Source organism: Lactuca saligna, chromosome 4 (genome assembly GCF_052625555.1).
Source record: "Lactuca saligna cultivar CGN05327 chromosome 4, ASM5262555v1, whole genome shotgun sequence".
Lineage (NCBI taxonomy): Eukaryota > Viridiplantae > Streptophyta > Magnoliopsida > Asterales > Asteraceae > Lactuca > Lactuca saligna.
This window is the reverse complement of record NC_136420.1, coordinates 258,031,912-258,104,000: the sequence shown is the minus strand read 5'-3', so window position 1 is coordinate 258,104,000 and position 72,089 is coordinate 258,031,912. Positions and strand designations below refer to the sequence as shown.

The 72,089-nt window shown below is 38.4% G+C and overlaps 2 protein-coding genes across 2 annotated transcripts; one reads left to right on the top strand and one right to left on the bottom strand.

The window, feature by feature from the left end:
* Nucleotides 1-39,299: 39,299 nt before the first annotated feature.
* On the top strand, nucleotides 39,300-47,502 carry LOC145040603 (uncharacterized). The gene is made up of 10 exons (XM_078988511.1): nucleotides 39,300-39,451; nucleotides 39,821-40,013; nucleotides 40,103-40,289; nucleotides 40,384-40,480; nucleotides 40,598-41,007; nucleotides 41,183-41,298; nucleotides 41,419-41,685; nucleotides 43,221-44,450; nucleotides 44,508-44,583; nucleotides 44,999-47,502. Exons 1-10 carry the CDS (start codon nucleotides 39,300-39,302, stop codon nucleotides 47,500-47,502), a joined length of 5,232 nt encoding a protein of 1,743 aa, XP_078844637.1.
* A 572-nt stretch (nucleotides 47,503-48,074) lies between these two features.
* Nucleotides 48,075-48,966, bottom strand: LOC145039099 (ethylene-responsive transcription factor ERF110-like). Its single transcript, XM_078987227.1, has one exon. The coding sequence runs from the start codon at nucleotides 48,864-48,866 to the stop codon at nucleotides 48,264-48,266; it is 603 nt and encodes a 200-aa protein (XP_078843353.1). The 5' UTR covers nucleotides 48,867-48,966; the 3' UTR covers nucleotides 48,075-48,263.
* Between the last annotated feature and the right edge of the window lie 23,123 nt (nucleotides 48,967-72,089).

Here is a 72,089-nt window from a genome sequence, read left to right as displayed (position 1 = left end):
AACTTAAAAGAGTTAGTTAATGGATTTTACCTAAATTAGAGCCATACGTTTTGACTCTCCCATCTCTTAGATCTCTTAGATCTCTTAGGTAAATAGGGCAGCTTCGTCTCCAATGCCCCTTCTCTTGGCAATAAAAGCAAATTGATTCCTTTAGAATGGCACATGGAACTATCTCAGAATCTACCTTTTCTGGATCTCCAATGTCACCATTTTCAATATCCATTGAAGTTTGGGAGTTTGATTTACCAGACAAATTTGCTCGACCAGCTCGCCAAATCATTTCTGATTTAGCAGCTATAAGCAAATAGGTCAAATCAATAAGGGTCACGTCATGATCCATCATATAGTACTCTCTTGCGAACTCACTATATGATTCAGGAAGCGACTGAAGAAGCCAGTCAACAGCTAACTTACCTGAAATCTCGACACCCAACATCCTTAACCTTTCAATGTGTGACTTCATCTCTAAGACGTGTACACACACAGGTTTCCCATGTTTACTTGCCAAAAGGGCTTGAGTGAGCTTTAACTTTTCAAGCCTTTGAACTTGTGGGTTAGGGAGAATAATTGGAGGAGGTGGTGGAAGTGAAGCATGATCTCTTGTTCCTCGATCGAATCGTGGAATATCATCTTCATGTGGAAAGCTTGTTCCATGGGATTTGGGAATACCATAGTTGTCGTACTTTGACATCTACAAAACGGGAGAAACTAAATTCAAGTTAGTTGATTGATTGAGTCCTTAATAAATCACCCAAATGAGATATTAAGGCTAGGACCCAACACAATATGCTACAACCTAGAAAAGGGATGTTGTAATCTAGTTGCAGAATATTTGAGGGTAGGTAAATGACGATTTACCAATTTCCACCATGAAAAATGAAAAAGAAATTTAAGTTTTAAATATATGAAAACTCCTAGATCCTTTGAGATTCATTGAACTTTTCAATGGCATGTTTAAATCTCGATATGCCCCTCTAGTTTGTGATTGGGATACTAAGGATCAAAAAGTGGGTGTGAATAACCATGCAAACTTACATTGTGCCCCCACATGTTACATTCACCTATTCGATGTGCCGATTAATCGCACACGCTCCACCAAACTATGACAAACATCGAGTCACCTTTCCTACCTTTGCTTAGAACCATTTAGTGTGCCGGTTAACCACACACGCTCTAGTAACGTCTTCGCAAGGGCACAAAGTGTAATTTCATGGAATTGCATCAATTCACTTTTGCCTAAAGTAACTAAGATTGGGAATTTTGTAAAACTTTTAGTTACTTTATGCTTCATTATACTTTTAATGGAAAGGGTTTGCCCTATCCTACCCGTTCGGCTAACGACCCTCCACCAATCAAGGAAGCGGTGGGTAAGAGTGGATACCCATTAAACGGCCATTTTATAGGCCATAACCTTATACCCTCCTTATAGATCGGCTTCGTGAATGAGGCCTACTAACGGTAAGACTAGCATTTTAGTTATACATATATAATATTAAACTTTTAATGTTATACATAGTATAAGGGTGTATTTTACACTTTTAAAATACTAGGTGGTTTAGATTATACTTTTAAATAACCAAAATCATTATGGATTTATTAACTCTATTTTAATTATACACTTAATTAATTTAATAAATCCATAAGGGTTTAATTTGAACTTTTCAAAATTAGGGTTTTGGAATTTAGACTTTCAAAATTAATCTTTAATCAACAATTTAAATTCCAAAATTTGAGGGCAAGTTTTGAAACTTTTCAAAACAATTAGGTTTTAATCTCACTTAAAAATTTTGAATTTAAGACATTTAAATTAAAATTTTAAATATTAAAACTCTTGATTTAATAATTATCTTGAAATAGACTACTAATTTTAATTACTAAATCATAAGGGATTATCTAAATCATGAGGATAATTACCATTTATACATTTAAGATATCATAATCCCTTAAACTTCTACATAGATTTCGAAAATAAGGGATGAGATATCCCAAAATCTTTAATTACCATATTTAACTATTAAAGGATAATTACAAGATATGGGATAATCCAAATCCCTAAAATTTAGGATCTTATCTTGGGGAGAAGGCCAATTTCGAAAATCATGGAGCTTAAGGAAAGGATTTGAAAATCTTGTTCAAATTTTCGCAAATTAGGGTTTAAAAACCCTAATCTCGAAAATTCTAGCCTCCAAGGGTTTATTGGCAATAAACCCTAATATGTCAAGTTCATACAATTGTATAATACTAATTGAAAAGAAGTTAACCAAAGGCTCTAATACCACTGATGGGTTTTATACAAACAATCCTATGTGTGCATGCAACCCTAGAATTGGATCTATGTTTTACTATTAGTTACACAACATTATCAACACATAATAAAACCCTAATGAGTCATACTATTTTCGAAATTCACCAAGAAGATTAGAATACATACCTTTTGTTGTTATATAGTAATAACAACTCAAATCCTCCTTGTAATGTCTTTAGAAAGCTTAGAGTCACAAGTTTCACTCCTCTAATGGCTCACAAACACCAAGAGCAAGAGGATGAAGAATGATAAGAAAGGAGGCACCCAAAAACATGTGGAAACCCTAAGGAAACTGTTGGCCACGTTTTTAGTTCTCTACGGATCTTTAAATAGTGAGGCTATTAGGGTTATCTAACAAGGAAACCCTAATTTGACTGCTTAGGCCCTAAGCAACCCAAGGACTCCCTTCTTAGATACCTTGGATGATTTCTAATGGGTTTCCCCATAGAATTCGTCCACCCCTCTAATATGGAGTCCATTAGCCCAATATTCAACTATCATACAATTGATAGTTCTAGTCCCTTAAGTTTAATTAATGTCTTTTAGCCACAAAATTAATTCTTAATTAATTATTGACTAATATTAATTAACCAATATGTTTTCTCCTTTAATATATTATTCTCATAATATATTAATAAATCATAATTAATCCTCTCTTTCCATAATTCATCATATCAAGTTGCTTTGGTGAAGGCAACCCAAAAGGACCATGCACCATCGGGTCAAGTACATACCAAAATAGTTATGAACTTAGACACTAATCCAACAATCATAACTTAGAAGAGGTATGCCGTAATCCAAGCTATAACATACTTGAAAGGTAGGTGAATGACGATTCACCAATTTCCACCATGAAAAACGAAATATAATTATTAGGTTTTTTAATTGGTTCTTAGAAATTCCTAGATTCTTTAGAGATTCAATGAAATTTTTAAAGGCGTGTTTCAATCTCGAGTGTGCCCTCCAAGTTTTGTGACTGAGATACCAAGGATCACAAAACGAGGTGTGAAGTAACCATGCAAATCACTTTGTACCCTTCAAGTTTATCACTTAATCGATGTACCGGTAAACCACACACGCTCCACTGATATTATGATAAACCTTAATTCACCCTTTACCTACCTTGTTAAGTCCAAGTTAGTGTGCCGGTTAATCACACACACTCCACCAACGACTTAAACAAAGTGTAAAGTGTAATTTCATGGATTAGCACCTTCTTCACATTTTTCCTAAAGTAACTAAGATTGAGAATTTAATAAAAGCATTTAGTTACTTTATAATATTCATCATACTTTTAATGATAATTTATAATTCCTTGTCCTATCCGTTTGGCTAACGACCCTCCACCGATCAAGGAAATGGCGGGTAAGAGTGGACACCCATTAAGTTTTCATTTTATAGGCAACAACCTTATACCCCCTTATAGACCGGCTTCGTGAACGAGGCGTACTAGCGGTAAGACGACTTGATCTTATATATATATATATATATATATATATATATATATATATATATATATATATATATATATATATATATTAGCTTATAATATTATAAAGTATAAGGGTTGAATTTTAACTTTAAAAATTCTAAGGGTTGGAACTAAAGTTTTAATCAAGACTTTCCTTGTTCCATAACTTGAGGGCAAGTTTTGTAAACTTTCAAAACTTTTCATTTCTTAAAACTTATGAATTAATTGAGTAATAAAAATGAAGACTCTTCATTTTTTATAACTCTTGTGTCCTTTTAATGGCTTTAATAAAAGTGTGACTTTTGGTTTTCCATAACTTGAGGACAAGTTATGGACTCCGTTAAAACACATTATCATCATGAATTAATCTACCATGAAGGTTACAAGCAATTCCTATGATCATCTAATCTTCAAAAGTTCAAGAACATGAATATAAACACTTTCAAGAATCAAAAATTACACTTAAAAACTGGTAATTTTGATAATTGCCATTGTAAATGGATTAGCATAAACATTACACCATCTAAAACAGGTTTTCAAGTACCAAAATAGTTTAAGGTAATGTTTCTAGTCAATTTCCAGCAACAAAAGTCGAAAAACTGCTGTCAGGGCCTCCTACTCATCGAGTGCATGAACCTACTCGACAAGTAGGATGAATATTCACTTGGACTCGTCGAGTCCCCCCATGGACTCATCGAGTTCTGATCAGACAGCAAGCTGTTTTGATTTTTAACACAATTTTGCACAAATAACAAACAAACAAGCCTAGGCTTTGATACCAGTGATGGGTTTTGAGCATTCTAACACTTCCTAAGTGTACATGCAACCCTAATAACCTTGGATCTATGTTTGTCTAATTATCATGCAAATTTGAATTCCAAGGTTATATTCCTATCTAGTATACATGGGGAACATTTTTTAACTTGAATGAAAGATAGAATAACTTACCTTGTTGTTGATTATGATCCTTGAAACCTTGTGAACCTAGCACCCCAAGTGTGATGCCTCAAATGCTTCACACAACACCAAACGCAAAGGAGTAAACTTTGAGAGAATCTCACACTTGGAAAATCGGCTCTAACCCTCTTGTTTCTTAGTGTGTCCGATTTTGGTGGAGGAGATGGTCTTTATATAGTATAACACAACTAAGGTTACACCATGTAAACCCTAATGTGTCATGGATCTTCATTTCCATGACCCCATGGGTTTGTGTAACAGCCCGGATTTCCAGGTATCTTTTATTCGCATATTTTTTTTGGTGTTTTGTGAGGGGACTCGGCGAGTTGGAGCTTGAACTCGCCGAGTAGGGTTGCGGTTCTGGATGCGGGTTCGTGCCTGGACTCGGCGAGTCCAAGGGATGGACTCGGCGAGTCCGCGCTGTTTGATGAAACCCTAATTTCCTAGTCCTAAGCTCTATTTAAAGGACCTTATGGCCCTTCATTGCAGCCACCTTGATCCTTAAGAGCACCAAAGCAACTAAGGGTTCCTGTGAGTGAGATAACAGGCTACTGTTCACCAAATTTGTGTGTATTTGCAAGAAAGGAAGGGGGAACGTCAAGCTAGAAGAGTTGGGAGCTTGGATCTACTTCCATTTCGCCAAGGGAAGCTTCTTGAGGTATCTTTCAGAGCTTATTTCCATGTTTTTGTTGATATGGTCAAATCTAGGGTTTCTTCTTGCCTTATTTGCTTTGTAATTAAAGTGTGAGAGGTCCCATGGAGATATGGTACCTAGATTTGGACCTTAGCAGGTCCAGAAAGTCCCAAATGCTAAGCTTTATGTCCTTCCTTTTGGGTTGGAGACTAGGGTTGCCATATTAGAGGTCATTTCCCCAAAAAGAGCCTTGTAAGTGTTGTATGGTAGCCAAGACTATGACTTTACATGATAAATGAGCTTGGGAGGGCCAGATCTATGAGTGTATTGAGCGGATCTGACCTCAGAAGCAAGATTGAGTTGATGCATGGCATGGACTTGCCGAGTCTGATGAACAGACTCAGCGAGTAGCATGAAGATTGTCCTTAACCACTCAGTGAGTGGTCCTGCCGAGTTATAGTTGACTCAGTGAGTCACGGAGAGTTAGAGAGGGATTGACAAGTGGACTGAGTCGAGCTGGAACTCACCGAGTTGTCCTTGGAACTCGGCGAGTTAAGTCGCGGTGGCCCCGCGATTCATGACCAGCTGGAACTCGTCGAGTCAGGGGAGTACTTGACGTGTCAAAAGAGAATCCTAGAGAGTTGGTGAAAACGCTTAGACTCACCGAGTCGCTCTAGTGCACTCACCGAGTCCGGTCAAATTGACCGTTGACCATTGACCGTTGACCAGAGTTGACTAGTGTTGACTAGTGTTGACATGACATATGCATACCATGATGTTAGAGTAGTAATTCGAAGACGTTTCCCTTTGGAGCAACATATCAGGATGTAGTCACTATGGCAAGTGTGAGTGGAGCTCGGGAAGTGTGTTGTTAGTCTTTAAGAAGTGGTTCAGATTTGGTATTGGTTAGTTTTGGAGCTCTAGCAATGGTAAGCATTGGTAGTCAGTAGATTGACCATTAGATGGAGAGAAGGATTGGGAATCCTTTCCAAGATGGGAGTTGTAGGGATCTAGTTGAATCGAAGTGCGGGAGTACTATCGCAGTAGTCAGGAGCTGAAGAAGAAGCGCGACTTGGATGTGTTCGCATTATTGCTAAGAAGGAAAGCAGTTGAGGTAGCCACTTGGGTAGAGTAGCGGGGAAGTCAGGAGTTTGAGAAACATCCCGACATTAGTCACCTATTCTCAATAGTAAATGATTGGTTTGGGAAACCAAGTTGAATATTTTCACGGCAGGATGCGACTTTAGCCAGGATGTAAGACTACGGATAGCTGTAGCATTGACCAGTAGGTAGAGAGTGCGGGAAGTGTAGTAAGGCTATAGGATGACTACAGTATTCATGTTAGTTGATGGCTGGTTTGGAAAAACAGGTTGGAGGATCGCCAACAACACTCGAGTGAGTCAAGATGCAGATTGAGTGAATGTCCGGCATGGGATGCTTTTGGATTAGTAGTCAAGGTAGTGACAGCATGGGAAGTATGGTAAGATTGTTCGATAGCCACAACATTTGTTAGTTGCCAGTTAGAGGAGTGTGGGCGAGGGTCCGTATCTCCTAGTCAGCCTGGTAGAGATCAAGAAAGGATAGTGTGTTGAGGATTCAGGATGGTTTAGGACCTGTGTAGCCCAAGATAGGTGAGACCGGGGGCATGATCATTTAGTAGTATGGTTTGGGTAGGACTCAGGGGCGAGGCCCTTGCGATGGTAGCAAGACAAGTGAGAATTGAAGGATAGACCGCTCTAAGATATAGCTTAGGTGAGACCCATGGGCGAGGCCCATGAGAATTTAGCTGTGCAGGTGGGACCTGGTAGAGACCATAAGGTCAAGATAGGGGATCGAGGATCCCAGGACTTATGGAGCCAGAGTGGTAAGGTATATATAGTAGTTTTAGTTAGCCGAAGTTTTCTTTGGACGTTGCTGAGAGCGACTGAGCGTTGGAGCTTGGGTGCAGTAACCGGTGGGAGTCCGGTAACCCAGCGTATAACAGATTAATTGGGACCAGAGTGGTCTCGGTTCGTCCGGAAAGCGGACAAGACCTTCGGTCAGGGATATCGATAAGAGAATTCCTGGTGGAGCAGTTAGTTGACCGAGAGGTGCTACGCCACTCACAATAGGGTTGAATAATCTCACAGAGAAGGGTTTGACCCCGTTTCACAGCTCTCCTATGAGTTTAACCGTTGCAGGGATGAATCTTTTACTCGAAGGATTATCTAATCCATTCGATGGGAAGGGTTCTCAGCATCAATATATAGCAAGAGAGAACACTCAGTGGGTATCAGTGAAGTGACCAGCACTGGGAGTGACTGCAGAAGTAGATAAAACTAAGGGTATTTCCTTCACAGAGAAAGGAAATATTGTTGTTTTTAGGAAGCTGTCTTGCGAAGGCTAGTGATCGCGCAAGAGAAAGGGGTGAACCCCTATATGTCCAGCATAAGTACTCGGGGAGTACCAAAAGGATTTTCGGTAGGGTAAGAGTCATGCTCTCAGGATTGTTGGTATTTAGAAGTGCTCTTGAGGATCTTATCTTTATGGATTATTTTGTGGAAGGTTAATGGAAGTGGTTCTTCAGGGATCGGACCCAGCAGGTGATGTGTACATCAGATAGGAATGTTGTGAGCAGATTGCAGGATAGTTGGTCATAGAGGACTTCGAGGATGAATTCTAGTTTAAATGGGGGAGATTTGTAACACCCTATTATGAAAGTATCCGTTTATGGATTACAGAGGCCAAGGCTAGGGGCATTTTGGTCTTTTATGGGTTTTGAGTTATATTCGAGAGGTTTTGGGTTGGGGTGTGTTGTTAGAAGCGTAGGGCTTCTCACCACCTTTTCGTGGATATAAAGTTCATTGGAAAAAGACTTGGAACGGAGAAGTTATGACACTTTGAAATTATTGGTAGAAATGGCCCCTAAAAATGGAAAGAAATGGCGAGGAGGGACCATGCATGCAAGGTGGTAAGCGTGCAAGTACGCCCAATGTAAGGCTAAGTTATGCCCAGAGTATAAGGTCATAAGGTTGCATGTGTTTTGGCATACGCCCATCGTACAGGATGTACGCCCAGCATACCTCCAGAGTCCAGAAACCTTAAAATTTAGGTCATACCACTATAAAAAGAATGATAAGCCTCAAGGGTCAGCCTCCATTTCACTCTTGAATAGCCACCATGAAACCCTAATCCTCCCTTGTGTGTTCTTGAAGCTTTGGTGGCTATTAGTGAGCCTTTTGGTGTTATAAAACTATTTTCCAAGCAAGGAACGAGCAAAGCAAGGTAAAAAGACAGACGAAAATGGACGTCAGATAAAGAAGTTATGAATTTATAACGAAGTTTTCCTGTCCAGGCCTACTAAAAATAAATAATAAAAATAAATTCAAAACTAGCCGACGGAGTCTAAACGAACGTTATAGAGCGTAGTGTCACCTACGCGGGGATATAAAGAATGATGAAAATCGAGTTCGTATGAGGAAGATATGAATTTCTGAAGTTTTAAAAATAATTAAAATATATTTATTTAATTATTATTTCGGATAATATCCGAATCCGATGTAACAACCCGAAACTTTTATCATGTGCAATTTATTTGTGTATCAATATTTATCTCGAACTTATCATCTCTCAACGAAATTTTGGGTTCATATGAGTGCTTTAAGTTTAGTATATCATAGATATGAGTCTTAAGAAGGGTTAGAAAGTGTGTAGCATCACAAAATCGAGCCAATCACACCAAGGAAGGTGTGTGCGGCCACCGAGCCGCACACACTCCCCTAACCACACACCTGACCCTATATATAGTAAAGAACCCCCTTTCAGTCACTTTTCTTCTTTGGCTGCACACTACTCTCTCTCTACTTTGTCTCTCTAAAAAATTCATCCAAGAACACTCTTAAGGCCTCAAAAACGTGAACTACTTCATCATCCAGCTTGTTATATAGTGGTAAGACACTTGAATCTAAGCCTAAAACTCATAGTGTTCTTCATGTTCTTCATCCTTTGAAGGTGTATGACCGCACACCTTCATAAGGTGGCCACACACACACTAAACTCTCCAAAGTGAGGAGTTTTGGCCTTTATTTAGTAATAGGACTTGGTATTAGCACAAGAACACCTCGAAAACACATCAAAAATGGACATTTCAGACACAAATGAGGAGTGTACGGCCGCACACTCCTATGAACGGCCGCACACACCCTCTGTACGGCCGCACACTCCTGTGTGCAGCCGCTCACACAAGTCTGGCCGCACTCCCTGGCCGCACACTCACTTTTATGGCCATACACCCACTCTAATGCTCATAATTGGCCTTAAACTTGTACATATCCCTAAGTATCGAACATAGAACACGTAGTTCTAGTGATTCCAAGACTTTAGGGTGGTTTTCCATCATGATGTATCATGGGATACTCAATCTAATACGTATATGTGTTACCATATGATTGATAGGGTCCACTTACGTTCAGGACATCCGTTGACACTCAGCACTCATATCGATCGTACACTCGAATCCCACGTTAAACAGTGAGTTCATACCCCTTAATCAACCTTTTAAATGTTTTTAAATGCATTTATGGGGGGGATACAAGTTGAATCAAACAAGTTATAGTATCAATCACATGTGAATTATAGCTTACAACCAAAAGGACTTTCTATACTATTAACTACTTTGCCAACAAAATTGTTTTAAATGATTATCAAACTCATTTTTATGTTAAATTGTTATAAAACTATTTCCAACTATTTTAATTTTTTTTTGTTCCTGAATCATATCTACACCAATATAGTTATATAAATAAGAATTGAAGGACTTGGAAATCATAACTCACCTTACTTCCTATTCTTGTTTGATTGTGGACTTAGGGTATCCTGTTATCTGTCCGACTGTCGTTGAATTCTTAGTTATATATTATATATATTAGTGTTGGATATAAAATTCTTCACTTCAGTTCAATACCTTTGTGTATCAAAGGCTTGCAGCCAACATCTCTATTTAACTATAATAGGTATAGTTAAGCATTACCGCTCATTACTATTATTACCATGACACCTACTATAGTTAGTACAGTTATGAGTCAATACATGCTAAATACTATACGAAGAGAGTACTATATAATATACAAGAGAACACTTAATACATTATATGTAACGACCCGTCTCTGGTATGTGGTTTTTAGTATTTATTTTTTTTGAAGTTCGTAGAGGAACTCGGCGAGTCTATGTCCCGACTCGTCGAGTAGGGTCGCGTTGTTGATCAGCGTATAGATCGGCGACTCGGCGACTCGGCCTGCCAGGTTGAAACCCTAAATCTCCGGGTTTGCTCACTATTTAATCCACCTTATAGCCCCCATTCTCGCCTCCTTCACCCTCAGAACGCTGTGAGAAAACCCTAATCCATCCTTGAGTGAACTAAGTGTTCTTGTGTTGATTTGTTAAGGCTTGAAGAAGGAGAATAAGAAAGGAGCAAGGAGAAGAGGAGTAGTGCAAGGATCCAAGGGCAAATCAGAGTTCTTTGAGGTATTCTTCGGATTCCCTGTTGTTTTATGCTTTAAACCTCCATTAGGACTCTTCTAGATCTAGTTGATGCTTTTCCCAAGCCTTATGATTGTATGGATGCCCTAATAAGTTGAGATATCCTTAGATCAATTCATTTAGAAGTTTCAGAGCCTAGATCTATTGCCTTTATGAAGATACTTTGCATGGAAACCCTAGATCTAGCCTTTATTATGCTTTTTGAGCCATTTTATCTTCATGAATGCATATGGGCACGTAAAGATAGAATCTTTACGTGCTAATCGAGTTAAGGGAGTCCAGATCTATAAGTTTTATGCACTGGATTCAAGCATAATCAAGTTTTGAGTTGCTGCATGCAAGCGACTCGGCGAGTCGGAAGAACGACTCGGCGAGTCGAGCCGCGAGTCCCCGATTTTTCCCTTTTTGAGTGTTGCCGAGTGAGACCAGTGAGTGATGGAGTGGACTCAGCGAGTTGTGGTTAGACTCAGTAATGGAGGGACTCGGCGAGTTGTTCATACAACTCGGCGAGTCCAAGGCAATCTTCTTAGCTCAAAGAACAACTCGTCGAGTTGTTCATACGGCTCGGCGAGTCTGATGCAGATTGCCTGAGGTTTTAAATTCGAAAGGGAACTCGTCGAGTTGATGCCATACTCGACGAGTAGCAGCGAGTAGGGTGAGAAATGAGAGTAGGGACTCGGCGAGTTGGCGGCCCAACTCGGCAAGTCAGGTCAACTGTAAAGTTGACTTTGACCAGGAGAGTTGACTTTAGCGAGGGGTAAAGGAGTCATTTACCCCAATACAGTTATTAATAAATTGATTGAGTGTAATTGTGGATTTGTAGCCCGGGAGATACCGGAGCAGCAGCAGATAGTTCCCGGAGCCACACACTCAGCAGCCAGATCACGAGGTGAGTTTCTTTTCAGTAGGAACGGGTCTAAGGCCACAATGCCGGCCCGTTTAGCTAGCAGTAGTATCCGGACTTCGGTTCGATGCAGATTTTAGTATGTTTGATGCCTTCGTGGCTCAGACAGTATTTTGTGTTATGTGTTCCGGGTTACATCCCAATGTAGTATGCTATCTATGTACTCATGTTAGTTGATATGTTTATGTGATGCTATGTTCAGTATGTTCCGGACTTCTGTCCGATGCAGTCAGTTCCGGACTTCGGTCCGATGCAGTAGTTCCGGACTTTGGTCCGATGCAGGAGGCAAGGCCTCAGTAGTTCCGGATCCCGATCCGATGCAGAGGGCAAGGCCCTGGTTAGTTCCGGACTTTGGTCCGATGCAGTTTCCGAACTTTGGTCCGATGCAGTGGGCAAGGCCCAGTATGTGATTATATGTATGATATGTGGTACTTTGGGGGAGCTCACTAAGCTTCGTGCTTACAGTTTCAGTTTTGGTTTCAGGTACTTCCGCAAGCAAAGGGAAGAGCTCGAGTTGATGGCATCGCACACACACACCACAGCTTCAGTTGTCCTGGTAGTTGTTTTGTTTCTCATAGATGTGATTGATACATTCTTGATTTAGTTTACTTATAACACTTTACTTTTGTTTGTGAGATATTGACGTACGAGTTTACCTTATGATTTTATTATGGTGTTTTTAGTAATTATTCAACAAAAAAATTTTGGGTCATTTTTTTGGGATGTTACAAGTTGGTATCAGAGCCTTGGTTTGAGGGATTCGGATACACCCCCGAGTGTATCTGAACTCAAACTAAGGGAGAGATAAAAAGATTTTCAAAAAAGAAAAATGTTTTCGAATGAAATTTTGAAAAAGCACTTAGAAAGAAAAGAATTTTTAAACAAGATAAGGGTGTGGTGCATGCGATCAGCCGAGCTCAAGTAAGTACTCCCAAATTACCCATACAAGTTTTATAATTATGAATAATTGTTCCAGTTTTAGTAGAACAGCATGCTAGTATAGGACTAAGGATCTAGGAGGATGCCTTATGTGCCTGCTATATGTGTTTAGCTTTATGAGAATTGCATGCTAGTAATGAGTAGACAGCAGTAGGATAGCCTGTTTAGGTTATGCCTGGTAGCGCGAGCTTAGCATTGTATGATAGACCGGTTTCTCGTTATGAGAGTAGGATTGCTTGGGTAATTTCCAGTGTCCGAATGCTGCTTGCTTCGTGCTTTGTAGAACTCTTGGTAATGAGAGTTAGCCGTTAGGTGAATACGTCACGTCACATGTGATCAGGGTTGAATAATCTCAGAGTGTTGGATTTGGCCCTATTGCGCAGCTCTTGTTTGAGTCTAACCGTTGTAGGGACGAGCCTTTTACTCGAAGGATTATCCGAGCCTCATCACATGTGATGGTATTCAGGTGATGGCTAATTAGCATTTCAAGGAGGCCTTCAGCAGCTGAGGACTGTTTTGAGCAGAGTCAAGATTTCCCTAGCGCAAGCCTAGGATGAGAGTAGCAGAGATCAGCAGTAGTAGAAGTGACTTGGTGGAGTCAAGGCTGTTCTTGAGGAAAGTACGGATAGATGTGGAAGGTAGTATGGGACCCGTACTACTGAAAGCATAGGATCCGTACTCGAATCAAGGAAGGCCAAGGACAAGACCAGGAAGCTAGTAGTAGTATCATGATCCCTTGAGATATTTCAGTTTTTTGATGTTGTTATGATATGTTTCAGAATGGTAGTTTTGCGTTCGAGACCAGCAGTCGGCAGTTCAGATGCCGGTGAGGGATAAGGACCAGGATCAGGCCCGGAGGTCGGGCAGATGGATGAGCAGACCATAGAGTTTCTTTCTTCTGAGGTTACCCGCATCATACTGAAGTAGACTCCTGTGATCTTCGGTTCGATCAAGGAGGGTATTCTAGAGCTGATGGATGAGAGATTGGGCACTTTCCGTGCCAAGATGGCGTCCATGATGGGGTCGCACACACTTACGTTCAGGGAGTTCAGGGCATGTGGAGCTCCAGACTACCATGGGGCGCGGGACCCCATAGCGAGCACGAGATGGTTGGCGGATGTGGCCAACGCATTCCGCACTAGCAGGTATCCCGAGGGGGACAAGGTTAGATTGGCGTCCTATCTTCTGAAGGACAGGGCACGGGATTGGTGAGAGGAGGTCGGTCATACCATTGGAGATGATGCAGCGTTAGATGCCATGACCTGGGCCGATTTCTCTACCAGGTTCAGGGCAGAGTTTGCACCAGTTATTGACGTACAGCAGTTAGCCCGAGAGTTTCAGGACCTCACCCAGACTACAGAGACCGTGGCGGAGATCACCGCCAAGTTCAGGGAGAGGGCTCTTCTTGTTCCTCAGTATGCAACCGATGAGGAGATGAAGAAGGCCCGTTATCATGAGATGTTGCGGAGTGATATCCGCATGTTTGTGAGCCGGTCCAGCTATAAAACGCTGGATGACATGATTGCTAGAGCTCGGGAGAGGGAGATTGATCTAGAGATGGAGAAGAAGAGGAAACCGGAGGCGGTTTCGGGTTCAGGAGGTTTGGGTAAAAGGCCCAAGGTACCTGATCACAGGTCCAGGAGTCAGCAGAGCCACGGTCGATGTGGCAAGTGTGGGAGATTGCACGATGGGACGTGCAATGCAGGGAGTTCCGGCTGCTACAAGTGCGGTCGGACTGGGCATTTGAGCAGGGATTGTACGGCCCTTGCTACTGCTGTTGCAGCATCAGATCTGATTTGCTTTCAGTGCAATCAGAGGGGACATAAAAAGTCCTAGTGTCCAAGTTTAGCTGCAGGAGGGAAGGTGGTTGCACCTGCCCCTGCTACTTTGAGGATTACAGATGGCCGTCAGTGCCGAGCAGAGACACCAGTGGCTCCTGATGACAGCCGAGCTTTTCAGATGACAGCAGAGGAGGCGCGAGCGACTCCTGATGTGGTGACGGGTAGGTATTTTTTTCCCTTCATCTCTATATTATTGTTATTATTATTGAGTATTGCTTATGGTTATATGTTTTGTATAGGGTCGTTCTCTGTGAACGGCATCTCTGCTACAGTATTATTTGATTCGGGGGCTACCCGATCGTTTGTATCGCTAGCGCTTAGCAAGAGATTTAGTAGAGCTCCTGGGGAGCTGGATTGTCCATTAGAGGTTGAGATAGCAGATGATAGGACCGTGAGGGTCGCCAGAGTACATCGAGGATGTTCTCTCCAGTTGTTTGACGAGCAGTTTTTGGTGGATTTGGTCCCTATTCCCCTGCGTGGAAATAAGGTTATAGTGGGCATGGATTGGTTGAGTCCCAACGGGGCCGTGATTGATTGCGAGTTACAGCTAGTGAGGATTCGCACTCCCAGTGGAGGAGAGTTAGTGATTCAGGGAGAGAGGCCACAGCGTGGACCAGTTCTTTGTTCAGCCGCGAGGGCGAGACGCTATTTTCAGCAGGGTTGCGCAGGCTATGTAGCCTACGTTATGGATGCCCGGGAGGAGGGCAAGTCGACAGTGGATGATGTTCCGGTAGTACGAGACTTTCCGGATGTATTCCCGGAGGATTTACCTGGAATACCTCCCGAGAGACAGGTCGAGTTTGGGATCGACCTAATTCTTGGTGCGGCTCCGATAGCCAAGGCACCGTATCGATTAGCTCCCCCTGAGATGCAGGAGTTGTCTACGCAGCTACAGGAGTTGCTAGACAAGGGTTTTATACGGCCGAGTAGTTCACCCTGGGGGGCGCCGATCTTATTTGTGAAGAAGAAGGATGGGTCGCACCGTATGTTCATCGACTATCGGGAGCTGAATAAGGTAATGGTGAAGAACCGTTACCCCCTCCTGAGGATAGATAATTTGTTTGATCAGCTTCAGGGAGCGTCTTGGTTCTCCAAGATCGATTTACGCTCCAGATATCACCAGATGCGAGTTAGAGGCGAAGATGTGCAGAAGACTGCTTTCAGGATCCGATATGGTCATTATGAGTTTGTAGTGATGCCTTTTGGGCTCACTAATGCTCCAGCCGCATTCATGGACCTCATGAATCGCGTATGCAGACCGATGCTGGATCGGTCTGTGATAGTATTCATAGATGATATCTTGGTGTACTCCAAGACTCAGGAGAAGCATGAGGAGCACCTGAGGGAGGTGCTAGAAGTGTTGAGAAGGGAGAGGCTTTTCGCGAAGTTCTCCAAGTGCGAGTTTTGGTTGCGTGAGGTGTAGTTCCTTGGTCACCTCATCAACCAGAAGGGTATATTGGTAGATCCGGTCAAGATAGAGGCCGTGATGCAGTGGGAAGTCCCAAGGTCTCCATCCGAGATTCGGAGTTTCCTAGGGTTAACAGGGTATTATCAGAGGTTCATTCAGGATTTCTCCAAGATTGCAGTACCGCTCACCTGACTGACTAGGAAGTCGGTGGTGTTTTGTTGGGGGCCTGAGCAGCAGACGGCATTCGAGACCCTAAGGAAAAGGTTATGCGAGGCTCCGATTCTTTCCCTTCCCGAGGGGATAGAGGATTTTGTAGTCTACTGTGATGCCTCAATCACAGGTATGGGAGCAGTGTTGATGCAGCGGGGGCATGTGATAGCTTACGCCTCGAGACAGTTAAAGCCTCACGAGGCTAACTATCCTACGCATGACTTGGAGCTGGGGGCAGTGGTGTTTGCCCTCATGATTTGGAGGCATTATCTTTATGGGTTCCGTTGTACCATATACACAGATCACAAGAGCTTGAGAAACCTTATGGATCAACCGAGTCTAAACATGAGGCAGAGGAGATGGTTGGATGTGCTGAAGGATTATGATTGTGAAATCCTTTATCACCCAGGGAAGGCCAACGTAGTAGCCGATGCCTTGAGTCGGAAGGTGACACCAGCCCCTATCAGAGATTTGTGTTTGAGAATGACTGTGATTACTCCGTTGTTGGAATGGATTAGGGAGGCTCAGGTTGAGGGCCTCAAGGAAGAGAAGCAGAAATATGAGAGGATTGTAGGTCGAGCAGCTGCGTTCGATTATGATAGTCGGGGGTTGTTGACCCTTCATAGGAGAGTATGGGTACCGTACGGAGGCGGAGTACGGCAGGTGTTGATGGAAGAGGCTCATAAGTCTCGATTTTCTATCCATCCAGGGGCAACGAAGATGTATAGAGATCTTCGACCCGATTATTGGTGGCCCTGCATGAAGCGGGATGTTGCTTGGTATGTGGAGAGGTGTCTGACCTGCAGGAAGGTCAAGGCAGAACATCAGAGGCCTCACGGAAAGATGCAGCCGTTAGACATTCCCGTGTGGAAATGGGAGGACATCACTATGGATTTTATCACCAAGCTTCCCAGGACCGCACGAGGAGTAGATTCGATATGGGTAGTAGTGGATCGGTTGACGAAGAGTGCCCATTTTATCCCGATCCAGGAGAGTATATCGGCAGAAAAGTTAGCCGATATCTATGTGCGTGAGATTGTGGCACGCCATGGAGTGCCGGTATCGGTGGTGTCAGACCGAGATGTCCGTTTTACCTCCAGATTCTGGAAGTGGTTCCATGACGAGATGGGTACTCGTCTCCACTTCAGCACCGCTTTCCACCCTCAGACGGACGGGTAAAGTGAGAGGACGATTCAGACTCTCGAGGACATGCTTAGGACATGCGTTTTGGATTTTGGTGGTAGTTGGGATACGTATCTTCCGTTAGCGGAATTTTCGTATAACAACAGTTATCATGCGAGCATTGATCGACCTCCCTTTGAGATGCTTTATGGGAGGAAGTGCAGGACCCCGATTTGTTGGGGCGAGGTGGGTCAGCGAGTCATTGGGAGCACAGAGGTGGTGCTCAAGACGACCGAGTTGATCCAGCAGGTCCGTAGTAGACTGCAGACTGCGCAGAGTTGGCAGAAGAGTTACGCTGATAGGAGGCGTTCAGACTTGGAGTTCCGGGTGGGTGACATGGTTCTTCTGAACGGTCTCACCTTGGAAGGGTGTTATCAGGTTCCGGAAGAGGGGCAAGTTGGGTCCCAGGTTTATTGGTCCTTTCAGGGTTTTGGCCCGGGTGGGTCGGGTTGCTTATCGGTTAGATCTTCCAGCAGAGCTTAGCCAGATCCACAACACTTTCCATGTGTCTCAGTTAAGGAAGTGTTTAGTGGACGAGTCAGCAGTTGTTCCTTTAGAGGATATCCAGGTGGATAGCAGCTTGAATTATATTGAGAGGCCGGTCGCGATTCTGGATCGGAAAGCAAAGACCTTGAGGAACAAGGTAATTCAGCTAGTGAAGGTGCAGTGGGAGCACCGGAAGGGGTCTGAATGGACGTGGGAGGCTGAAGATGAGATGAGAGAACATTATCCCGGGTTATTTGCAGATGCAGCAGCAGACTTCGAGGACGAAGTCTGAGTCAAGTGGGGGAGAGTTGTAACGACCCGTCTCTGGTATGTGGTTTTTAGTATTTATTTTTTTTGAAGTTCGTAGAGGAACTCGGCGAGTCTATGTCCCGACTCGTCGAGTAGGGTCGCGTTGTTGATCAGCGTATAGATCGGCGACTCGGCGAGTCCATATTCGGGACTCGGGGAGTCGGCCTGCCAGGTTGAAACCCTAAATCTCCGGGTTTGCTCACTATTTAATCCACCTTATAGCCCCCATTCTCTCCTCCTTCACCCTCAGAACGATGTGAGAAAACCCTAATACATCCTTGAGTGAACTAAGTGTTCTTGTGTTGATTTGTGAAGGCTTGAAGAAGGAGAAGAAGAAAGGAGCAAGGAGAAGAGGAGTAGTGCAAAGATCCAAGGGCAAATCAGAGTTCTTTGAGGGATTCTTCGGATTCCCTATTGTTTTATGCTTTAAACCTCCATTAGGACTCTTCTAGATCTACTTGATGCTTTTCCCAAGCCTAATAAGTCGAGATATCCTTAGATCTATTCATTTAGAAGTTTCAGAGCCTAGATCTATTTCCTTTATGAAGATACTTTGCATGGAAACCCTAGATCTAGCCTTTATTATGCTTTTTGAGCCATTTTATCTTCATGAATGCATATGGGCACGTAAAGATAGAATCTTTACATGCTAATCGAGTTAAGGGAGTCCAGATCTATAAGTTTTATGCACTGGATTCAAGCAGAATCAAGTTTTGAGTTGCTGCATGCAAGCGACTCGGCGAGTCGGAAGAACGACTTGGCGAGTCGAGCCACGAGTCCCCGATTTTTCCCTTTTTGAGTGATGCCGAGTGAGACCAGTGAGTGATGGAGTGGACTCAGCGAGTTGTGGTTAGACTCAGCAATGGAGGGACTCGGCGAGTTGTTCATACAACTCGGCGAGTCCAAGGCAATCTTCTTAGCTCGAAGAACAACTCTTCGAGTTGTTCATATGGCTTGGCGAGTCTGATGCAGATTGCCTAGGGTTTTAGATTCGAAAGGGAACTCGTCGAGTTGATGCCATACTCGACGAGTAGTAGCGAGTAGGGTGAGAAATGAGAGTAGAGACTCGGTGAGTTGGCGGCCCAACTCGGCGAGTCAGGTCAACTGTAAAGTTGACTTTGACCAAGAGAGTTGACTTTAGCCAGGGGTAAAGGAGTCATTTACCCCAATACAGTTATTAATAAATTGATTGAGTGTAATTGTGGATTTGTAGCCCGGGAGATACCGGAGCAGCAGCATATAGTTCCCGGAGCCATACACTCAGCAGCCAGATCACGAGGTGAGTTTCTTTTCAGTAGGAACGGGTCTAAGGCCACAATGACGGCCCGTTTAGCTAGCAGTAGTATCCGGACTTCGGTTCGATGCAAATTTTAGTATGTTTGATGCCTTCGTGGCTCAGACAGTATTTTGTGTTATGTGTTCCGGGTTACATCCCAATGTAGTATGCTATCTATGTACTCATGTTAGTTGATATGTTTATGTGATGCTATGTTCAGTATGTTCCGGACTTCTGTCCGATGCAGTCAGTTCCGGACTTCGGTCCGATGCAGTAGTTCCGGACTTTGGTCCGATGCAGGAGGCAAGGCCTCAGTAGTTCCGGATCTCGATCCGATGCAGAGGGCAAGGCCCTGGTTAGTTCCGGACTTTGGTCCGATGCAGTTTCCGGACTTCGGTCCGATGCAGTGGGCAAGGCCCAGTATGTGATTATATGTATTATAAGATATGTGGTAGTTTGGGGGAGCTCACTAAGCTTCGTGCTTACAGTTTCAGTTTTGGTTTCAGGTACTTCCGCAAGCAAAGGGAAGAGCTCGAGTTGATGGCATCGCACACACACACCACAGCTTCAGTTGTCCTGGGAGTTGTTTTGTTTCTCATAGATGTGATTGATACATTCTTGATTCAGTTTACTTATAACACTTTACTTTTGTTTGTGAGATATTGATGTACGATTTTACCTTATGACTTTATTATGGTGTTTTTAGTAATTATTCAACAAAAAAAATTTGGGTCATTTTTTTGGGATGTTACATTATACCAAGAAGTACATTATACTCTAATACAAGAGAATACACTAAAATAGAATGTGACATACTACTTCATGATATGACACTACACCGTGCGATCACCGTGTAACCAAAGTCTCCTGGAGGGAGAGCGGTCATTAGTTGTATAGATCTATACGGGACAGATACTCCCACATCCCGACTGCTAGCTACAGTCCGAGCCGACCAGGCCCAGGGGTGACAAAATGTCACCATACTACGTGTGACATGGAGGGTCATCTGTTATTCGATCTTCAATAAACATGGTTACATACGAGTTCACATTCAGACCTTTAATTAACACATTAAGAATTAAAAGTAAAACGGACTCCTCGAGGTGTATTGTACATTTAATACTACCTGGAGTTTGCATCTTTACTACCCTCAGCCGGCAGTGACGCTGCTGGGGTAAAACATTATTTTCCCAATTACTTTATATGAACGAAATTTAAAACTATATTTTCATATTGATCGTTTCACTGGGAAACTTTTACGTTTTCAAAGGATCAAACATACAAATAATCGAGTCTTGGTAGAAGACTACTTTTGCTGGAAAATATAGGATTTTCTAGGGATCATACTATTTTCAAACCTTGATAGCAGCTATTATATTACATGATTGTAAACACTTTTATACAAGCAATGACACTAAATACTTATGAACTCACCAGCTTTATGTTGATACTCGTTTTCAAAATAACTTGTATTCTCAGGTCATTAGTAGACAGGTACAGATGCAACTTTTGAGAAGATGGAGCACATACAAGACTCATCTTTATTTTGATTATACTTTTGGTGTCTAAAAAACTGTACAGAACACGCTTGTATTACAATTATTATACTAATGCAATGGATGTTGTTGCTTGTCTTTACTATTATGCATTGTTATGATACTATACATGACGTCCTCCACCCTAGAACGTATTCCGCCGTTCTCGGTTTTGGGGTGTGACAGATTGGTATCAGAGCCTTGTTAATAGTGAATCAAGTATATCAACCTATAAAATATATATGAACTATAAACACATCGGGATTAAAACACCCTGACCAAGAATATATACTTTTAAGTAATATAATATTTAACTAAGTATATATATATATATATATATATATATATATATATATATATATATATATATATATACATCCATTCATACAAAGGGTCAGTATCATACTAGTCAAATATGGGGGGGGGGGGGGGGGGGATGTAGCCTGATCAACTACATTTTCCTAGGAGTGACTAGCATGTGCCTAAGAGTAGTTGTGGTGTTGCAACAAGTCTAAAAACTTACCAACACTACTACAAGAACATTAGAACAAAAATATTATTGGAGTGTTCTGTATTACTATAAGTTACATATGTAAGAACTCAAAAGGTCGTTACTAGTAGATCAATAGTTGCTAAGTGGATACTCTACGGTTACATGTGACTAAGGCGCTATAGACTTAGAATCTGTGACCTTTGCTTTACTTCCTGTTCCTTGTTTGGTTGTGGATTTAAGGTTAGGGTCACTTATTCGAAGGCCTATTTTGTTTTGGTCGCATGTAATTAGTATGCGCTATGCAAGTATTGGTCTAACTAATAAGGATCCTCTTATAAGTATCTTATATTAGTACGCCTATTAACTATTCTTCCCCGTACTTCTCAAACCACGGCAATGTTGGATGGCTTGAAGAAGAGCCTGATGATGAACATCAAATCCCTTTGGATGACCACCAAGTAGAAGGCTTCTCGGATGGGTCTGACTCCAAACCCAAAGTCAACAACCTACCTCCTGTGGCTCCGATCCCAAATCCTAACCCCTGCCAGGCCTTCCAAGGCCCGACGCCTACATGGGTGGAATGCATAGAGATATGGAGTGAAAAACAAAATAAACCCATGCCATTCAATGAAGACCGAAGCTTTTATGACATGAGTGAAGGAGAACCAGCAGACAGAGTCTTGTCCATCCTGGTCCGAAGAGTTGCCCGCAATGAAATCCAAGGCAGGACAGCCCTCCAGCGTATCGCAGAAGTTGATACAAATGGATGACTGCACTCCATTCGCACCGGTTGTCTGGAGCATGCTAGGGAGAGGTCTGCTGTGAACCACGAGGCCTTGCTTCAAGCATTATCTGAGACTCGGGCTGAAGTCATAGAGCTCCGGGTTCGCCAGAGAGTCTATGAGCGACACCTCCTCGACATGGAACGCCAAATGGCAGACCTTAGGGTTCGCCCGATAAACGTCCTTCGTCGCCGTTAAAAAGATGTCTAGCAAATCTTTTCTTTTGACTAAGTATTAGCCTATAGCATCTACGCTTGAATGAAATACTTGTCTGTAGAATATTTCTATCTTTCAGTATGTTATATGGTCTTCTAAAAACTATCAATCATTTTCCCTCATATGGTTTGATGTAAGGCCTAGTGTTAGGCCATTTTTCCCGAACATATTTACATCAGTAATACCAGTAGTATTAACAGTTATCTAACCTATTGGGAAAAGTCAATACTCTTATGTTTCCCTACTCTGTATATGACTCTTTCTGACAATTTATCTATGGTGATTTAACCCATGAAACACTCTCATCATACTTATAATTGTTTCTCACTATTCTCATCATCCTTATGAATTTTCAGTAAAAGATGCCTCCCTGCAAGCGTCCAATCAGAAAAGTGCCCGCAACTCAAGCTCCTCCACCTCCACCACCTCCTCCTCCACAGTTCGATCCAGTGATGTTTCAAACAGCTGTAACCACAGCTATGGCCCAAATAAATTCTAGTGATGCAAGTCGATCCGGAATGGGCACCAACCCTAGACATGGTGAAGTCCACTCACGTATATAGGGGTGTACCTATAAGGATTTCATGAGATGCAAACCCACATTCTTCAATGGAACCGTAGGGTCATTGCACTATCCTAATGGGTCGAAAGAATTGAAGCCATCTTCGAGATGTGCTCGTGACCCGAGGAAAGCAAGATTAAGTTAGTTGCTTGCACCTTCACTGAAAGGGCCCTGACATGGTGGAATGGCGATGTCAAATCACTCTCCTTGGTAACAACCAATGCCATGGGCTGGGACACACTAAAGGACCTTTTAACAAGGGAGTATTGCCCTAGGGGTGAAATACATAAACTCGAGGATGAACTATGGAACCTCAAAATGAAGGGGACCGACGTAGTGGCTTATACAGACAAGTTCTGCGACCTAGTAACTATGTGTCCTAACATGATTCCAACTGAGGGCAAGAAAACTAAATGATACATCTGGGGTTTAGTACCCCCGTATCGGGGGAATGTTTTAGCATCACGCCCTATGACCTTTGACAATGCCAAGGAATTGGCCCAAAGGTTGATTGATCATGAAGTTCCTTCCACTCCATCAACGACAACAACGGTTGCCACTGCACCAATCAAGACAACCGACAACAAGAGGAAACGGTGGGACCGGAAGAAGGGAAAATCAACCCAATCCTCTTCAAAGAACCAACAAGTGGTGGTTGTCCATGCAACCACTACCTCTGCTGCCCCTATACCAACCAAAACGTATGCAGGAAACCTACCCAAGTGCACCAAGTGCCCTTTCCATCATAACGGCCCATTCCATGAAATGCACTGCACTAACTGCGACCAGAAGGGCCATACCACCCGGTTTTGCAGGTCTCAACCCAAACCCATTTCTCAGGTCCCCAACTTGGGAGTAAGTCAGGCCTGCTATGGCTGTGGCGAAGTAGGGCATTTTAAAAGAAACTATTCGAAAACTGGGAATACGGGAGGAACAGGAAGACTACTTGCTATTGGCCACAATGAAGCAGTAGTAGACCCCACTGTAGTCATGGGTACGTTCCTTCTTGATAATTCTTATGCTTGTATCCTATTCGATAGTGGGGTAGAAAGAAGCTTCGTAAACCAAAACTCTAAACACTTACTTAAACAATCCCCGCAACCATTAAAAGAAACCTTCGTCGTAGAAATGGCTAACAGAAAGACAGAGAGTTCTAACAAGATCTACTTGGGTTGTACCCTCACACTAGATAATCACTCGTTCCCGATCGACCTCATACCAGTATCGATCAAGAGTTTCGATGTCATTGTGGGCATGGATTGGTTGAGTCTCCATCATACCGATATTCTGAGCTTTGACAAGGCCATCCGTCTAAACCTACCAAATAACGAAACCTTGATGATCTACGGAGACAAACCCAATACGAGCCTTCGTATCATCTCAAGTATTCAAGCCCATAAGTACTTGCGTAAAGAATATCGTGCCTTCCTTGCACACGTCATCGATACGAGACAGAAAACGAAAGATCTAAAGGACTTCCCCGTAGTATGCGACTTCCCTGACATTTTTCTAAAAGAGCTACCAGGTTTACCTCCCCAATGCCAGGTCAAGTTCAGGATCGACTTAATTCCAGGAGCTACCCCCATAGCCAAATCGCCCTATCGTCTAGCGCCTGCTGAGATGCAAGAACTATTCGATCAACTTAACAAGCTACTCAGCAAGGGCTTTATAAGACCAATCTTCTCACCCTGGGGAGCACCGGTCTTGTTCGTAAAGAAGAAAGATGGATCATTCCGTGTGTGCATTGATTACAGAGAGCTCAACAAGCTGACGGTCAAAAATCATTACCCTCTTCCTCGTATAGACAATTTATTTCACCAATTGCAAGGGGTGAGTTACTTCTCCAAGATTGATTTGAGGTCCGGGAATCACCAGTTACGAATGCTAGAGGAGGATGTCCCGAAAACAGCCTTCCGAACTCGTTACGGACACTTCGAGTTCGTAGTGATGCCGTTCGGACTGACCAACGTGCCCATAGTATTCATGGACTTAATGAATAGGATGTGTCGTCCTTACTTGGATCAGTTCATCATCGTCTTCATTGATGACATACTTATCTACTCACGAAGTAAGGAGGAGCATAGCGATCATCTACGACAAGTCCTGGAAACCCTACGATCGGAGAAGCTATACATGAAGTTCTCTAAGTGTGAATTTTGGATCCAAAGAGTCGAATTCTTAGGACACGTGGTTAGCGAAGAAGAAATCCACATGGACCCATCCAAAGTTAAAGTTATTGAGAGCTGGTCAACACCTAAGATGCCTACTAAAATTCGTCAATCTCTAGGCCTCGCTGGCTACTATCGCAGGTTCATACAAAACTTCTCACGAATCGCAAAACCCCTTACAACATTGATGCAGAAAGGCGTGGCCTTTGATTGGGGAGAGAAACAAGGGAAGGCATTCCAAACCCTGAAATGAGTCTTATGCACCGTACTCATACTATCCCTCCCCGAAGGGATAGAAGATTATGTGGTATACTGCGATGCATCAAATCACGGGCTCGGTTGTGTTCTGATGCAACGGGGTAAGGTCATCGCCTATGCCTCAAGACAGCTAAAGACACACGAAGTCAACTACACCACCCACAACCTCGAACTAGGAGCGGTTGTGTTCGCCCTAAAGATCTGGAGGCACTACCTGTACGGCACGAAGAGCACGATATACAACGACCACAAAAGCCTCCAATACATATTCAACTAGAAGGAGCTCAATATGAGACAACGACGGTGGATCGAGCTACTCAATGACTACGAATGCGAAATTTGTTATCACCCGGGTAAAGCCAATGTAGTAGTAGACGCCCTAAGCTGGAAAGAATATTTTGGATGAAGGGTCAAGTCATTAACAATGACTATCCACTCGCATCTATCCGCACAGATTAAGGAGGCTCAGCTCGAAGCCTTGAAACCTAAAAATATGGCGGGAGAATCCCTGTGAAGAATGGATAACAACTTGGAAGTCAAGGGTGATTGAGCCTTGTATCTCATGGACCGAATCTGGACGCCGCGACATGGTGGCTTCAGAGACCTGGTCATGAAGGAAGCCCAAACACTCGATACTCCATTCACACAAGTTCAGATAAGATGTATCTAGATCTTAAAAAGTTATACAGGTGGCCTAACATGAAAGGAGAGATTGCTAACTTCGTGATTAAATGCCTTACTTGCGCCAAGGTCAAGGTCGAATACCAGAAACCATCAGGTCTACTACAGCAACCAGAGATACCTGAATAGAAGTGGGAGCGGATCACTATGGATTTCATAACCAAGATACCCAAGACAACGGGTGGGCTTGATACCATATGGGTCATCGTCGATAGATTGACCAAGTCCGCGCACTTCCTGCCCATCAAGGAAACAGACAAGATGGAGAAGCTCATAAGAACATACATTAGGGAAATCGGACGACTACATGGTGTCCCCATATCTATTATCTCCGATAAGGATAGCAGATTCACTTCGAGATTTTGGCAGTCACTGCAAAAACTCCTTGGGAACGAGGTTGGACATGAGTACAGCCTACCATCCACAAACTGATGGACAAAGTGAGAGAACTATCCAAACTTTGGAAGATATGTTGCGAGCCGGTGTGATCAACTTTGGTAAGGCATGGGATACCCACTTACCCCTTGTCAAGTTTTCCTACAACAATAGTTATCACATGAGCATCAAGGATGCTCCATTTGAAGCTCTCTACGGCTGAAAGTGCAGGTCCCCTCTATGTTAGGCTGAAGTGGGTGACACTTAATTAGCTAGAGGATGAGTTCCTGAAATCACTCTCATGGGTCCGGAGATCATTCGAGAAACGACAGAGAAGATCGTTCAGATTTGTGAATGATTGAAAGCCGCTAGAGACCGACAGAAAAGCTACGCAGACAAACGAAGAAAACCCTTGGAGTTCCAAGTGGGAGACCGAGTCGTTTTGAGAGTGTCACCCTAGAAAGGCTTGATACACTTTTGAAAGCGTGGAAAGCTGAATCCAAGATACATAGGGCCTTTCGAGATTCTTGCTAAAATCGGCCTCGTAGCTTACAAACTCAATCTACCTCGCGAGGTCAACAGTATACATCCTACTTTCCACGTCTCGAACTTGAAAAAGGGCCTATCCGACGAGACTCTCCTAATCCCACTTGACGAGATTGAGATCAACGAGAGCCTCAACATCGTGGAAGAACCTGTGGAGATTATGGATCAAGAGGTTAAACGAACGAAACAAAGCCGCATCCCAATTGTGAAAGTTTGCTGGAACGCCAAACGAGGACCGGAGTTCACTTAGGAGCGTGAGGATTCAATGAAACAAAAGTACCCTCATCTTTTTCCAAATCCATGATTTGTATCCATATTTCTGAATTTCACGACAAAATTCCCCCTAACGGGGGGATGATGTGACAACCCAAAATTTTTATCATGTGCAATTTATTCATATATCAATATTTATCACGAACTTATCATCTCTTAACGAAATTTTGGGTTCATATGAGTCCTTTAGGTTTAGTATATCATAGATATGAGTCTTAAGAAGGGTTAGAAAGTGTGCAGCATCACAAAATCAAGCCAATCACACCAAGGAAGGTGTGTGCAGCTGCACACACTCCCCCAGCCACACACCTGACCCTATATATAGTAGAGAACCCCCTTTCAGTCACTTTTCTTCTTTGGCTGCACACTACTCTCTCTCTACTTTCTCTAACTAAAAACTTCATCCAAGAACACTCTTAAGCCCTCAAAAACGTGAACTACTTCATCATTCAACTTGTTATATAATGGTAAGACACTTGAATCTAAGGCTAAAACTCATAGTGTTCTTTGTGTTCTTCATCCTTTGAAGGTGTACGACCGCACACCTTCATAAGGTGGCCGCACACACACTAAACTCTCCAAAGTGAGGGGTTTTGGCCTTCATTTAGTAATAGGACTTGGTATTAGCACAAGAACACCTCAAAAATCGACATTTCGGACACAAATGAGGAGTGTACGGTCGCACACTCCTGTGAACGGCCGCACACACCCTCTGTATGGCTGCACACTCCTATGTGCAGCCGCTCACACAAGTCTGGCCGCACTCCCTGGCCGCACACTCACTTTTATGGCCATACACCCACTCTAATGCTCATAATTGGCCTTAAACTTGTACATATCCCTAAGTATCGAACATAGAACACGTAGTTCTAGTGATTCCAAGACTTTAGGGTGGTTTTCCATCATGATGTATCATGGGATACTCAATCTAATACGTATATGTGTTACCATATGATTGATAGGGTCCACTTACGTTCAGGACATCCGTTGACACTCAGCACTCATATCGATCGTACACTCGAATCCCACGTTAAATCGTGAGTTCATACCCCTTAAGCAACCTTTTAAATGTTTTTAAATGATTTTATTGGGAGGGGGTAAGGAATACAAGTTGAATCAAACAAGTTATAGTATCAATCACATGTGAATTATAGCTTACAACCAAAAGGACTTTCTATACTATTAACTGCTTTACCAACAAAATTGTTTTAAATGTTTATCAAACTGATTTTTATGTTAAATTGTTATAAAACTATTTCCAACACTTTTAAATTTCTTTTGTTCCCAAATCATATCTACACCAATATAGTTATATAAGTAAGAATTGAAGGACTTAGAACTGATAACTCGCCTTACTTCCTATTCTTGTTTGATTGTGGACTTAGGGTATCCTGTTATCTGTCCGACTGTCGTTGAATTCTTAGTTATATATTATATATATATTTGTGTTGGATATAAAAGTCTTCACTTCAGTTCAATACCTTTGTGTATCAAAGACTTGCAACCAAGATCTCTATTTAACTATAATAGGTATAGTTAAGCATTACTGCTCATTACTATTATTACCATGACACCTACTATACTTAGTATAGTTATGAGTCTATACATGCTAAATACTATACGAAGAGAGTACTATATACTATACAAGAGAACACTCAATACATTATACCAAGAAGTACATTATACTCTAATACAAGAGAATACACTAAAATAGAATGTGACATACTACTTCACAATACGACACTTCACCGTGCGATCACCGTGTAACCAGAGTCTCCTGGAAGGAGAGCGGGCATTATGTGTATAGATCTATACATGACACACACTCCTGCATCTCTACTGCTAGCTACAGTCCGAGCCGACTAGGCCTAAGGGTGAAAAAATGTCAGCATACTATGTGTGACATGGAGGGTCATCTGTTATTCGATCGTCAATCAACATGGTTACATACGAGTTCACGTTCAGACCTTTAATTAACACATTAAGAATTAAAAGTAAAACGGACTCCCCGAGGTGTATTGTACATTTAATACTACCTGGAGTTTGCATCTTTATTACCTTTAGCCGGTAGTGACACTGTTGGGGTAAAACATTATTTTCCCGATTACTTTATATGAACGAAATTTAAACCTATATTTTCATATTGATCGTCACAGGGAAAACTTTTACATTTTCAAAGGATCAAACATAAAAATAACCGAGTCTTGGTAGAAGACTACTTTTGCTGGAAAATATAGGATTTCCTAGGGATCATAATATTTTCAAACCTTGATAGCAGCTATTATATTACATGATTGTAAAAACTTTTATACAAGCAATGACACTAAATACTTATGAGCTCATCAGCTTTATGCTGATACTCGTTTTCAAAATAACTTGTATTCTCAGGTCATTAGTAGATAGGTACAGATGCAGCTTTTAAGAAGATGGAGCACATACAAGACTCATCTTTATTTTGATTATACTTTTGGTGTCTAACAAATTGTACAGAACATGCTTGTATTACCATTATTATACTAATGCAATGGATGTTGTTGCTTGTCTTTACTATTATGCATTGTTATGATACTGTACATGACGTCCTCTACCCCAGAACGTATTCCGCCGTTCTCGATTTTGGGGTGTGACATCTAAGGAGTCACTTATCAGATCCGAAGGGTACCCAGCGTAACTAGGTGTACGCCCCGCGTACTTCAATCTTTCATGGTCCGGAGGAGGCCACGATCCACCACCCGAAGCTCGACACGTAGAAGGCTAATCTGAACTATGCCCCGCGTAGTCCCTCGTACACCCAACGTACGAGTGAGGTTCAACCCCTATAAAAGGGCAGCGAGGCCTCCGGCTTTTGTTGCTATTTTTTACACTTCTTCACCCTAAACTTCTTTCTTCTTGGCATTTTATACGACCGAAGGCCCGATATTAATCCCGAGACCCGAAGCAAGTCCCGAAGCCCCGAAGATCCCGAGAAAAATAGTTTGCGAGTCAAAGCTCTGCCCGTGAAGAGCCTGGTTTTTGCGAAGATCTTCCAGATCTACCGTAGAATACTACTTCTACGAGCCGTAGTGCTGTCCGATCATCTTCTGATCAAGTGAGTGTATAGTTACTTTCTTCTAACACATAAATATTAAGTATTTGCTATGAAATACGTGTTATGTGTTTATATATATTGTTGTTTATATGTGTAAGTGTATAGTCCCTTTCATAAACACAATTTTAATACAAGTATTGTCTAAATGTATTAAGTATGTGTTTTGGGTGAGTGTGTAGTCACTCTCTTTTAACACATAAATATTGTTGTTTATTTGAGATAAGTGTGGAATGGATGTTTTATATGGTTTTTAAATGAGTTAAACCATATATGTATTTTATATCTACTAATATGTTCGGTAGAACATGGGTAGATGATATAGTTGGTATGTTATAAAATGATGAGGTAAATGACGAGGTATGTAAGGTGCTTAAAGAACAATATTGGTAGATGCACCAAATAGAGAATGTTATAACACTAGCAGATGAGCTTGAGAATAATATTGATAGATGCGCCAAATAGAGATTGTCATAATACTAGCAGATGTGCTTATAGGATAATCCTGGCAGATGTGCTTATAGGATAATGTCGGTAGATTCACCTAAAAGAGAATGTCATAAACCTGGCAGTCGCGCCTCATAGTGTATGACATAATCCCAGAAGAGGTGCTTAAAGGATGATGTTGGTAGATGCTCCTTATGTAGCAATAGATTTTGTGCTAATTCCTTAGGTCAATCCTTAGGAATGAATGAATGACGGGTAGTTGAATTATTAGGGTAAAATCCTAAGAAATAAAGATGATAATGGGGATGGGTAATTGGATTGATTGTTTGATGGTTGAATATAATAATTACATTATTATGGGTTGAAAACCCTATATGCTCACCAGGCTCCCAAGCCTGACCCACTCAGTTTTCTTTGTATCACAGGTATCGATACGAAGATATATTTCACGGAGAGATTATAGGAGATGTAAAATCTTTAGTGTAAAAATGTAAGTTCTGTTTATGCTTATGTATCTATATCGGAACATGACATCTCGAGATTTTGTTATATAATGAAAATACATTTCTTTAAAGAGATGTTTTGATAAATCTTTATCATATTTTGGGAACAAATTCCGCAACTATATTCTTTAAAAGATTACTCTGATTTTAAAAACAAAGCATAAACAAATCGGTCTTTTCTGGCCATGAAATTGGGGATGTCACAGATTCTGCCGTTCCGGTTTAGGGGGTGTGATACTATGTTAGCTACTTGTTATGTGTTATGTTATATGTTTGTATGTGTTTAGTGGGAAAGGCCCAGAGACAGGTGGGGCCTAAGAGAAACAGATTTGTATATCGAGCGGGGCTCGAAGCCAGGCGAGGCTTGATGCCAGATTCGTCCGGAGCCGGGCGGGGCCCAATGTAGCAGGCGAGGCCTAGTGCTTGCAGTATGTGATTATGTATGCTATGTGGTAGGTTTGGGGAACTCACTAAGCTTCGTGCTTATAGTTTTCAGTTTTGGTTCTAGGTACTTCCGGTAACGGAGAGAAGAGCTCGGGGTGATCGCATGGCACACACACCAAAGAAATTTTAGCCTGGGATGTTTACCCTGATAAAATAAATATGTTTTAAATGATACTTGGTTTCATATAACGATTTATATGTGACTTGTTTATGGTGGATTAATGATTTCAAAGAAAAAATTTTGGTCATGATTTTTGGGTCATTACAATTTTAGTTCTTATTAGTGATTGTTTTAGATACATGTGGTCTTTTCTTTTGAAGCTCAAAACCGATGCATCCAAAATTATTAAGAGCTTCAAGACTTTAATTGAAAAAAGAATTGATAAAGAGATCAATATGTTTCATACAGATAGAGGTGTAGAATTAACATCACATTAGTTGAACTGGTTCTATGATATAGAAGAGATAGTGCATATGTTAACGGCTCCTTACGCACCTCAAAAAAATGAAATTGTCGAATGGAGAAACCAGACTCTACTTGAGATGACACAATGTATAATGAAATAAATAAGTGTAGCAAACCGATTTTTGGGTGAAGCGATTCGTCATGCAACTTACATCATAAATCGAACACCAACTCCAGCATTGATAAGTGTTACACCATTTGAGAAATTTTATGGTGAAAAATCAAACCTTGAAGATTTGAAAGTATTTGATTGTGCTTTATATGAACAAATAGTTTCAAAACATTTGAAGAATCTTGATGATAGGTCATGTCCGTTGGTGTATTTTGGGAAGGAACCCAATTCGATGGGATTTCAGTTATATAACTTGTGGGAAAATAGAATAATTAATTATAAGTTCCTATGCAAGTTCTAAAGAAAATAAGACATGGAAATGGAGTAATTAACCCAAATATTAAGGTGGAAATGAATCGAGTACATTTACGGTTTTATGGAGTAATGATCAAGCAACCCAAGTTAATGGTGGTTCGAGCCCAACTACAATTGAACCTGAACAACCCACCAATTATGCCTAAACCAACCAAATCGATGACATTTCTCACATTGGTAGCAGCCTATTGCAACCTGTTGATGAGAATAATGATGCAGGTTTTGTCCTATTTCGATGGTCCACTCGAACTTTAATGTTTTCAAGAATATAAAATGACTATGAGCTAAATGTGGATCATTTTGTGTTGACATTCGATTGAGAACCAAAGAATTTTAAGGAAGCCAAGGTAAACAAGAATTGACTCAATGCAATTAAGGTTGAAATTGACTCCATCGAGAGAGAAAACATGTTGAAACTTATCCTCCCTCTTAAATATACGAAACCTATCAGGTTAAGATGGTTATACAAAATTCAAAGAAATACCAATGGATGAATTACAAGGTACAAAGTGTGTCTATTCGCACCGGTAGCTCTTCTCGAGACAATAAGACTATGGGTTGCTCTTGAATCCAGGAACGGATGGAAGATTCATCACTTGGACGTAAAAGAAAAATTCTTATATGTTGAATTAAAGGAATAATGTACATTTTCCAACCAGAAGGTTTCGTGAAGCAAGGTGAAGAAACAAAAGTATACAAATCGGCAAAAGCTTTATATGGTCTTCGACAATCTCCAAGATCATGGAATTTGAAACTTAATAATACATTGAAAAATATGAGTTTTTAAAGATGCATGCAAGAAAATGGGGTTTATAGAAAGGTTTCAAATGGAGAATATATAATTTTTACGGTTTATGTAGATGATTTATTCGTGACGGGAACAAGTTTAGAGTTTATAAACCAATTCAAGAAACTAATGATGTTATAATATTAAATGTCAGACCTTGGTGAACTAACTTGCTACTTGGGTATTGAAGTATTGGAAGAAAACAGTTGTGTAAAGGTGAAATAAGACAGTTATGCCATGAAGATTCTAAAAGAAGCAGACACGGAAGACTATAATTCAACTCAATGTCCTATAGAGTCGGGAATAAATTGTCTATAGCTGAAGATGAGCATGAAGTTGAAGCTACCCATTATTTAAAACTTGTAGGTTGCTTATGATATTTCTTGCACACTCGTCCTGATTCAGAATATTCAGTTGGAGTAATTAGCCGTTACATGAAAAGTCCAAGAAAATTTCATGCACACGCTATTAAGCAAATTCTTTGTTACTTGCATGGCACAACATCTTTTGGAATAATATATAAACAAAGTAAATATATGAGTTTGCTAGGTTATAGTGATAGCAATCATAATGTTGATGTCGATGATGGTAGAAGTCGAAAAAGACATGTTTTCTACCTTGGTGACTCACCTATTACTTGATGCTCGTAGAAACAAGATACAATAACATTATCTTTGTGTGAAGTTGAGTTCATAGCAGCTACTGCACCTGCATGTTAGGTAGTTTGGTTAAGGGAGTTGTTAAGTGAGCTGACATGAATGAAGAAACAAGAGGTGTTGATTCGAATAGACAATTCTTTGGACAGAAACTGGCAGGAAAGCGAAGGGAGTGACTGCACTTGATCCACAAGCCAATGACTTTGATCTTATGTATGAACACGTTAAGGCTCTTAAAGATGGTGTGGCTGTTGAGAAGCCGATTTATAACCATGCTACTGGTCTTTTGGACGCTCCTGAACTCATCAAATCCTCTAAGATTATTTTCATTAAAGGTCCGCACCTAATGTAACTCTTAAAGGTTGATTAATTTCTTCAACTTTTTTAAAGATTTTGGAAGACATTAGAAAGGTTGATCATTATTCCATTGTTAAAGTTTAATGTCTATTTGTTTGTGGAGGATATGAAGTGGATATCTAAGCTGGTACATTTAATTTTGGTGTACATCTGTATGGCTGAGAATGTTATGATCATATCCTCATAATATCAGTGGGCCATGTTGAAGACAATTTAAACTTTAATTATTTTTTATATTTATTTTTTCTTAGTTTATTTTTCTAACCTTATGCACTATGATTTAGTTTTACAAGTTTACATTTATGTCATTCTTAAAGAATCTCATAGTAGGAAACTATTATCCTATCTTAAAGAATTCAGGAATTTTTTTTACAAGAATTATTATCTTCCTCTTAAATAATTCAAGATTTTGTTTCTCATGAACTTTTAATTGTTTATAACAATTCAAGAATATTATTTACAATAGTTATTAATTTATGGATTTTTGTTTCTCATATGTAATTGTTATCTCATTCTTTGAGAATCTGATTGTAGATATAAGAGTTCAACAAAGATATTTTGAAAGCGATTCTTGAAGATAGAATTCAGAAGAATGGAAACTAATTATTGAATGGAGTTGCAAATAAAGCATGTTTATAATAAGAATGTTTCACATATTTGTAATTGTTTTCCTTTTTATTTTTTATGAACTATTTATTAAGAATATTTTTTTCCAAGAATGTTATATTATTTTTTAAAGATGTAAGTTATGCATTTTGATCATGTCTTGTTATTCAACAATTGTTATTCAAGAATGTCATTTATAAACTCCATATCTTATGTAACATATTCTTAAAGAATTCACTATAATTCTTATATAATTAATTTTATTCTTATGAGAATGTCAATATCAACTATTCTCATCATCAAGAAGTTCTAATTAAAATAATCGATTTGTAACGATTCTCATTATATAGAACAAGCTTTAAATTAAAAAATAATATTTTTAACCATGAATATTTCTTATTCTTCAAGAATAGTTTAGATTATATTCTCTTATTCTTAAAGAATTATACACGTAAATAATTTCCAATATGCAAAATTTATTATACCATATTTTTAAAGAGTATGACAAAACAAAAATAATCAACTTCTTTAAAAAAAAAAAAAAAAAAAAAAAAAAAAAAAAAAAAAAAAAAAACTCCAGAGTTTACTAATAATATTAAAGATTATTGTAATTTTAAATATAATTTTATTTTTTTAATCTAATTTAAATTGATTCATTAATATCCTTACCTTCCATAAATTATTCTTAACAAATTAAACTAATTTACCCTTACAATTAATTATGTGTAATAATATAGTAATGCTATCACATGTTAATACCATGTACTCCTAAAATCACAACTCTTCATTTCTTATAATCTCATGGCCAAAATTTAGTCATACGTTCATACAATAATTTATGGTTTACGTTTGATCATAACAGTATATATATATATATATATATATATATATATATATATATATATATATATATATATATATATATATATATATATATATATAGGTTCAGGTTCACTTGAGACCATTCTAATTTTGTGAGACCGTGAGACCAAATTTAAAAATAATTTTAAAATGCAAAATAAATGGAAAAATCCAAAAATTCTTTTTTTAAATATTGTTTTCGGAACTTGAAATAACTAAAAAAAATTAAAAAAAAAATCTCGTTTTTTTTGAAAAATACGTGAAATATTCTAAATAGAATATTACACTGACATATTTTAAAAAATAACTTTAAAATGCAAAATAAATGGAAAACTCTAAAAATTCTTTTTTTAAATATTATTTTCGGAACTTGAATTAACTAAAAAAAAAATCCTATTTTTTTTTGAAAAATACGTTAAATATTCTAAATAGAATATTACACTGTACATATTCTAAAAAAAAATTTAAATGCAAAATAAATGGAAAAATCAAAAAACTCTTTTTTAAATATTATTTTCGGAATTTGAATTAACTAAAAAAAAATTTTAAAAATAAAAAAAAAATAAAAAAATGCGTCTCACGGTCTCACAAAATTAGGCCGTCTCACATGAACCTAACCCTATATATATATATATATATATATATATATATATATATATATATATATATATATATATATATATATATATATATATATATATATATATATATATATATAGGGTTAGGTTCATTTGAGACCACATATATTTTGTGAGATCGTGAGACGCATTTTTTTATTTTTTTTTTATTTTTTTTAGTTAATTCATGTTCCGAAAATAATATTTAAAAAAAGAATTTTTTGATTTTTCCATTTATTTTGCATTTTAAAATTATTTTTAGAATATGTACAGTGTAATATTACATTTAGAATATTTCACGTATTTTTCAAAAAAAATAGAATTTTTTTAATTTTTTTTAGTTAATTCAAGTTCCGAAAATAATATTTAAAAAAAGAATTTTTAGATTTTTCTATTTATTTTGCATTTTAAAATTATTTTTTAGAATATGTCAGTGTAATATTCTATTTAGAATATTTCACGTATTTTTCAAAAGAAAAAAAAAACGGAATTTTTTTTATTTTTTTTATTTTTGTTTTTATATTTTTTAATATTTTTTTTAGTTAATTCAAGTTCCGAAAATAATATTTAAAAAAAGAATTTTTGGATTTTTCCATTTATTTTGCATTTTAAAATTATTTTTAGATTTGATCTCACGGTCTCACAAAATTAGAATGGTTTCAAATGAACCTGAACCTATATATATATATATATATATATATATATATATATATATATATATATATATATATATATATATATATATATATATATATATATATATATATATATATATATATATATATATATATATATATATATAAACCTGCAACAATTGCGCAGTTAGTAAAACTTATTGTAATTTACATTTTTAGTAAATGATTGTAATATTCTAATTGCAAAAAGAATCCCATGTGAACAGAGACATACTTGCCCTATCGGTTATGAGGTGGAAATCCATAAATAATTAATGTTACAATTTCACACATGGGCTTCATCTTTCTGGGAAACTACTTGGGCCTTGTCTTATTCCGGCGACCATATCGAATCCAAAGAAACTCCAAATCGACCTCTCGGCTCTCGCTTTCGCTTATTATCTGACAAAACTGTCAATCTTATTATCACGGTTTGAGTGTTTGAGAGGAACGTTAGCATAATAAAAAAATAATGAGCTATTTTTGTATTTGTAGTTTATTTAACCATTTACCCAGTTTAACCCTCGATAGCTTTTATATATAGTTATCTTTCCCTTTCATTATTATTATTTGTCGGACATCACAAATATCATTATTTGACTTGTTTGAGTGTTTGAAAGGAGTGTTACCATAATAAAAAATAATGAGCTATTGTTGTATTTACATTTTATTTAACCATTTACCGAGTTTAACTCTCAATAGCTTTTATATATATATATATATATATATATATATATATATATATATATATATATATATATATATATATATATATATATATAGAGAGAGAGAGAGAGAGAGAGAGAGAAACCATTTAGGGTGTCACAATCCAAGTAGCATAACAGTTGAATGAGATGATGATTATGATTGAATAAGATAGGAAAGGAGTGTGGGTGATGACATTAAGTAAGTTGAATGATCATTGAATGATTCAATAGAAAAACTAAATTGATGATGAGAATTGAATAAAAGTATAATGGGTTGTGGATGTTTTTGTATTGGTGTTTAATGGATGATGTCAGCGACGCATTTTTAAATGGTCAGGAGATGTCTTTGCCCCCCCCCCCTTTCCTTTAATTTTGGGTTAGAAGTAGTTCAATTAGATTAAAATTTTCGAGATATAGGCCCAGTATTGTGAAAATTGGGTTGTGGCCCCTCCTGCCCAATCGGAAAGACATGAACGACAATGGTTAATCGAATCCCCAATTATCGGCCAATCCAGCAATCCTCACCTTCCGTTCTTCATTTGTCGCTGCTGGTCGGATGCCTTAGCCCTCGGTCCCTCACGCCTCAGCTCCGCCACCACAGGCGGCATATCAACTTCCAGAATCCGACCTCTACGACTCCACTAGCAAACGCAACAGCTTAGCACAGTAGGCGACAACAAACATTCAATCTTCTCTTCTGTTCTTTCTTTTGCACGGAAGAAAAATCAGAAAATCAATTATTGTTCTCACTTTCTAGTCTCCGTTTTTATCTTCTTTATTTTCTAAATTCTAATTCTATATTTCTAAATTCCCATTTTCTCCATTTGCTTAATTGGTTGTTGTGGGAATTGGGAAATTGGGAATTGCACACAGTGGCTCCAATTGTTTGTTGTTTGTGTAAATAAGTTGAGATTGTTGATTAATGATTAATATGAATTGCTCCTTTATTTGGTAAATTGAGAATTACACACAATCTTATAATTTATATGTTTTCTGTTGTAGAAATTTAAGATAGTTTGAATGAGTTGTTCATACCTTTTGATTTTTTTATAGATACAATCTAGTAATTAGGATTTCACACGATGTTATAATTTATATGTTTTCTTTTGTAGAAATTTAAGATAGTTTGAATGAACGATAGTTTGAATGAATTGTTCATACCTTTTGATTTTTTTATAGATACAATCAAGTAATTAGGATTTCACACAATGTTATAATTTATATGTTTTATTTTGTAGAATTTAAGATAGTTTGAATGAATCGTTCATACCTTTTGTTTTTTTATAGATACAGTCATGGGCTAGATGAAAACCATTCATTCTTTTTTCAAAAGAATGGATGATGATGAAGAAACACTTAATGAAAATCATGAGAGTAAACATCAAAAAGCTTCAACAAGTGAGCCACAACTGCAGCAACATGGAAATCAACAAGAGAATGATATTTCTGAAGCCACACAATCAAATCCTAATGAGGTGGATCTTAAGTAACTAGAAAGAGATCCTGTTAAACGAAAACAAATGTGGGATTTTCCGGTTAATATAAGAGAAGAAGTAAGACCAGCTTATATGACTTTACGACCTTTCCAAATACGTCTTAAAGAGTATCATGCTAAAGGTTCAAAGAAACATCCTCGTAGATTCCAATATTCTTGGTTCAACATTTTTCCTAATTGGTTAGAATATTCTCCAATAACACACTCATCTTATTGTTTTATTTGTTATATATTTAATGATAAACCAAGTGTGTGTCATGGTTATGATGCATTTACTGTCAAAGGATTTGACAACTGGAAAAAAGTTAATAACAGGAAAAATTGTGTATTCTTAAAGCACATTGGTTGTTCATAACATAGAAATCCAGTTGCATTCACTGAAAACTTGATGAACCAAGAAGCACACATTAAAAATATCATCATGAAGCAAAATGAAGTGCAAATATTGAAGAATCGTTTACGATTAAAAGCTTCAATTGACACAGTACGTTGGTTGACATTCCAAGCTTGTGCTTTACGAGGAAATGATGAAAGTCCTAATTCAGAAATCGTGGTAATTTTCTCCAACTACTAAAACTTCTAGCATCTTATAATGATGAATTTGCAAATGTTATATTAGAGAAATCTCCTTATAATTCAAAGTATACTTCTGGAGAAATTCAAAAAAAAATTCTTAGTATTATTGCCAATAAAGTTCAAAAACATATTCATAGTGAAGTGGGGAATTCATACTTTTGTGTCATGGTTGATGAGTCACGAGATGAGTATAAAAAAGAGCAAATGACCACAGTTTTGAGATTTGTTGATGTAGAAGGGATCATACGGGAAAGTTTCTTGGATTTGGTTCATGTCAAGGATACCTTATCATTAACCTTGAAAACAAATATGTGGAGATAATTTTTACACTATTAATTTGATGTTAGTAAAATCTGTGGCCAAGGGTATATATGATGGTGCTTGTAATATGACAGGGGAATGGAATGGATTACATGCACTTGCTCTTAAGGATTGTCCTTATGCGTACTATGTTCACTGCTTTGCTCACATATTACAACTAGCACTGGTGGCTGCTTCAAGAGAAATTATTCCTGTTCACTAATTTTTTTCAAACTTAATTTTTATAATTAATGTGGTTAGTGATTATAGTAAGCGTCATGATGAGTTACAAAAGGCGAAGACAACTAAGATTGGGCATTTATTGGAACTTGGTGAAATTGAATCAGGCAAAGGATTGAATCAAGTTGGGACATTAACAAGAGCTGGTGATACATGTTGGGGTACTCATCTTCGTTCCATTTGTAGTTTGCTTAACATGTTTGATTGTAATCGTATTGTGCTCCAAGGAATAATTGATGACGTATTTGCTACTTATTCTCAACACGGAGATGCTGATGCAACTTATTGTTACCTGAAATCATTTGAGTTTGTGTTTATTCTTCACTTGATGAACGACCTAATAGGAAAAACTGATATACTTTCTCAAGCTCTACAAAAGAAATCCCAAGATGTTCTTAATGCCATGGAGTTAGTTTTAGCAACAAAAGACGGTCTAATTAAGTGATTTCAGAAACAACGGATGGGATTATTTAGTTGCACATGTATAGTCTTTTTGTGAGAAACATCAAATAGATATGTCATATATGATTGCTCCATATACTTCTACTCGATACCGGCCTCGAAAAACAGATAATCATGTTACTTTTGAACATTTTTATCGAGTAGATTTGTTTACATCCACATTGGACAAACAGTTACATGAGTTGAATAGTAGATTCAATGATCAAGCGATGGAGTTGTTACGTCTTAGTTCTACTTTAGTTTCAAAAGAACACCCTAAAGTAATTAACATTGATCAAATTTCTCTTCTTGTTGAGAAGTACTATCCCGAACATTTTACGGAGCCATAGAGAATTCAATTACGATATCAATGGGAGATTTTTAATATTGATATGACAAAGAATCCAAGGCTAAGTTGTGTATCAACTATTGCTGACCTATGCAAGGAACTTGTGGAAACTCAGAAACGTGAGACGTACTATTTGCTTGATAGAGTGGTTCGGTTAATCTTCACACTTCCAGTTTCAACTGCAACAACAGAGATGAGATTTTTTGCAATGAAAATATTCAAGAACCGCCTTTGCAATGAGATATCAGATAACTTTCTCGCAAACAATTTGGTGGCTTACATAGAAAGGGAAATTGTTAAAAACATTGATTCAAATTCAGTAATTAATAATTTTAAAGACCTGAAAGGTCGTCAGGCTGAGTTGTAATTTCTCTTTTAGGTATTTTTGTTGTTTAATTGCTAAAAAAATTGGCTTTTTTATGTGTAAGAACAGTAACTTTAGGTATTTTGATGTTTAAATACTGAAAACATGATTTTTTATATGTTATAACGTTAATTTTAGATTTTTTTTTCTTTACTTTCGGCCCCCGAATTATATGTTTAAGCTCCGTAGGTGGATGATGTGATAATCCCTATAGAATTCAATGGATTGTGAATGCTTATGGCTATTTTGATTCTTCATTAAATTTTCTTTCAATAATATCTTGTTGAAAATACCTTTAGTATTTGACAAACTGAACTTTAAATGTTGAAGGATATGTTTTGTATAATATTGCTATTTGTGGGTAGAGTGTATAAATTGTATGCAGGTGATATAATTCGGGTTAATGCGCGGATCTTAGATGCTTTATGGGTCGGTCAAGTATCCGAAGTATTTAAGAGAAGAAGCTTAGTCATTTTGTGTTAGTTGATCAGATCTAGATATTTTTTCATCTTCTTTTCTCTCTCGGTATCTGTTAGGGTTTCTCTCATAGAAGTTTATAGTTTCATTAGATCTTGTTATTAGGTTTTCATCCGAGTGTGAGTGTTATTGTAGTGAGGTTTTTTGTTGTAAGTTGATGTATAATCGAACTGGTTTATATTAAATAAACTGTTCAAGTTGGGAAGTTCATGTGTTTGAGTTTTTATCATGGTATCAGAGCTCTCAGGCTCCGATTTGTTGTTGCAGACGCTCGATTGTGGTTTTCATCATCAGATCGTCAATCTAAGAACGGTACTTTTCTGATTCTTCTTGTGAAGATCATTTCTGTTCTTTATAGATTTTTTGTATGTTTTTTTGTTCAAGATCCTGGTACTGCGAGAATGTTTTGATTCTTGCAGGTAACAAGTAAAGGTGAAACAAACGCTTGTGATATTAGCGCTTCGCTTCTATTGATCTTCAAAGTTATCATAATCGATTAATCTCTACTCCGAAATAACTCTCTAGGGGTCGGATTTGATCACCGATAAACCCTAGTAGAGAACGGACTTAGAGAGTTGATTCTTCTTGGTTGCTTCCAACTCACTGTGAGGACTGTTTTGTTCCTTTTTTCTATATTGATTGGTAATATTGTTCTGGTTGGGAATCTGTGACTGTATTGTGCACACCATTGTCTGGTTCTTGCGTTATATGTTTTCTTGTTTGTTCTTTGACACTGTACTGATTGTCTTGGGCCCTAACATACCTGGTGACCATCTAGACATTAGATCAGTACTGTTGTCTCCTGTTTGTGGTATTATTTGTTGTTTTTTTACTTTGTTTTTTAAATGGCCGGAGACACTACTTCGAGTGGTGATTCTGGTTCTATACCTAGTGGAAGTGGAAAGGATGAGTGAATTAATTTTGATGATCCTCTCTACATTCATCCATCTGATAATGCTATTACTTCAATAGTTACTACAAAATTAACTGGAAATGAAAATTTTCGATTATAGAAGAGTTCTATTTCTAGAGCTCTCAAAGCTAGGAATAAGCTTGGATTTATTGATGGTACTCTTAAGAAAACTAGTGTTGATGAGTCAAAAAAATCTAAGTGGGATAGGGCTAATGCTGTTGTATGTTCCTGGCTTTTATCTTCTATTTCTGATTCTATATATCAGAGTCAAGCTTACTCTGAGGTAGCTGAGGATATTTGGAATAATTTGTTTGAAACTTATAATAAGTCAGATGGATCTGTGGTGTTTAATATACATCAACAAATTAATACACTTAAACAAAATGGAATTTCTTTGTCTGACTATTTTAATAAACTTGATTCCTTGTGGAAGGAATTTGATGGTCTTACTAGCTTGACTGAGTGTACTTGTGAAGCTGTTATCAAATTGAAAGATCATTCTAATCTCATGAAACTTATGCAGTTTTTGTCTGGGCTTGATGAGTCATATAGTCAAGTAAAAAGTCATATTTTGTTAATGGAACCTTTACCTAATGTTAAAACTGCATTTTCTATTCTTTCAAGAGAAGAATCTATTCAAAGAAATGGATCCTTGTCTTCTCTTCAGTCTTCACAGTCCTTTTCTAAGTCTCAACCTGCTGCTTTTAATAGCAGGTTTAATAACAAATCTGGGTTTAATAACACTAATAAAAACAAAACTCAATCTGTTCAGTGTAAAAATTGTGGAATTAAAGGTCATACAATTGATAAATGTTATAAGCTAATTGGTTATCCCAAGGATTTTAAGTCAAGGAATGAGTCTAGTAATCAGAATAGCTTTAATAAAAATGTTTCTGCCAATTCCTCTACTACTACTTCTGGTAATGCTATTCCTTCTAGTACTCCTGATTCTAGTAGGGATTCAGAATTTCATCAGCTCACCAAGGAACAATACTTCAAATTTTTACAACTTATTGGTGATAGACAGCTTAATGAGGAAACTTCTGCCAGTGTTAATATGGCAGGTACCTGTTTGTTTCAAGCCTTTAATTCCTCTGTTAGTCCTCTAAAGTGGATTGTTGATTCTGGAGCTAATCAACATATGATTGCTTCTGAGTCTCTTCTTCATGACACTGTGGATGTGTCTAAATTAGATCTTCTGGTTAGCCATCCTAATGGTACTTCAGCTAAAATTGAAAAAATTGGAAATTTGAATTTGTCTAATTCTTTGACTCTTTTTGATGTTTTTGTTGTTCCTGATTTTAATGTTAACTTGTTGTCTGTTCATAAGGTTTGTAAAGACAGTAATTGCGAGGTTGTTTTTAATGAACATAGTTGTAAAATTCAGGGTTTACAATCAAAGGAGATGGTGGGGAATGGTAGAGAATCTGAGGGTCTCTATTACATCAATAGTGAACCTTCAGGTAATTCATGTAGTTATAGTCATTCTGTTTTCTATGTGTTGTGTATCAAAATTAACTTGGCATAATAGACTTGGTCATCCTTCTGATCAAGCCCTAGGATCTCTAAGAACTGAATTAAATTTTGGTAATGAAGTACTGCCACCCTGTGATGTATGTCATAAGGCTAAGCAAACTCGGGAGTCATTTCCTGCTAGTCAACATGTTACTACTAAACTGGGTGAGTTAATACATTTGGATGTTTGGGGACCTTATAGAGTGACAACCTCAGAAGGATTTTGGTATTTTTTAACCATAGTTGATGATCATTCTAGAGCTACATGGGTTTATTTGTTGAAATCAAAAGATGAAGTTTATGGTTGTGTTCTTGTTTTCTTTAATATTTTGTTTAATCAATTTGGAGTTAAAATTAAAACAGTTAGGTCAGACAATGGAACTGAGTTTTTGAATTTTAAAATGAGACAATTATTTAAGTCTAAAGGTATTTTGCATCAAACTTCATGTGTTCACACTCCACAACAAAATGGAGTGGTTGAAAGAAAACATAGACATATTCTTAATGTTGCTAGGTCTTTGATGTTTCAATCTGGGTTACCTTTAAAATTTTGGGGAGAGACAATTCTAACTGCTGTTTTTTTAATTAATAGAACTCCTACATCTATTTTACATGGTTCTTCTCCTTATGAGTTGGTTTATAAAACTGCTCCTGTTTTTGATAAACTTAGGGTTTTTGTTTGTTTATGTTTTGCAACAAAGTTAAATAATTCTGACAAGTTTTCTGAAAGAGCTGATAAGTGTATATTTCTTGGTTATGCTTTTGATAAAAAAGGTTATAAAGTGTTAAGTCTTGATACAAATCTTATTTTTGTTTCCAGGGATATAAAATTCTATGAGTCTGTTTTTCCTTTCAAGCTAAAGCATTCATCTTTAACAGATAAATCTAATGTTGTTTTGAATGATCCTTTTTCCTATGATGAGTCAATATCTTCTAGTTTTTTACTAGACAATACTAATTTAGATGAATTGAGAGGTGCCCATCAGTTGAGTGGTGTTGATGCAGACCATAACTTGGATGAGACTTTTTCTTTTGATGTCAGCAACCAGTCTGGTGAGGCAGATGTGCCCTCATCTGATGAGGTGGTTCCAAATTCTTCTTTATTGACTGAGGAAAATGTTTTAATTAATACTAGTCCTTCTGAAGAACAGTCCTCTAGGGTCACAAGGTCAGGACGTAGTGTTCATATGCCTCTTAGATTTAGTGATTATGTTGTGGAAGGAAAACATAAATATGGTATAGAAAGATCTGTCAATTACTCAGCTTTAAATTCTGAAAATTATTGCTTTGTTGCTAATCTTAATAAAACAGTAGAACCTAAAACTTACAGTGAAGCAGTTTTAGATCCTAAATGGATAAAAGCAATGAATGAAGAAATGGAAGCTCTATATAGGAATAATACTTGGGAAATTGTAGATCTTCCCAAGGGAAGAAAAGCTATTGGTTGTCGATGGATTTATAAAATTAAATATAAGTCAAATGGAGAAATTGAAAGGTATAAAGCTAGGTTAGTTGCTAAAGGGTACAGTCAAAGAGAAGGTATAGATTATGAGGAAACTTTCTCTCCTGTTGCTAAAATTGTTACTGTCAGAATTTGTTTAACTTTAGCTATTCATCATGCATGGCCTTTATATCAATTGGATATAAATAATGCATTTTTATATGGTGATTTGTCTGAAAATGTTTACATGCAACTTCCTGAAGGATATCATTCAAAAAAAGATAATAGAGTTTGTAGATTAATTAAATCACTTTATGGACTTAAACAAGCACCTAGGAAATGGAATGAGAAGTTGAGTTTTTCCCTTTCTTCATTTGGTTTTGAACAAAGTATTAATGATTATTCATTATATGTTAAAAGAGTAAAACATGTTATAGTTATTTTGTTGGTTTATGTGGATGATATTATTATCACTGGAAATTGTAAAGATGAATTAGAAAATGTTAAATGTTTTTTAAAATCTCAATTTTTGATAAAAGATTTAGGAGAGTTGAAATATTTTCTTGGAATTGAAGTAATTAGAACAAATCAGGGTATTTGCCTAAATCAAAGGAAATATTGTTTGGAATTGTTACAAGAGTTTGGTATGCTTGCTTGTAAACCTGTTAAAACACCTTTGGAACCTAATCTTGTTATTAAGAAAGAATGTGATCTAGATCCTTCTGATTATGTGGTAAATATTACAGAATTTCAAAAATTAATTGGTAAACTGATCTATCTAACTATGACAAGACCTGATATTTCATATGCTGTTCAAATTTTAAGTCAGTACATGCATAAACCTTATAAATCTTATGTGAATATAGCTTTAAGATTGTTAAGATACTTAAAAGATTGTCCAGGGAAAGGAATTCATATAACAAAAACTGATTCTCTTAGTCTTATTGGTTTTGTTGATGCTGATTGGGCAAAATGTTTGTTTAGTAGAAGGTCTGTTACAGGATATCTTGTTTATTTTGCTGGTTCACTTGTATCCTGGAAAAGCAAGAAACAGAGCATTGTTTCTCGTTCTTCCACTGAATCTGAATACAGAGCATTAGGGTCTGTAACTTGTGAGGTAATTTGGATTTTAAAGTTACTATGTGATTTGGGAATAACTGGTTTAAATCCAGTCAACATTTTTTGTGACAATGAATCAGCAATCAAACTTGTACTAAATCCTGTATTTCATGAGAGGTCTAAACATTTTGAAGTGGATCTTCATTTTGTTAGAGAAAAAGTTGAAAATGGTATTATAAAAGTTAATAAGATTGATTCTTTAAATCAAAATGCAGATGTTTTAACCAAAGCTCTTGGGTCTTCTCAACATGAATATATTTCTAATAGACTAGGTTTAATAAATGTTTTTAAATATAATAAATCATAAATTGTGTTAATGTTCAGTTTGGGGGGGGGGGGGGGGGGGGGTGTTGAAAATACCTTTAGTATTTGACAAACTGAACTTTAAATGTTGAAGGATATGTTTTGTATAATATTGCTATTTGTGGGTAGAGTGTATAAATTGTATGCAGGTGATATAATTCGGGTTAATGCGCGGATCTTAGATGCTTTATGGGTCGGTCAAGTATCCGAAGTATTTAAGAGAAGAAGCTTAGTCATTTTGTGTTAGTTGATCAGATCTAGATATTTTTTCATCTTCTTTTCTCTCTCGGTATCTGTTAGGGTTTCTCTCATAGAAGTTTATAGTTTCATTAGATCTTGTTATTAGGTTTTCATCCGAGTGTGAGTGTTATTGTAGTGAGGTTTTTTGTTGTAAGTTGATGTATAATCGAACTGGTTTATATTAAATAAACTGTTCAAGTTGGAAAGTTGGTATGTTTGAGTTTTTATCATATCTCTACAGGTGTTCTCTTTATTTTGTGGCATATACATTAAATCTAGCAACATTTACATGAAAAGTGTAAATTGAAATAACATTTGTAATAAATGAACAACCTAAAAATTAATATCCGGATGTATTACAATTTAAAACAACTATAATTTTAGTTGCATGTAAAGAACATCAACAAAGAAAAAAAAAAGTATCCTCAAGAATAGAGCTGATCATGTTAATAGTCTAGGGAAGAGTCGTCATCTGGCTTCAAATCAAATTTAAAGGGATGTTGTATTCGATATCTCCTCAAATAATTAAGGATGTTGAGCTCCATCGCAACCACTAGAACCACATGAGTTTCGATGTTCTTCTCGCTCAACGAGGTGAACGTCTTCTGGGAAGTTGAGCTTCGCTTTACTTCCTCTAAAATTCAAAGCAGCGTCATCGTAAGCTCGAGCAGCAGCAATGGCAGTGTCGAAAGTGCCTAACCAAACTCTGGTAGCCTTGTTAGGATCGCGTATCTCAGCTGCCCATTTTCCCCAAGGCCTACGTCTCACTCCTCGGTACTTTCTTTTGGGCTGTTGTTCGTCTTCTCTCAGGGTTTTTGACTTGTATACGTATCTAGTTTCTGTTGCTGCTTCTACGCCATTTGCGACATCATGTTGACCATGAGCAATAATGGAGTCTTGAGTCATTACATGAACATCCTCCTCACGTCCTCTCTTTCCTGCTCGGCCGCTGCAACCACCGCCAGCCACCACATGTGAAAGCGCAGAAACCATTGCTGACATCTCCTCCTCCCTACTACCACCGTAGCCACCGAACATTGGACCCAACACCTCCTCCAAAGTCAGCCGACTGTTTTCATCGTCATCGACCATAATATGGTTGACCATGCACATACTTTCATGATCCATTGGTGAAGTGAATCGGTGGCTTACCCAACGATGCCTGGAGGTTATATATATAGACTTTTGAGGTCGGCTAGCCGTGTTACAACGCAACTCTTTCCATCTAAGTAGTTTAATTATTCAAGGCAGCTAATACTAAAATAATATTTTTCTATCCCTATCCACACTTCCTCAATGAGAAAACTACAACTTTTTTATATTTTAAGCTGTACCAAAAAGTCTAAATGTGTTTGGGGAAAAGATTATTTCACGTAAAAGTAAGATTTAAACTAGTGAAATCCAACCAGCTATTATGAGTTATGAAATGAGAATCTATTTAATGTTTTAATGAAATTATTTATCAATAAACCTGCTTAACTCTATTTTCATTTTAATAAAAAATTGGTTTGTAACCGGTAACAAAGGTTGTATGTAATTGTATGTTAGTTCTTTTATTTATGAGAAAAACTTCCTTTTTTTTTTCTTAGAAATTTAATGAATTTTAATATATAAATATAATATATATGATAATTTACTTTTTTTTTTCTTAGAAATTTAATGAATTTTGATATATAAATATAATATATATGATAATTTAATTAGGTAGGATGATTTATAAAAATAAAAAAATATATTTAATTTCTCTTTACTTATTAATTGATTGTTGAAAGATCAACCAAGTATAAGGAATTTCCATTTTAATCATCATTCACAATTATTTCCTGTAAGTATCTTTAATTTCATTTGAGAATTGGCAGCTAATTTGACTTGTTAAACAACATTTATGTGGCTTTTTTTTATTTAACTTTTATTTTTCTATTAATATCATTATGGTGGTCCCATTAACTTCTCCAACCTATACAACTTTGTGATCAATTATGTATGCCGTCTCTACACTAAGACATTGTGAAAACTCTTTGGATATACCAAATGATCGATTTAAACGTGTAGTCCTCTAATGAGAAAGTTGTATAGACACGAATCTAACACGGATATCTCCAGCCTATCGACATATCCTATGTTTGATTTATTTCCCCTTTTTTCTCTTGGGAGTTTTACTCTATAAGTAGATATCTCGCTCCATTGTAATAAACATAATTAAATATGAAAAGTTAGTCTTTTATGAAAATCATTGATACCTTTATAGGTCGTTGATCTTGGTGGTTCAGGATCTCGTTGATTTTGGTGGTTTAGGCTGATCCATTTTTTATTGATTTTGATGGTCCTGCCCTTTGCCTTTACGAATCTTGATGGTGAGACTCTTATCTGAATTCTTTATCGTTTGTCCTGGTGCATTAACATTTATAGACTCTCTCATGGTGGTGTCAAAGTTTCATTTATCATTAATCTTGGTGTCCCTACCACTCTATGTTTTTATAGTGATCATATTCTATCTGGTTACTAGTAATCCTTTCTGTAACATCAATGAGTAATACTTTATTGTGAGATAGTTTGAGAGGTTGATAGGTATTGGAGTGAAACATTCGTCCTAGAATTAGAGCATATAAAGACGATCCTAATAGGAATGGAGCTTATGGGCTGATTGATGATCAATTTCATAGGAATTTAGTATGAGAGAGGTTGACCCTTTCTTTTCTAGAAAATAAGGAGATCTAAAAGCCCAACTCTATATGACAAATATAGAAAGTTCTTCATCATCTGCAAAATTCGACGTAATGAGCCTATGCCTTAAGAGGTGGAGAATTTTAACGAGAAAAAGATATTAAACTGAACCCATGTATGATAAAGATGGAGCCAAAGTGGTCGGATCAATTTAGTTCTTAATGATCCACCGAAGTGCCCTAACAGATGTGTAACAACCACATTTTGTCAAACCCCAAACCGGAACGACAGAAACGTTCGGGGATGGAGGATGTCATGTACAGTATCACAACAACTGCATCATAGTAATCAAAGTAAACACAATCATTACTTTGAATAAGTAAAGTATTTACATCTATCCAATACATAGTTTTTATGAAAACAAAAAGTATAACAAAAGTATAAAAGACGTGACTCTAGAATCTCCGTCTTCTCAAAACCTGCAGGTGTACCTGGCTACCGGTTCCCTGATAATAATAGTAGTTTTGAAAGTGTATCAACATTTAAGTTTGTGAGTTCATAAGAATATTTTTGTAATGAAAATCTGTCATTGAAAATCTGTGAAATGTTTGTATGTTTCTCAAGAAAATCTGTCGCACCCCCAAACCAAGGATGGAGGAAACGTCCGGGGGTGGAGGACTTCATGTAGAGTATCACAACAATGAGTATAATAGTGCTCAAAGTAAATACAACCAACACCAATATAATTGAAAACGTTACATCAAAGCACATGTTTACATGATTCACATCAATTACATTATAATACAAAATGAACTGTTTGACGATTTATTGTCCCATCCTCAAAACGTTGTTGATTTCCTGTTTTTACTGAATTCCTGAGAATACAAGTAGTTTTGAAAAGTGTCAACACAAAGGTTGGTGAGTTCATAAGAGATTTCGTTGGAAAAGTAAATCGTTTTCCTTGTAAAAGCGTTAGAATATGTATCCAGCAAATCCGATATTTTCTTTAAAATCTGCGTAATGTAGTCTTATGACTGAAGACCAAAATGTATAAGTAACCTTTCTTATTAATAGAAAATGTTATGCACTTAAATGGACATGGACGCGTTTGAATTCAATGAAATTTCTGTATGTTCTCATGTTCGTTAATACTTTATATATATTTAGTCCTAAAATTAGAGGACCGAGAAATAACAAGTATTGACCATACTTAAAAGTATAAATGTGGTTTCAAATGATGTGTAGTCGTAACTACCAAAACCAAAAGTGTACAGTAATATCTGTACTCATAGAGATAAAAAGTGGTTTTAAATCGACATAAAACTCATTTAGGTTTTAAAAATAAAATCCCGTAAACTTATGGATTGTTATATCCCTATGTGAGTCGCTATAATCATACTATGACTATGTGAACCTGCCACGACGTTCTCAGGTGTCGCGAAAAAATAAAATGAGATTTGTCACCCGTAGACCTGCAGGTCCAACTGTAGCTAGCAGCAAGGTGTGGGGTGTCAAACTCAATATAGATCTATATACAAGTATCACGTTCTCCCTCAAGGAGATTCTGATTATAACTACCAGGAATTATATCCCGCACTCGGACGTACGGGGGAGAGAGAGAGAGAGAGAGAGTCTCACAATATAGGTTAACAAGTTTACGTGAGATGTGTGTGAATATAAATATTTCTTGTATGAATGTACCCTTCTTGTACGAGTGTGTTGAGTGATGTATCATAAACTATACCTATTATAGTTTATCTAAAAATGTATGTAATATGTATGAACTCTTTTATGGAAATGTATTAGTGTTATGAATTTATCAAACTATAGGTAAACAAATTTATGTGAAATGTGTGTGAATATAAATCTTTCTTGTATGAATGTACCCTTCTTGTACGAGTGTGTTGAGTGATGTATCATAAACTATACCTATTATAATTTATCTAAAATGTATGTAATATGTATGAACTCTTTTATGAAAATGTAGTAGTGTTATGAATTTATCAAACTATACTTTTTATAGTTTAATATACGTGTTCTAAAATGAATGAATAATATTTATTATGAATGACTTAGTATCAGTTCATGATAATAAACTAACAAAGAAACACATTCAATAATTAGAACTTATGATTATACACTTTGCTCAACATATTACAAAGTGTTATGATATTTACATGCTGTTGGCTAAATTTAGCCATTCTGCCCTGTTTTGGAAAAATCATAGAAAAATCATACGAAGTCGAAAACTAGATCCGTAAATTCTGAGAGTTTACAAAATGTGTCTAGTTTACTCATAATTTTTATCACGATTTTTAATGACCTCCAACTTGGGTGAAAAAGTCCATAATCACAGACTGGTCCGGATTGCTGTTTGAAATGATAGGCAGTTTTGTAAAAATCACCATAAATTGTAGAAAAATCGTATGGAGATGTGCAAGTAGTCATTTTAAAGCTAAAAACTTGAACTATTTGCACCTTGTACAGTTTTGAAAACAAAAATGTTTAAGATGCCCAAAACAGTCTGTGAATGGAGTTGAACTTTTCTGATGAAGGCTGTTAGAAAAATTTAGTTATGTTCTTAGTGTTTTAACTTGTATTCACCCCCTGAAAACTTGAGAAAACATGAAAATGTAGGGGTATGAACTTACCTTGAGTGATTTCAGTAGATAAGTGTTGAAGAAGAGAAGTGTTCAACCCAAGACCACTTGAAGAATCACTTGAAGATTCGAAGCTCTAACGCTAATATGATGGAGTTTGTGTAAGATATTCATGATTTGAGTAGTATGAAGTGAAATAATCATAAGGAGGATGAATTATACTTACTAAGATTGGAAGAACACTTGAAAATCAGCCTTGAATCTCGAAATTGGAGTGGGAAAAGTTTGAGAGAAAAGTGGTGTTTGATACTTAGTGAAATGAGGGCAAATGAGAGAAATGAGGAGAGAGGATGTTTGTTCCAGCTCTAAAAACGTGGGAATGAGTGTAAATTGAGTGTAAGGGACATTGAAGTGACTTAGGTAAGGTGGGAAGGTGTGGTTAGTCAAAGAGTGGGTGTGGGGTGGTTGCTTGTGACATTGGATAAGGCAAAGTCAACACTCCACCTTTAATAATTCACCCATTTGATTTTTATTATTTAAATAATGATTTTCATCAAAATATGTTTAAAGTATGAATATTTAGAGTTTATTATGTTAAAATATAATTTTTGGAGAAAATACCACTTTAAAATCACGAAAAACGGGCTTAAAATGTTAAAAATATCAAAAATGGGCTAAAAGTGACAAATTTCCGAATTCTGGCCGAGGTTCGGCCTTCTGATGCTGAAACCGAGAGGAGGGAGGCAGAAACCGAGAGGGGAGAAGAGAGAGGGAAGGAACCGAGAGGGGGGAGGAGAGAACAGAGGGGCGCGAAGAGACAGAGAGGAGAGAAGAAGCAGAGCGAGAAGCGAACAGAGGAAGCGAACAGAGAGTGAGAAGCGACAGAGACCGAGGCTCGGTCCTCGCGTGCATTAGCCAACAGAGGCTCGGTCCTCGTGTGTTAGCAAACAGAGGCTCGGTCCTCGCGTCTTAGCCAACAGAGGCTCGGTCCTCGGTGTCTTAGCCAACAGAGGCTCGGTCCTCGCGTGTCTTAGCCAACAGAGGCTCGGTCCTCGCCTAAGAGGCCTCTCTTCTTGGGTTCGGTTTCTAAAGCCTATTTTTCTCGTTTTCGCCCCGTTTTGAGCCGTTTTGACCCGGTTAAGGGTCGGAATGACCCGAATGATTCCAAAAAGTTACGGAAAACTTTTGAGAGAGATTTGGGAGAGATTTCTCACACTTGGAGAGATTTGGGAGAGATTTGACATTCTTGGAGAGATTTGGGAGAGATTTGACATTCTTGGAGAGATTTCTCATACAGAGAGATATTTGAGAGAGATTTCACATAATTGGAGAGATTTGGAAGAGATTTGACATTCTTGGAGAGATTTCTCATACAAAGAGATATTTAAGAGAGATTTCACATACTTAGAGGGATTTGGGAGAGATTTGATATTCTTGGAGAGATTTCTAATAAAAAGAGATATTTGAGAGAGATTTCGCATACTTGGAGAGATTTGGGAGAGGTTTGACATAGAGAGAGATATTTCTCATACAAAGAGATATTTGAGAGAGATTTCACATACTTAGAGGGATTTGGGAGAGATTTGACATTCTTGGAGAGATTTCTAATACAAAGAGATATTTGAGAGAGATTTCGCATACTTGGAGAGATTTGGGAGAGGTTTGACATAGAGAGAGATAGAGTGAAAACGATTGAGAGAGGTTCCATGTGGGATAGTTGTGAGTGTCCGGCATCGCAATGCATGGTTTTTAAACTCTGTTAAGCCTTGTTTAAGGATCTTACACACTCCCGATGAGTATGCAACATTGTTTTATCGGTTTGGCTCGCCACGTACTACCGTTTTAGGTTAAGGAGATCTAGATGTTCGCACTTTTTGCTTTATGATTTCTCATTAGAATAGAAGTTATGTAGAAGTTTCATAGTGTGAATTTTAGTACTCATGGGTAATTTGAGTCAAACGGTTTGACTTGCTGATTTTAGTTGACTTTGACTTGATCGAAATTTGACGGTTGTCACATCATCCCCCCGTTAGAGGGAATTTCGTCCCGAAATTTGAATTTAGGCAAGGAGTAGGCATGAATAGTCAAGCCGAGAAGTGAGGATACTTCCTAATCGAATGACTCACGCGCTCCCCTGTGACTCTAGGTCCTTGGTTAGTATTCCAACGAACTTTCACTAATGGGAAGTGGCGTTGTTTCATCCGCTTGACCTCGGTCCATGGTTACCATGGTTCTTCTAAGACGGTGAGGCTCTTGTGGAACTCGATCTCGTCGAGGGGAATTGCAAGAGTCTCGTCGGATAGATACTTCCTGTAAATTTTGGGACGTGTTGGGTAGGGTGTACTTTACCAAGCTCGCAGGAGTAGATTGAAGTAGTGAGTTACATGGCTGATTTTGACAAGAATTTCGAAAGACACAATTATTTGGGATATTGGCTTTCCATGCTTTCCGAAGCGTACTAAGCCTTCCCAGAGTGAGTGTTTCTAGAGGAATTTGGTCAGTTATACCGGCGTTCTAAAGGTTTCTTCCTCTTGCTTCTCTTCCTGTCAAGGGTTGCTCCCTTTAGGGTCAAAGTTGGGAGGGGGTCCGTATTTTTCGAGAAGTTCCAAAGGAACTAAGACGGTAGATCAGCGAGACCCCGAATTTTGGCGTATTTCTGCTAACGCCTTCGGTGCTGACTGTTTCTCAACGGTTTTGATCAATTGAAAGGGTCCTTATGAATTTCCACCTTGGTAACGATGTGTCTTGCGAATTGAACTCCTCAATTCCAAAACTCGTATCTAGAGAACTTCGGGTAATACTTCTCTGATCGTAATGCTTTCGTGGTTTGTTGTAGCTATTCTCCTTGGTTTCCTTCTTACTACGAGGGTAGATAAGTAAGTCATTTGTAATGACGATGATGAACTGATCCTAGCAAGAAGGGTATATCCTATTTATTACATTCATGACTCCAACGAGTGGTTTGGTCCTATCCGAGGGTTATCACTACGAACTTTCAGCGTCTGCATCGAAATTGGAGGATTGTTCTCGGATATCCTTCTTCAATACTCGTGACTGGTGATATTCAGATCTTAGGTCCAATTCCTAAAGGGTACCTCGTTTCTTGAGGTTGGTCGGCCTATTCGTCAATGCGAGGCAGATAGTAAAGGTTTCTATTAGAGATGTTGTCGGGGCCTCTGAAATCGATGGAATTGTGAGCAATTTGTCTTTCTAATTTGAAGAATAAGATGAGGGCTTTTTAGGGTGAGAAACTTGGTTCTTCAATTTCATTGTTGAGTAGTTCGACAGGTTTTCCCTGACAGCTCTTGTAGCTGGGTAGGAAGTATGTGGGTTTGGTTCACACGTCTATGACTTTTTGAATGGTAGGACATTTACTCGTCCTTCTGGGCAACCTTAGCCCGAAGCTCATGGCAGGACTCGTACTCTATCTGTCCTAAGCTTCTATGCTTGAATTTTGTCTGCTACATGTGCGACATTCCCGGAGGTCTCCCTTATATACATGTGATAAGGCTTCGGGAAGTATGACACTCCTCTGGTTCGTGTTTTGGAGTTCCACAGCGAGAGATGACCCAAAGGTCCGTGTTGGGTGTTTATGAGAGACGATAGCTTCGATATTCAGGGGTTAGGTGAAAGGACCTTTTGTAGTCGTTTAATCAGGAAGACGAGGGCAATATCAATCAAAATTGGAATACGACAACACTATCATTTTAGATAACATGAGATAAGTTGTATTCAAAGGAAGAGATCAATAGAGTGATAGAGTGTCCTGTATTTCTTTTCTGTGTGTTCCGTTTTGTTTGATGTTATGATTATTGTAGATGATTCATACCATAGTGTCTAACACTGGTAGTGGGTGTGTTTTCGATAGCCAGTAATGATGCTTGATATCATGATTCCTGACAGGTCTCCTTACGATCGAGCGGCATATGAGTTGTCGTATGTAAATTGACATCGTGAAATTTGTCGAGTGGGTGACCCCATTCAACCCCTAATACTAGATATGGAATCGGAGTCAGGATGGAATTATCTATTTCAAGACTTAAGTATTTTGAATTTTAAATTAACCCCGATGTATGGTCAAAGTCATCACAACTTACAAGTAATGCTCCTAAGGTCACATATGACTGTCTTTGATTTGATTTGTATGAGAGAGAAATTATTTTAGCTACTTTTTAGAAGGAAGGTTACTTTAGTAAGCGTACCAAATTCATTACAAACATATAGTACTTAAACGTATTGTCGTTGGGAACATTACAAAAGTCCTAACATGGTTCCCTTGCTGCTCCTATTGGTGTGTTCATCACATTCCTCCTGTTCCTTCGTCGTTCTTCTCAGTTGGACATTCTCTATTGAAGTGTCCCGTTTCACCGCATAGGTAGCATACTGGGCCTACCTTGGTGCAAGTGATTGAAGGGAGGTGATGGGCTGAGGCCCTACAGAAACGAACGGCATGCCCTTTCCTGTTGCAGTTTTTACAGTGCATCTCCCGGCAAGCCCCATGGTGATGAAAGCCACATTTGTTGCACTTTGGGAGTGATCCCTCATATGGTCTGGCAGGCATTTGGGTGGCAGACCCCGAGGCTAGTGTCAAGGCATTTGTCATGACTGCTGTTGTAATGGTAGGGGCGACCCTAGGTTGTTGTCTTTTAGTGTATCCCTTAGATTGGTGGCGCTCTTTCATGTCCCAAAACTTTCTCTTCTTGTTCGTAGGTTCGTGGCCTGAGGTATTTTTGTTGGTAGGTACCCATTGGTGTCCCTGATTGTTACCACAATTTGTATTGTTAGTATCGCTTCCACCCTTGTTGATGTTGTTAGTATTGAAATGCACCATGATGGCTGCCACGGCTGCCGTGACTGCAGCTTGAAATGTAGCAACGTCTATCTGAAGTGTTGGCGCCTTGCTAGTTGGTTTGTTTCCTCTTGGTGAAGACATAGCTCTGTTTCATGACGAAAAACGACTTCGTTAGTGGAAATGATTGTTTTAAGTGCATCCTTACAATTTATATTTACGTATATAAATTTTTGCACATTACTGTACTATCCTTAGTGTTTCTGTTAACGCTCCCGAGATGGAGTTATGGCAGTAGGCAGGAGTGGGTTTCATACGGACGTTAAGCTTCACTCCTCTTAGAATCATGTTTGTCCGAACAAACTTGGCTGAGGAATTTTGATGGGATCCGGTGCATTAGTGTTGGTATGATCGCACTCATAGGTCTATGAAGAAGAAACTTCTCAACAAATGCTTAAAGGTGAGACGATAATGAGTTTCTAGGATGGATATATTTCGCGAGTTTTCTAACTAAGTTTATCTCATATCGATTTGTATCAAAGTTCGGTCGTTTAGGGTGTTCTGGAAACAATTTATAATGAGATTCTTTGTATAATAAACTCATGTATTTTAGTAGCTCTGTATCCAAGTGAAACCTTATACTTGACCCAAGCTAAGTCCTTATCACGACCTATTGATGTATGCTTAGTTATATAATTAAGGCTAGATAGTCCTTCGAGTCTGTTAGGTACATCCTAAGCCCATCTTGTTAATATGACTCTAGAAATCATGGTTTCAGTGAAAATTTTGACCTCGATGCAGGTCTACTTCACATTTGTGCATGGGCGGGCTCTGATAGTAGATAGATTTCTCGATTAGTATGACTACTTAATTTGTAGTGTTGTGATTTTACTTACAATAGAGTAGCATCAGCGCATACTTATGAAGCTAATTTACCAGGTCTGGTGAGCGGCATGAACTCTACTTACGATGATCCATCCCTTGTGATGCCTGAGGCAAGGTCGATGCAATTTTGTAGCTTTGCCAATCAACGCTTGGCTACAATCATCCTTTCTTTGAATGCTGTGTGTCCTACCCTATTACTCTCTTTCCTCTTCACGAGTGGCGATAAGGTCCTAAAAAAAGAGTTGGTCTCGGGAATAGTAGTATAATTCTGAGTCACCGGTACATGAGATGGTGGGGTCTATAGTAGCGCGCAGTTTTCTGAACTCAGATTGTAGTCTTCCTGTTTTGATCCACGATGATCGCGATCCGCCGGGTCTTTGCCGGGAGGGCTCTGTCCGTCAGTCCCCCGTGGTTGAGGTCATAGCACCCTCGTTGGTCTCCACATGGCGGTTGTTTTCATTGTTGTCGACATTCAACCCTCGATCACGATTGTCCAAAGGGGTACAGGTTCGATATAGTCGAAACGGTTCGCGGAACCCTTGCTATGCATGGAGGATTGATTACCTTCGGTCCCGCTTATGATTCTTCTCATAATCATTCACCATTCCTCGAGTTCGGATTAGGAAAGTAAGGGTCGTCCGGTAAGTAGGATTTTGTTACGCCGTATTTGCGAGAATAGAAGTGGAGGAGATAAGTACTATGCGTCTAACCCTATTCTCAATTACTTATAGGGGGTAATCCTTATTAGTTACTTCTATAATGACATAGTGCATACTAATTACATAAAACAAGATACGATAGACCTTTGAATAAGTGATCCCACTCTAGGTCCACATCCAAACAAGGAAAAGGAAGTAAAGTAATGACCACAAATTTTAAGTCTATAATTTCTAAGTTATATATAACCTTAAGTATCCACTTAGGGACTATAGACCTATTATTAAGGATCTATTTACTTTTCATATAAGTTATGATATTACAAAATACTCCTATAGTATTTTAAACTCATGTTCTATTCTTATGTTCTCATTGTGGTAGTGTTGGTAAGTTTTAAGACTTGTTGCCATATCACAACTATTCTTGGGCATGTGCTAATCACTCCTCGGACCAGCATAGTTGATCAGGCTATGCCACTCCCAAGACTGACCATACATCCCCGAGCTTACCTGTGATATTCGACAATCATTACTTTTCTTTTATTCTAGAGTGGTGCTGACCTTAATATGTATGTATGCATGTATACCTCTAATAAGAAACTATTTATTTCTAAAAGTATAGTTGTTTTGAAACTTTAAATCAGAGACTTAGTCCCAATGCATTTATAGTTTGTATATCTTATGTGGTTTGATATACTGAGTTCACTATAAACAATGCTCTGATACCAATCTGTCGCACCCCCAAACCAAGGATGGCGGAAACGTCCGGGGGTGGAGGACTTCATGTAGAGTATCACAACAATGAGTATAATAGTGCTCAAAGTAAATACAACCAACACCAATATAATTGAAAACGTTACATCAAAGCACATGTTTACATGATTCACATCAATTACATTATAATACAAAATGAACTGTTTGACGATTTATTGTCCCATCCTCAAAACGTTGTTGATTTCCTGTTTTCACTGAATTCCTGAGAATACAAGTAGTTTTGAAAAGTGTCAACACAAAGGTTGGTGAGTTCATAAGAGATTTCGTTGGAAAAGTAAATCGTTTTCCTTGTAAAAGCGTTAGAATATGTATCCAGAAAATCCGATATTTTCTTTAAAATCTGCGTAATGTAGTATTATGACTGAAGACCAAAATGTATAAGTAACCTTTCTTATTAATAGAAAATGTTATGCACTTAAATGGACATGGATGCGTTTGAATTAAATGAAATTTCTGTATGTTCTCATGTTCGTTAATACTTTATATATATGTAGTCCTAAAATTAGAGGACCGAGAAATAACAAGTATTGACCATACTTAAAAGTATAAATGTGGTTTCAAATGATGTGTAGTCGTAACTACCAAAACCAAAAGTGTACAGTAATATCTGTACTCATAGAGATAAAAAGTGGTTTTAAATCGACATAAAACTCATTTAGGTTTTAAAAATAAAATCCCGTAAACTTATGGATTGTTATATCCCTATGTGAGTCGCTATAATCATACTATGACTATGTGAACCTGCCACGACGTTCTCAGGTGTCGCGAAAAAATAAAATGAGATTTGTCACCCGTAGACCTGCAGGTCCAACTGTAGCTAGCAGCAAGGTGTGGGGTGTCAAACCCAATATAGATCTATATACAAGTATCACGTTCTCCCTCAAGGAGATTCTGATTATAACTATCAGGAATTATATCCCGCACTCGGACGTACGGGGAGAGAGAGAGAGAGAGTCTCACAATATAGGTTAACAAGTTTACGTGAGATGTGTGTGAATATAAATATTTCTTGTATGAATGTACCCTTCTTGTACGAGTGTGTTGAGTGATGTATCATAAACTATACCTATTATAGTTTATCTAAAAATGTATGTAATATGTATGAACTCTTTTATGGAAATGTATTAGTGTTATGAATTTATCAAACTATAGGTAAACAAATTTACGTGAAATGTGTGTGAATATAAATCTTTCTTGTATGAATGTACCCTTCTTGTACGAGTGTGTTGAGTGATGTATCATAAACTATACCTATTATAATTTATCTAAAATGTATGTAATATGTATGAACTCTTTTATGAAAATGTAGTAGTGTTATGAATTTATCAAACTATACGTTTTATAGTTTAATATACGTGTTCTAAAATGAATGAATAATATTTATTATGAATGACTTAGTATCAGTTCATGACGATAAACTAACAAAGAAACACATTCAATAATTAGAACTTATGAATATACAGTTTGCTCAACATATTACAAAGTGTTATGATATTTACATGTTGTTGGCTAAATTTAGCCATTCTGCCCTGTTTTGGAAAAATCATAGATAAATCATACGAAGTCGAAAACTAGATCCGTAAATTCTGAGAGTTCACAAAATGTGTCTAGTTTACTCATAATTTTTATCACGATTTTTAATGACCTCCAACTTGGGTGAAAAAGTCCATAATCACAGACTGGTCCGGATTGCTGTTTGAAATGATAGGCAGTTTTGTAAAAATCACCATAAATTGTAGAAAAATAGTATGGAGATGTGAAAGTAGTCATTTTAAAGCTAAAAACTTGAACTATTTGCACCTTGTACAGTTTTGAAAACAAAAATGTTTAAGATGCCCAAAACAGTCCGTGAATGGAGTTGAACTTTTCTGATGAAGGCTGTTAGAAAATTTTAGTTATGTTCTTAGTGTTTTAACTTGTATTCCCCCCCCCCCCCCCTGAAAACTTGAGAAAACATGAAAATGTAGGGGTATGAACTCACCTTGAGTGATTTCAGTAGATAAGTGTTGAAGAAGAGAAGTGTTCAACCCATGAACACTTGAAGAATCACTTGAAGATTCGAAGCTCTAACGCTAATATGATGGAGTTTGTGTAAGATATTCATGATTTGAGTAGTATGAAGTGAAATAATCATAAGGAGGATGAATTATACTTACTAAGAGTGGAAGAACACTTGAAAATCAGCCTTGAATCTCGAAATTGGAGTGGGAAAAGTTTGAGAGAAAAGTGGTGTTTGATACTTAGTGAAATGAGGGCAAATGAGAGAAATGAGGAGAGAGGATGTTTGTTCCAGCTCTAAAAACATGGGAATGAGTGTAAATTGAGTGTAAGGGACATTGAAGTGACTTAGGTAAGGTGGGAAGGCGTGGTTAGTCAAAGAGTGGTTGTGGGGTGGTTGCTTGTGATATTGGATAAGGCAAAGTCAACACTCCACCTTTAATAATTCACCCATTTGATTTTTATTATTTAAATAATGATTTTCATCAAAATATGTTTAAATTATGAATATTTAGAGTTTATTATGTTAAAATATAATTTTTGGAGAAAATCCCGCTTTAAAATCACGAAAAACGGGCTTAAAATGTTAAAAATATCAAAAATGGGCTAAAAGTGACAAATTTCTGAATTCTGGCCGAGGTTCGGCCTTCTGATGCTGAAACCGAGAGGAGGGAGGCAGAAACCGAGAGGGGAGAAGAGAGAGGGAAGGAACCGAGAGGGGGGGAGGAGAGAACAGAGAGGCGCGAAGAGACAGAGAGGAGAGAAGAAGCAGAGCGAGAAGCGAACAGAGGAAGCGAACAGAGAGTGAGAAGTGACAGAGACCGAGGCTCGGTCCTCGCGTGCATTAGCCAACAGAGGCTCGGTCCTCGCGTGTTAGCTAACAGAGGCTCGGTCCTCAGTGTCTTAGCCAACAGAGGCTCGGTCCTCGCGTGTCTTAGCCAACAGAGGCTTGGTCCTCGCCTAAGAGGCCTCTCTTCTTGGGTTCGGTTCCTAAAGCCTATTTTTCTCGTTTTCGCCCCGTTTTGAGCCGTTTTTGACCCGGTTAAGGGTCGGAATGACCCGAATGATTCCAAAAAGTTACGGGAAACTTTTGAGAGAGATTTGGGAGAGATTTCTCACACTTGGAGAGATTTGGGAGAGATTTGACATTCTTGGAGAGATTTCTCATACAAAGAGATATTTGCGAGAGTTTTCACATACTTGGAGAGATTTGGGAGAGATTTGACATTCTTGGAGAGATTTCTCATACAGAGAGATATTTGAGAGAGATTTCACATACTTGGAGAGATTTGGAAGAGATTTGACATTCTTGGAGAGATTTCTCATACAAAGAGATATTTGAGAGAGATTTCACATACTTAGAGGGATTTGGGAGAGATTTGACATTCTTAGAGAGATTTCTAATACAGAGAGATATTTGAGAGAGATTTCGCATACTTGGAGAGATTTAGGAGAGGTTTGACATAGAGAGAGATAGAGTGAAAACGATTGAGAGAGGTTCCATGTGGGATAGTTGTGAGTGTCCGGCATCACAATGCATGGTTTTTAAACTCTGTTAAGCCTTGTTTAAGGATCTTACACACTCCCGATGAGTATGCAACATTGTTTTATCGGTTTGGCTCGCCACGTACTACCGTTTTAGGTTAAGGAGATCTAGATGTTCGCACTTTTTGCTTTATGATTTCTCATTAGAATAGAAGTTATGTAGAAGTTTCATAGTGTGAATTTTAGTACTCATGGGCAATTTGAGTCAAACGGTTTGACTTGCTGACTTTAGTTGACTTTGACTTGATCGAAATTTGACGGTTATCACAAAATCCAATATTTTCTTTAGTAATATAAAGTAGTCTTAAACCCTGTGACTCAAAATGTATGTTCCTTACTGTATTTTGTAGTTGTGTATGAAAGTATTGGTATGTATGACTGGTTACCACCAACTGTATTGCATTGTGTAGTTTTGTATGAAAAACTCTTGTAGGAAATCTCTGGATACCACCAGTAGTTATGTATAGTAACGTACTATATGAAAACCCTGGCTACTACTAGTAATATATAGTATGTTCTGTATGAAAACCCTGGCTACCACCAGAAATGTATAGTATTGTTCTATATAAAAACCCTGGTTGTTACAAGTAAAGTATAATAGTTTTATTACCTAAAATAAAACCATGTGTTTGTATCCCCTAGAATACTCCAGTTGTAGTGTATGGCAGTTCTATTAATTAAAATAAAACTATTTGAAGAATTGAAATCCTATAAACAAAGGTTAGTTTATATTGTTGTGAGTTTGGTATAACCATGCTTGATATGACCTAGTGACCTCTACGACGTTCTTCAGGCGTCAGAATGGTATGATATTTGTCACCCCAGGCATGCCTGCCAAACTGTAGCTAAATGTTCAGGTGTGAGATTGTCAGACTCGTATAGATCTATACATAAAATCACACTCTCCCTCTAGTAGTCTCTGGTGATACTGTAGAAAGATTACCCTGGAGGGTACAATTGAAGTAGTGCCTCACAACCATGTATTACCTAGTTTACGTGTAGTGTTGTAGTGCTCCCTTATACTCGAAATCGTATGTATAACTCGTAGAGTAAAAATAATTATACTTAAATAACTATTCAATAACGTACTCTTGTATTCGGAAAATAGTATTGTATATCACAAACTATATCTACCATAGTTTATATGTGTTCGTTTCTATATAATGTTCTTGAAGTAGTAAAACAATGTATTGTATCCCAAACTATACTTATTATAGTTTGAATGTATGTTCTCGTTTCGTGATATGAATTATTTATAGTTCTGTAATGTTCCCAAACTATATCAACTATAGTTTGATTGTATGTTATCTATTGTTTTGAAAACTTTGCAATTATGGTTGTATTTTGAAAACTACCCTTATGCACAGTATGTTACAAAAGGGATATAAATATCTAAACATTTTTATCAAATGTAGTGGTTTCTCGATTTGTATCAATTGTAAAAGCTTTTAATCTGTTGAAATCGTTTGTATAAAAACACAAAAATCATTGTGTTTTACTTGTAGCCCCCCCCCCTCACCTCCTGAAAACATTAAAAACAGTAAAAGTGTAGGGGTATGAACTTACAGTTGGTTGTACAGCGAGACTGGAAAGATGACCCTCGAGTTGATGTACGCGGAATTAACGGAATCCTAATGATGATTAAACACGTAATTGTATTTAAAATTAGCAAAACCATTAATTTAAAGTGTTAGAAACACTTGTTTTATGTTAGGAATAGTTACAGAGTGTTGTTTGAAGGGAAAGGGAGGGTTTTTGGTCAAAGCTCAATCCGAAAATCAGGTTTTCGGTCTGGTGAGTTTTCGGTCGGAAACTAGTTTTCGGCTAAACATTGGTTTTCGGCCGAAATCAGGTTTTCGGTTTTGCTGGTGTTTTCGGCCCTTTGAAGATATGAAGGTTGTTCTTGGTGTTCTTGGTGGAAACTATGAAGATTTGAAGGTTTCTACTTGAATGTATGAACGTACTTGGATGATCATCGGGAGAAAATTTTGAGAGTTTTCGGGTGGAAAGGGTGAGAAATGATCAAATTTCGGAGGGAAAAGCTTTATAGCAGATGGGTTTTCGCCCGGAGATGGGTTTTCGGCCGAGATCTATTTTCGGCCCTAGAGTTTTTGGCCGAAAACGCATAGCTGAGCGAGATTAGTTGTTTTTCGAGGGAAAAAACTTGATTTTTCAAGTGTTTTTGGTTCGGAAACTTATATAAATTTTATTCATATAATTTAAATGATTTTCTAACCCTTACGAGCTTGGAATAAATAAAATTCGAAATTTTATTTAACGGAATTGGCTTTTGCTGTCACATCATCCCCCCGTTAGAGGGAATTTCGTCCCGAAATTCTTTCTATATAGTACAATCATGGACTAGGAAAAAGATGTGGGTACAAATGTTGCATCTGGTCTTCTTGCTCCCAAGTGAATTCAGGTCCCCACTTGGCATTCCAGCGAACCTTCACTATCGGTATGCGACTTCATTTCGTTCGTTTGACTTCCCTATTCATGATTCCGGCTGGTTCTGCCATGAAGTTAAGACTCTCGTTGATCTCGATTTCATCGAGTGGAATGACTAGAGTCTCGTCGGATAGACACTTCTTAAGATTTGACACGTGAAATACGGGATGTACGTTGTTAAGTTCTTGTGGCAAACAAAGTTTATAAGCTATGGGGCCGATCCTATTGAGGATCTCGAATGGCCTGATGTATCTTGTATTTAGCTTTCCACGCTTTCCGAAGCGTATCATGCCCTTCGAGGATGAGACCTTAAACAGAAGCGGTCACCAACCTGGAATTCCAAGGGTTTTCATCTCTTGTTGATGTAGCTCTTTTGTCTGTCCCTCGAGGCTTTTAGTCGTTCTCGGATTTATATGACCTTTTTTGTGGTTTCTCGAATGATTTCCGGGCCAGTGAGAGTACTATCAAAGACTTGTCCCTTATACATCTACATGTTGCCTACTTCAGCCCAGGACAGAGGGGATCTGCACTTATGGCCATAGTGGGCTTCAAATGGAGAATCCTTGATGTTGGTGTCATAGTTGTTGTTATATGCAAACTTGACTGGGAGAAAATGGGTATCCCATGACTTGCCAAAGTCGATGACAGATGCTCTCAGCATGTCTTCTAGCGTTTGAATGGTTCTCTCAGTCTATCCGTCGGTTTGTGGATGATAAGTTGTACTCATATCCAACTTAGTTCCAAGAGCCTTCTGAAGTGACTGGCAGAATCTCGAAGTGAATCTACTATCTCTATCCGAGATAATAGACATGGGCACACCGTGCAGTCGTACTATCTCTTTGATGTAGGTTCTAGCTACTTTCTCTATTTTGTATGTTTCTTTGATTGGTAGGAAGTGGGCGGACTTGGTCATTCTGTCAATGATTACCCAAATAGTGTCGTGACCACTCGAGGTCTTTGGTAATTTGATGATGAAGTCCATTGTTATTCGTTCCTAGTTCCACTCAGGTATTTCTAAATGGTGGAGTAAACCTGAGGGCTTCTGATATTCTACCTTGACCTTGGTGCAAGTTAGGAACTTGCCCACATACGTAGAAATCTCAGCTTTCATGTTTGGCCACCAATAGAGTTTTTTGGATATCCAGATACATCTTGTCTGAATCTGGGTGAATGGAGTATCGAGTTTTGTGGGCTTCATTCATGAAAACCTCCCTGTAACCACCGAACTTTGGGGTCCATATCTGGTTCATGAAATAATAAACTTCATCTCCATTTATCTCAAAGTTCTTCTCCATCCCTCACAGAGTTTCACCTGCCATATTTTCAGGATTCAAGGCTTCTAGCTGAGCCTCTTTGATCTAGGTGGACAGGTGGGAATGGATCGTCATGGTTTGTTCCTTAACTCTATGTCCTGAGTACTCCTTCCGATCAAAGATGTGCTGAAAGCTTTTGTGGTCGGTGAAGACAGTGCACTTTGTACCATAGAGTTAATGTCTCTTGATTTTTAGGGCAAAGACCATTGCTCCTAAATCCAAATCATGAGTTGTATAGTTCACTTCATGCGCTTTAAGTTGTCTCGAGGCATAAGCAATAACATTTCCCCACTGCATAAGCACACAACCTAGGAGGTGATTTGACGCATTGCAATATACCACGAAGTCTTTTGTCCCTTCTGGAAGAGATAATATGGGTATGCTACATAGGTCCTGTTTTAGTGTACGGAACACAGTGTCTTGTCTTTGTCCCCAACTGAAAGTCATGCCCTTTTGAGTCAGGGTGGTAAGCGGTTAAGCAATTATGGAGAAGTTTTGTATAAATCTGCGATAGTAGCCAGCAAGACCCAAGAATTGACAGATTTTTGTGGGCGTTCTTGGTGCTGACCAATTCTCAATTGCCTTTATCTTGGACGGGTCCATGTGTATGCCTTCTTCGCTGACCACGTGACCTAGGAAAGTTACCTACTTGATCCAAAACTCGCAATTAGAGAATTTCGTGTATATTTTCTCCCTCCTCAATGTTCCTAGCATTTGTCTCAAGTGTTGTCTATGTTCTTCGTCACTTCGTGAATAGACGAGTATATCATCTATGAACAGTATATGAATTTGTCTAGGAAAGGACGACACATCCGATTCATTAAGTCCATGAATGCGGTGAGTGCGTTGGTTAAACCAAAAGGCATCATTACATACTTGTAGTGACCATACCGAGTCTGAAATGTTGTCTTATGAACATCGCTCTCCTGGACTCGTAGTTGATGGTACCCTAATCTCAGGTCTATCTTTGAAAAGTAGTTGGCTCCTTGAAGTTGATCGAAGAGGTCGTCGATTCTGGCTAGAGGGTGACGATTCTTAATGGTGAGTTTGTTGAGCTCACGATAGTCTATGCACATCCGGAAAGATCCATCCTTCTTCTTCACGAACAAGACCGGTACTCCCAGGGTGAGAAGATTGGTCTAATGAATCCCTTGTTGAGTATTTCATTCAGCTGGCTGGATAATTCCTGCATTTCTAATGGTGCTAGTTGGTAAGGGGATTTGGATATACTGGTAGATGCGGGAATCAATTCGATTCGGAACTTGACTTGGCGTTTGGGAGGAACTCTTGGATGATCTTCGGGGAAGATATCAAGAAAGTTGCAGACTTCGAGTATGCTCTCGTGGTCTTTAACTTCTTGTTTTTGATTAACTACATGCTCCAAGAATGCGTGACACTCCTTTCGCAAGTGTTTTTTGCTTTGATGCATGAAATGATGCGAACGTTCGTGCTGAGTTTCTCGCCATAGATAACAAGGTTTTTGCCGTTTTCCAGATTGAGGTGAATGGATTTATCATAACAAAGAATATCAGCACGATTGGGGCTCAACCAATCCATGGCGATGATGACATCGAAACTTTTTATGGAGACTGACATAAGATCGATCAGAAGGGAATAATCATTTAAAGTGAGAGTGCATCCTATGAATACATCGTTAGTGCCCTCTTTCTTTCTATTAGCCATCTCAACGATGAATGTTTCAATTATTGGTTGGGATTTATGTTTGAGTATATGTTTAAATGTATGACTGACAAAACTCCTCTCTGCACCACTATCAAAGAAAATGCATGCATAAGAGTTGTCGAGGAGGAACGTACCTGTAACTACGGTGGGATCATCAACTGCATCCTCCTGGCCCACTGCTAGCACTTTCCTTGTGTTTCCAGCAGTCGTTGCTTTAGGGCAATCCCTCTTGTAATGCCCGGTTTCACCACAACCATAGCAAGCTTGGCCTATTCCAGCTCCAGGACCTGATTGGTTGGTTGGACTTGTGCTTTGTAGAAACAGGTTGTGTGCCCCTTTCTACCACAGTTGGTGTAGCACCTGGTTCCTGCTACGTGAGTCTTGCCTAAGTACTTTGTATTTTTGGCCGTGGACTCGGCGAGTTGGAGGCCCGACTCGCCGAGTAGAGACGAGACTTTGGGGCGCGGTTAAGATGGCGACTCGACGAGTCCATATTATGGACCCGACGAGTCTGCGATGTCTGATGAAACCTTAATTTCCAAGGGTTTGCACCCTATTTAACCAACCATTTGCGCCCCAACTCCACCCCATTCACCCCCAGAAGCTCTCCATACGTTCTAGCTCTTGTTCTTGTGAGTTTGAGGCATTTTAGTGTGTGTTCTTGAAGATTTTGAGAAGGAAGTGGAGTAGAACAAGAGGAAGGGAAGGAAGCCAAGCATCTTAGTGTTCTCTCAGTGATTTCTTTGAGGTAAAACTCATTTTCCCCCTGTCTCAATGCTTATAACTCCATTAAAGTCTTCCTTGAGCCCTTCCCCAAGCTTGTATGTGCATCATATTTCGTAATAAGTTGATTGGCCTCTAGATCTAGGCATGGTTGAGCTCCAGGAGCTCAGATCTACTACCTTTATGGACCCATGTTGCATGAAGACCTTAGATCTACTCTTTTGGTGCATTTTGATCCCTACAACCCTCATGGATGAATATTTACATGTAAAGTTGGAAACTTTACGTGTTATTCATGCTCTAGGAACCCAGATCTATGAATGGCATGCACTAGATTCGAGGAAAATTGCATATATGGCTCTTGCATGAAGCAGACTCGGCGAGTCGCTCATCTGCCTCGGCGAGTCTAGTCGCGAGTCTCCGGGATTGTCCCCTTTTAGCTGTGTCAAGTTGTGTAGTGAGTCCAGGGTGGACTCGGTGAGTTGGAAGCCAAAACTCACCCATAATGGAACTTGGCGAGTCGATGCCCAGACTTGGCGAGTTCAAGGCAATCTCCTTAGATCAAGATCAGACGCGGCGAGTTGTTCATACAACTCGGCGAGTCGCAGCATAAGTGTTCATCGGATGAAGATGAACTCGCCGAGTTGTTGATACAACTCGACCAGTAGGATGAAGGAATTGAACATCAGTTTGGATGGAGAACTCGTCGAGTCAACACCTAACTCGACCAGTAGAAACAGAATCCAGGTTAGTAGATTGGACAGGGACTCGGCGAGTTGGCGAGCCAACTCGGCGAGTCGGGTCAACTGAAAGTTGACTCTGACTTTGACTTAGGGCATGATCAGGGGTAAAATGGTCTTTTTACCCAAAGGACAGTTAGCAGTATTTGATTGAGTAAGTTGTGGGAATTACATCCGGAGGAATTCAGGAGCAGCAGTAGACAGTCGGTTCCCGATCAGATCAGTAGCTACTCCGAGGTGAGTTACCTTCCAGTAGCAGTGGGTCTAAGGCCACAATGTTGGCCCACCAGTAGGAGATGTATGATAGATTATTGTCTTTGTGATATCATCTAGGTTTGCCACTACTTGATATGTTATAATCTAGCATGATATGTTGTATGTGATAGTAGTAGAGTTCGGTTGTTAGGACCGAAGGGTAGTCAGACACCCCAGATATGTCTGATATTATGTTTGTGTTATGATATATGTGATGGTAGTAGTAGGGGTGAAATAGTCCCCGAGGTTCAGTTGTTAGGACCGAAGGGTAGTCTGCACCCCAGAATAGCTCAACATGGGTAGGTCAGCGCCCCAGAATAGCTTGACACGGGTAGGATGGCACCCCAGAATGGCCGCACGGGTAGTCGGCACCCCAGAATGGCCGTACCGGGTAGTCAGGCACCCCAGAATAGCCTGGCAGTATGTATCTTATGTATTTTATTGTATGTGGTACGATGGGGGAACTCACTAAGCTTTGTGCTTATAGTTTACAGTTTTAGTTTCAGGTACCTCTTCATCAAAGGGGAAGGAGCTGGCACGGTAGCGGCACATCATGCACACACACTGGTTTCCGCATCTATTAGATTTCTCTGGGATTTATACTCTGATGTTTCGATTGGTTGTATGATTTGGCTTTCAGACATGGTTTACGTTGTGATGTAGTTTGATCAAACAATGTTTTTAATTATTAACGTTTTCTACAGTAATGTTTTAAAAACGAAATTTTTTAATGTGAAAATTGGGTTGTTACAAGTTGGTATCAGAGCCCGGGTTTGAGGGATTCGGACACACCTTCGGGGGTGTTTGAACTCAAATCGAGGGGATTAAAAGATTTTGGAAAGAGAAATGTTTTCTAAAAGGCTAAGTAAAAGGGGTTTTAAGAAAGAACAAAGTGTGTGATGTGCGCAACCGGCCGAGCTCAAGTAAGTATTCCCCAATGTACCCATACAAGTTTATTTATGTTTATCAGTTTCTGTAGGACAGCATGCTAGAATAGGACTAAGGATCTAGGAGTGATGCCTTATGTGCCTGCTTTATGTGCTTCAGTATATGAAAGAGTTGCATGCTAGAATTGAGTAGACAGCAGTAGGGTAGCCTGTTTAGGTTATTCCTGATAGTACGAGTTTAGCATTGTATGCTAGTTCAGTTCTCTCAGCGAGGATAAAGTTGCTTGAGATTATTTTCCTTATGTCCAAATGTTGTTTGCTTTGTGCTATGTGGGCTTTGAAGTGATGGAAGTGAACTGTTAGGTGAATACATTAAAGTCACATGTGATCA

Excerpts from the sequence above, each read along its gene's own strand:
- LOC145039099 (XM_078987227.1), bottom strand. The coding sequence starts at position 48,866 with ATGGATCATGAAAGTATGTGCATGGTCAACCATATTATGGTCGATGAC.
- LOC145040603 (XM_078988511.1), top strand. The coding sequence starts at position 39,300 with ATGGATGATGATGAAGAAACACTTAATGAAAATCATGAGAGTAAACAT. Across the intron at positions 40,014-40,102 it reads GTCCTAATTCAGAAATCGTG|TATACTTCTGGAGAAATTCA; the intron begins GTAATTTTCTCC and ends TATAATTCAAAG. Across the intron at positions 41,299-41,418 it reads TTTCAAAAGAACACCCTAAA|AATCCAAGGCTAAGTTGTGT; the intron begins GTAATTAACATT and ends GATATGACAAAG.